This window comes from Mobula birostris, chromosome 6 (assembly GCF_030028105.1).
Source record: "Mobula birostris isolate sMobBir1 chromosome 6, sMobBir1.hap1, whole genome shotgun sequence".
Classification (NCBI taxonomy): domain Eukaryota; kingdom Metazoa; phylum Chordata; class Chondrichthyes; order Myliobatiformes; family Myliobatidae; genus Mobula; species Mobula birostris.
In genome coordinates this window covers 37,496,366-37,568,454 of record NC_092375.1, presented here as the reverse complement: position 1 = coordinate 37,568,454, position 72,089 = coordinate 37,496,366, and the positions used below count along the sequence as shown (strand labels likewise).

General features: G+C 42.6%; 1 protein-coding gene across 1 annotated transcript; it reads left to right on the top strand.

Moving 5' to 3' along the window:
- The first annotated feature begins 30,150 nt into the window (after nucleotides 1–30,150).
- Nucleotides 30,151–62,561, top strand: LOC140198946 (SH2 domain-containing protein 1B-like). The gene is made up of 5 exons (XM_072260245.1): nucleotides 30,151–30,227; nucleotides 46,134–46,358; nucleotides 53,168–53,231; nucleotides 59,286–59,445; nucleotides 60,621–62,561. Exons 2-5 carry the CDS (start codon nucleotides 46,171–46,173, stop codon nucleotides 60,656–60,658), a joined length of 450 nt encoding a protein of 149 aa, XP_072116346.1. The 5' UTR covers nucleotides 30,151–30,227; nucleotides 46,134–46,170; the 3' UTR covers nucleotides 60,659–62,561.
- The last annotated feature ends 9,528 nt before the right edge of the window (nucleotides 62,562–72,089 follow it).

The window sequence follows — 72,089 nt, the reverse complement described above, 5'->3', positions numbered from 1 at the left end:
TCCAATTAGGCAGCATCTTCTGGAGGTAACGTCTTGGATCGTCACCCTCAGCGCCTGTCGGTAAGTTGACCAGCCGCACATTGTTTTTCCTGGATCTGTCCTCCAAGTCGTTTAACTTCTTCCATATCTTAGACACCTCCGCAAGACAGGAGTTAGTAACTTTCTCATTCTTGCATAAGCAAACCTGAATGTTGTCTCTTTTATTGAAGACTGTGCTACATTTTTTAGCGTGAATGTCCGCTTGCTCCTTTAATGACCGGAGAATGTTGCCATTCTCTGCCATATGCTTCTGTACGGGGTCGAGAGCCTTTTCCAGCAACTCCTTTAGCATGTGGGCTACTGTTTCTTGCAGCGATTCCATCTCCGTTGCCATTGCTTGCTTAATTCGCATAGCTATTTCCTCGGATGAATCGCTAGCTTGGTGTCATCTGTTGGTATCTTGTTTCCTCAGACATCCCACCCTGCAAAAACTCATTTCAGGGAGGTAGCACCACCATTTCAGGGAGGTAGCACCCCTGCCCCCCCCCCACCAGTCGACCTCCAAGGGTGTATGTAATAGCTTGTTTAGTGATTTTGTCTAATCTGTAAACCAGGTTGGGTATATGCAGCAAATGTGACATTAAAATATGTACTTATATTATATTATCATGTTTATTCTATTACAACTTTAAGCAAGTCTACAGGGAGTTTGGCCTTATCACGTAGGACATCAATAGCGTAGCTCCTTGGCAGCTAGCCAGCTAGTTTAAATCAGGGGTCCCCAACCTTTTTTGCACCGCGGACCGGTTTAATATTGACAATATTCTTGCGGATCGGCCGACCCGGGGGGGGGGGGGGGGGGCGTTGTGTTAAATGCGACCGGAATATAGGTGATAAGTCAACTATAAGTCACTTGCTAATACATTCAATTTTGTTTCTAAAGGGGTTTATCAAACAAATTTAACATTAAACACACAGCGCATATTTTCCTTGCATGAATGTAGTGATAAGTCAATTATAACAGTGGTCCCAAACCTCTGCGCTGCAAAGAATGCAGTAGTACAGCGGTAGCCAGAACGCACCCAGCACATCTTTAAGAAAAAAGCTGAAATAAACAAGCTAATTGATTAGGTGCTGCCCGGCACGTAAATGTCAGCCCAGATCAGAGACGACGATATCGGCAATTGCCTCTGATCCGGGCCGACATTTACATGCCGGGCGGCACCTAATTAGTTAGCTTGATTATTTGGGCTCTTTTCTTAAAAATGTGTTGGGTGCGTTCCGGCCATCGCTGTATTCTTCGCGGCCTGGAGGTTTGGGACCACTGTATTATAAGTCACTTATAAGTCAATAGCATCATAACATTTTAAGTAACGTTTGGATATTAAGCACACAGTGCACACTTTCCTCGTATGAACATATAAAATCATTGCAACACACCAATATCGATGAATCAGTGGGAGCCCTGGGCTTGTTTTCCTGCAACAACACGGTCCTATCGAGGGGTGATGGGAGACAGCGATACTCGAAGGAGGTTCCTTATGTCCAGTCTATTCCGCAATTTAGTTTTCGCTGCATTCATTGCAGAAAACTCCGCTTCGCAGAAATATGTTGGAAATGGAAGTAACGTTTTCAGTGCTTTCGTGGCTATCTCAGGATATTCAGCCTTGACTTTGATCCAGAATGCTGGCAGAGGTGTTATGTCAAACATACTTTTCAGCTCATCGTCATTTGCAAGCTCGAGGAGTTGATCTTTTCCCGCGCTGATATGGATGATTCACCGGGGACATTCACAAATGGGTCATGGACCCATTCCTTTGCACGTCTTGGGTCACTGATGACCTCGCGTGCGTTAAAATTCAACAGTGCGTGACAGGGAATGAGGAAAGGTTCAGCTGACTCATATCGTTTCATACCGCCAAATCATATTGTTTCCTCTCGTCCCGGTGGTGGGGGACCACTCTTAGCATGAAGAGAGACCAATCAGGATGCTCGCTCTCTCTCTCCCTCTCAAAAAAATCTATTTCCTGGATATTGTATATAATTTGAGGGCGTCAGGGAGCCACTATCGATATGCGGGAGGGAACTTCCGGGAGAGGTGGGATGTCTGGTTTCCTGGTTGAATTTGGATCTTTTTTTGAAGCCATGTCTTTAGTTAGATCTTTCTCCAACTCAACCTTGTATTAAGACTGTCTATGAGTCCTAAGGAAATTGAAAAAGGAGGGTTATATGTCAGTGCTCAGTGCCGTACTGCCATCTTGCCTCGTGCCTCACCGGAAGTCAGGCATTCTTGATGGTGGTGTGACAATGGTGCAGTGTGTTATTTCCTGTAGTATTGCAAGTGATCTGTTGATGGTAATATAGTGATTTTTTTCAGACTGACCTGGTTAAAATCTCCCAAAACGATGGTGAAGGTGTTAGGGTGTGCTGTTTCATGCATTCCTAAAAGAGCGGGGAGAAGATGGCGATGCAATGGCAGCGTGTGCGGCCACTTCAGTGATGAATATCTGTAATCTGTCAAGTAGGGGACCGTGCACAATTCTGATTTGATGAAGACAGACGTGAGAGTACGGAGGAACATCTGGAAAACTTCTGAAATGCCCACTTCGCTGCCGCTGCTACTGTGTGGTAACTGGAATCTCCAGAGCTGAAGGCCCCGAAATCCTTGGCTTTGCGTGTTTCAACGGTCGGGGAGAGGTCAAAGGCTCTTGGCAGAGGATGGCACTCGGGAGGCTGTATCGGAGGGGCTGTTTTCGGATGGACGGACTCAGTGTCGGCTGTGGTTGGTTGCTTCCAAGGCATCGGCAAGCTGACAGTGCCTGGAGGTTTATGGCAGGGAGTTTCTCCCTTTTGCTGCCTGCTATCGGGGTCTTGGGAGTCGATCAACTCGGGACTTTGAGACTTTTTTTTACTGTGCCCATTGTCTGTTCTTCATCAAATTATGGTATTGCTTTGCACTGTTGTTAACTATATGTTATAATTATGTGGTTCTGTCAGTGTTAGTCTCTGGTCTATCCTGTTTTCTGTGATATCACTCCGGAGAAACATTGTATCATTTCTTAATGCACGTAAGCATTTCTAAATGACAATAAAAGAGGACTGAGTGTTCTCACAATCTAATGTTGATCCCATTGTTTCAGATCATCTAAAGCCTGATTGACATTGGCCTGAGGTGGAATATAAACTGCTACCAGAATGACCCCAGAGAATTCCTATGGCAGGTAAAAAGAATGGCACTTTACTGCTCGATATTGCAGGTCTGATGAGCAGAATTGGGACAGCACTGATATATTTGTGCACCAAGAAGACTTGATCATGAGCTATACTCCTCCACCTCTGCTTTTGAGAGACTCTATAGATCTATCCTGACGGTGTATAGTAAATCCGTCAATCTGAATCACTGCATCCAGTACGGAAGGGGTTAACCAGGATTCAGTGAAACAAAGGACTCACACGGAACTAATGTTCCTTTGATTTAGCACTCTAGCTCTGAGCTGATCGATTTTATTCACCAGACACTGCACATTTGCCAGCAAAATAGTCGGTATAGGGAGTTTAAAATCCTGTTTCATTAAATGCACTTGTATCCCTGATCTACAGCCACGCTTCCTACATGGAACCTAACATGGACGCTTCCGTCCACAATCGGTTTTGTTTCCGTCAGTTTTAAGCAGCAATAGTTCGTTTAAACACATTAAGGCATCTTTATTGACTATACTGACCTTGGAAGAGTCTCCAAGGAATGAGTGTCATTGGTTTTGCAAAGGAAAAAGTGCTAGGCAAACAGGAAGATCTAATGATGGATAAGTCACTTGGTCTAGATGGACTATACCCCAGAGATTTGAGAGAGGTTGCTGAAGATGCATTGGTCATGATCTTTAAAGAATCACTTGATTCTGGCATGGTCTTGGAGGACTGGAAGATTGCAAATGTCACTCCACTCTTTAAAAAGGAAGGAAGGCAAAAGAAAGGAAATCATAGGCCAGTTAGCCTAACCTCAGTGGTTGGGGAAGTGTTGGAGTCCATTATTAAGGATGAGGTTTCGGGGTAATTGGAGACTAATGATAAAATAAATCAAAGTCAGCATGGTTTTTGTAAAGGAAAACCCTGCCTGACAAATCTGTTAGGATTCTTCAAGGAAGTAACAAGCAGGGTGGGCAAAGGAGAGGGAGTGGATGTCATTTACTTGGATTTTCAAAAGGTATTTGATAAGGTGACAAATGAGGCTGCTTAACAAGATAAGATCCCATGGCATTACAGGAAATTTACTGGGATGGATAGGGCAATGGCTGACAGGCAGGAGGCAGTGAGTGGGAATAAAGGGGGCCTTTTCTGGTTGGCTGCCAGTAACTAGTGGTGTTCCTCAGGGGTCAGTACTTGGACCACTGCTTTCACATTGTTTGTCGTTAATTTTGATAATGGAACTGATGGCTTTTGGCAAAGTTTGTAGATGACACAAAGATAGATGGAGGGGTAGGCAGTGCTGAGGAAGCAGTGTTTGGCAGCTTTGGGGCCTGTACTCAATGGAATTTAGAAGAATGTGGGAGGGATCTCATTGAAACCTACCAGATGTTGAAAGGACGGATAGGGTGGTTGTGGAGAGGATGCTTCCTATGGTGGGGTTATTGAGAACTGCCTCAAAATTGAGGGGTGACCTTTTAGAACAGAGGTAAGGAGGATTTTTTTTTAGCTACAGACTGGTGAATCTGTGGAATGCTCTGCAACAGAATGCAGGGGAGACCAAGCCTGTGGGTATATCTAAGGTAGATGTCGATAGTTTCCTGATTGGTCAGAGCATGAAAGGATATGGTTAGAAGGCAGGTGTATGGGGTTGAGTGGGATCCAGGATCAACCCTGATGGAATGGCAGAGCAGACTCGATGGGCTGAATGGCCTAATTCTGCTCCTATGTCTCATGCTCCTGTGGTTTTATGGACTCTTCAATCTCCATTTGCAGACAGGCTTGTAACAAGTCAATCTTTGAAAACTTCTTCCTGACTTCCAAAGATGCAAAAATGTCTTCCATTTGCACAGTACACAGCACCGGCTGATGCTCACTTTGAAGTCCCTGCATATGTGAACAGCTCCAGCCTTTTCTTTCTTGATCATCGGGACAAAGGGCATGGCCCAATCTCTCCACTCATCCTTGGAGAGAAAGCCAAATGCCTCCAAGCTCTGAAGTTCAGCATCCACTTTAGGACATAGTGCTTAAGGCTCTGGACATGCTTTATGGAATCTTGGTGTTGCTGCTTCAACCAGTTCACTTCTGGCATTCAATTCCTTTGACTTTACCAATACCCTTGTCAAACACCACCTCATTAGTATTTTGCAGCTGTGACAATCTCTGGTCAGTACTACTGTTTCAGTTTTAATTGCTTGTTGATGACACACTGAGAGCTTTGATTGTATGCCAGTCTTGTTGGATTTTTCTCAACCATTCACATCCAAAAAGTGCTGGCCCTCTACTTTTCAACATAAAAGCTCTAACTGCTGTGTTTGGCCTCCGTAGATGAAACTCACTTTCAGTTTGGCTTTGGGAGATACTTTTTCGCCTGTCTAGGTCTTTAGCATCACTGAGGTCTTTTCTAATGGTAGCTCAGGAAACTGTCTGTTGTAGTCAGCCTCCAAATTACAGAGAAAGCTGGCCCTGTATCCAGCTCCATCTTCAGTTTTCCACCCAATATAACTGTTGTGATCCATATGATTTTGCAATCTGCTTCAGTAACACTATGCAGTTCTAGGCATGACAGCTCCCCTTTGTCGGACTTGGTGTTATCTGATTAAATTTCACATTCAGTCACTTTATGTATTTGTTTAGTTTCGTTTTTGAAATTTTTCACTCCGTGTGGTTTTCCTCTTTGGTCATGCTTTTTGTCGCACTTGCACACTCTCTGTGCCACTTTCGGCAAACCTTTTCTTTAAACCAACAGTCATTATTTGCATCATGGGAGGATTTGTCACATCAATAACATTTTTAACTGTTTGCACTATTCAGGGACATTATGTGCCTTTCACATTCTAAACTCTTTTTCTGTAGTTCTGACACATCCTTTCCCTGCTGTTTCCATTGATATTGCAATGGTCAATGCCTGTTCGAAGTTAGGTCTTTGCATGCTACATACAAGCTCATCTCTTCATGCATATTCAGAAAGTCCATCTTCAAAGTCACAGTATTGGGAAAGTTTGTGCAGATCTGCAAAGTATTCAGAAAAGTTTTCATCCTTTGACCGGTTCCATTTGTGAAATCTAAACTACTCAGCTATTACCAGCAGTTTTGGGCTCAAATGACTTTGGAAAATTTCAACAATTTTGTCAAACGCCTTGCTTGCTGGCTTTTTAGGAGTTACTAAATCGCGTAAGAGACTATACCCATTAAGCCAGGGGTGTCAAACTACCGGCCCACGAAGGGGTCCAATCCAGCCCGCGGGATGATTTGGAGGAAAAAAAGTATATTCATGACTGTTTATTATGTATCTGTATGGCAGCTGCTCTCTCTCGCTGCTCTCTCTCCCACCGCTGTCTCTGCTGCCTGCTGCCCTGGCAGCTTGTTGTGTGTACTTAGAAAACAATAGGCGGCAGTTAACCACCCGCTGTGCATAAGCACCTATCACCCTGCACTGAAGACCACTAGGGCCCCACTTACATCATCAGACACACTATAAACACACAGAGTACTCAGGTAAGTAACACCTGTAGCAAGCTTGAGACTGTTTGCTGCTGTGGTTCAAAATGCTTTCCAAGAGAAGAAAAGTTGACATCGAAGATCGGATATTCAACGATAATTGGAAAGATCGTTTTTCCTTCTGTGAGGTCAATGGCAAACCTGTGTGTCTAATATGCTCGCAGCTAGTGGCTGTGGCAAAAGAGTACAATATCAAACAGCACTATGAGATGTCGCATGGAGAAAAATATGACAAGTACGCAGGACGACTCAGAACGCATAAGGTAAATGAGCTTGAAGCAGCTCAGAAAAAACAGCAATCAGTGCTCACCAAAAGTCAAGAGGCTCATGTTGGAGCTTGTCAAGGCCAGCTATATTATTGCCAACAAAATAGCTGCTGCGTCGAAGCCATACTCAGAGGGGGAATTCATCAAAGCATGTTTGCTGATGGCAGCTGAGCTGGTGTGCCCTGAGAAGAGGCAGGCTTTTGGTAATATCAGCTTGTCAAGAAATACTGTGGCAGAGAGAATCAGGACCTTGCAGGAGATTTGAACAGTCAACTAAAAGACAAAGTGAAGTCATTTATTGCCTTCTCTATTGCAATTGATGAGAGCACCGACGTGATTGGTGTAGCTCAATTGGGAATATTTATTCATGGTGTTGATGCATCTTTGACCATCACCGAGACAAACACCACAACGGCGAACGACGTTTTCTCCAGCCTTGTCGAAGCCTTGGACAGACTGCGGGTTGACTGGAGTCACGCTGTCAGCGTGGCAACAGATGGTGCACCGTCCATGGTCAGGGAAAAGGCGGGTGTTGTTGCGAAACTCAGAGAGAAAGTTCAAACACAGAATCCAGAGCAGGAATTCTGGAATTTTCATTGTATTATACACCAAGAGGCGTTATGTAGCAGGAGCTGAAAATGGACCGTGTCATGGATGTAGTAATCAAAACGGTTAATTTTATTAGAGCCAAGGGACTCAACCATCAGCAATTTGATACTCTTTTGTCTGAAAGTAATATTGGACACGGCCTACCCTACCACACTGAAGTCTGCTGGTTGAGCACAGGGGTTGTGCTCAAACATTTTTTTCAATTACGTGCAGAAATTGGACTATTCATCAATGAGAAAGGGAAGCCAGTGGCAGAGTTGGATGACCCAGACTGGCTTCATGATCTTGCATTTTTGGTGGATATAACAGAGCACTTAAATGTGCTTAATGTTAACATGCAAGGCCACAACAAACTTGTTACGAAATACTACGACAGCATTCGTGCCTTTCAAATTAAATTAGGCCTGTGGGAGATGCAACTATCCCAGAGCAACCCAGCTCATTTCCCCTCTTTGCAGTCCGTGCGTGTTGCTCATGGGAATAATGACAACGTGGACAGGAACAAGGACAAGATATCATGGCTGAAAAGTGAGTTTCAGAATCGTTTCCAAGTCTTCACTCAGCTCGAGAAGGAATTCTCACTATTTTGCTCGCCGTTTGCAGTCAACGCAGCATCAGATGTGCCGGAGGAACTCCGAACGGAACTAATTGAAATTCAGTGTAACTCGGCTTTGAAATATAAGTTTGAGACTGTGGGTCTGGACTCATTCTATCAATACCTGGGAGGACCGATGTATCCCAGGATAACAGATGCAAAGATCCTTTGCGTGTTCAGGACAACATACCTCTGTGAGCAAGCGTTCTCCATAACGAACATTAACAAATCCAAACTGCGCTCGCAGCTGACACACAGACATCTAAATGACATTATGAAAATAACAACTGCCCAGAAACTGGTCCCTGATGTTCACAGGCTGGTTAAAGCCAAGAAATGACAGGTGTCATTCAGAAAGAGTAGCGGACCGCACGACCCAATTTACATCGGTGGTGCGCAAGTGGAACAGGTCAAAAGCTTTAAGTTCCTCGGGGTCAATATCACAAATGACCTGACTTGGTCCAACCAAGCAGGGTTCACTGCCAAGAAGACCCACCAGCGCCTTTACTTCCTGAGAAAACTAAAGAAATTTGGCCTGTCCCCTAAAACCCTCACTAATTTTTATAGATGCACCATAGGAAGCATTCTTCTAGGGTGCATCACAACCTGGTATGGAAGTTGTCCTGTCCAAGACCGAAAGAAGCTGCAGAAGATCGTGAACACGGCGCAGCACATCACACAAACCAATCTTCCGTCTGTGGACTCACTTTACACCACATGCTGTCGGAGCAGTGCTGCCAGGATAATCAAAGACACAACCCACCCAGCCAACACACTTTTCATCCCTCTTCCCTCCGGGAGAAGACTCAGGAGCTTGAAGACTCGTATGGCCAGATTTGGGAACAGCTTCTTTCCAACTGTGATAAGACTGCTGAACGGATCCTGACCCGGATCTGGGCCGTACCCTCCAAATATCCGGACCTGCCTCTCGGTTTTTTTGCACTATCTTACTTTCCATTTTTCTATTTTCTTTTTATGATTTATGGTTTAAATTTTTAATATTTACTAATTTTAACTTTTTAATATTTAATATTTGTAATCCAGGGAGTGTGAAGCGCAGAATCAAATATCGCTGTGATGATTGTACGTCCTAGTACCAATTGTTTGGTGACAATAAAGTATAAAGTATAAAGTGTCTGGAAGCAGCAAGTGATAAATGAGTGACACTGTTCGATGCATTGCGACATGGAAGCAAAATGCATTATGAAATATTGAGTGTCGTAATATTGTGATTCATTCATTTTCTGACTATTCTATTATTGTAAATGTGATCACTTCAATAAAAATTAGAGGCTAACTGTGTTCATTGTCTGAGTTTGATTGCTGGAAGCAGGCTAATAAAAATTAAGTGCTGTTGTGTAGCCTACATTTATAGTTTGTTTCATTAGGTCTACATTTGTGTCTTCTAATGTTCAATTTCAAATGGTTTATTAATGGAAAGGGTGTGGCTCCCAAAACAATCTTAGCCAAAATAGCATTGCTTTTTCTCTCTCTCATCACAACTTTCTTGTACCCTACGATGGTAAGTTAATACCATCATAAAAATAATGCTTGCTAGGCAACCTTCTTCATAAGAAACAAAATTCATAAGGTGAAACACTTTGTAGTTATAGCAGAGACTGAGACACGTGGGAGCAGGTTGAAAAAACGAAGGCAACGAAAGCTGTGGGAGCACACCCACATGCACAGCTGATCCGGCCCGCATGAAGTCGCATTTTGCCCAAGCCGGCCGGTGACCTAAAATGAGTTTGACACCCCTGCATTAAGCTAAGAAGTATGGAGACTTTCTTTTCCACACCATTAGCATCACGATACAGTTCAACCCTCTTGATATACGATCCCCAGTCCTCATTAGCACTATCAAGTACATCAAATTTCCCGACTAAGACCATGGTCACGGTATTTTCACTTTGACTTTGTTGTTGTGCGTCTTTCACTGTGTACTGTGCACTATCACTCACGCATCCCTGTGTTAGCATCCATGACTGCCTTCTCTGAACTGCTTCACTCTTTCCTCTCGCTGTCTCTCTCCCTTCCTCTGAGTTCTGTCATCTCACAATTGTTGGTGCAGTTGTTGATATTTGCTGACATTCAGGTACGTCCTCATCGCCAATTTGTTGTGTCTGTAGAACAACATATCAAATAAATAAAGGCAGGCAGTCAGAGTTGAAGTTAACTTTTATATTCACTTTGCAGAGAGAGCAACAAATCAGTGAGCATGGGTAAGTTATCACCCAATAATTAGTGCTAAGGGGAGTTATTGCGCTAAAAGAAATAGATCCATGCCCTACAGCTTGAACCAAGAGTGAAGACCTCGCAATTTTAAAAAATCCATGCAGTACGCTCCCCTACCTAATATGGTTTTACAGCTGTGTTCAGACCAGACAGGATGTTTGCTTGGTATCCCATTTGAATTGACTTTATTTCTTACATCCTTCACATATATGAGGAGTAGAAATCTTTACGTTACATGTTCGTCTAAATGTGCAATTTTAGTAATTTATAATAAATAGAACTGTCAATGTAACATAGAATACACTCAAATCAGCGTGAGTTACTCAGTCTGATGACCTGGTGGAAAAAGCTGTTCCGGAACCTGTTGGTCCTGGCTTTTATGCAGCGGTACCGTTTCCTGGATGTCTTTGTAAATGTCCTGAATCATGGGAAGTTCACAACTACAGATGTGCTGGGCTGTCCGCACCACTCTCTGCAGAGTCCTGTGATTATGGGATGTACAGTTCCCATACAAGGCAGTGAGGCAGCCAGTCAGGATGCTCCCAATTGTGCCCCTGTAGAAAGTTCTTAGGGTTTGGGGGCCCATACCAAACTTCCTCAACCGTCTGAGGTGAAAGAGGCGCTGTTGTATCTTTTTCACCACACAGCTGGTGTGTACAGACCATGTGAGGTCCTCAGTGATGTGGATGCTGAAGCACCTTCAACAACTCCAAAAGACTGAAGTAGGGTAAATACTGAAAGGCTTTTATTCACAGTAAAATATGACTTCCATGCTGAGTGTCTGCCCCCGACTGAGGAGGAGGAGGAGCAAGGCGAAATCACCTTTATTCAGGGGTCTGTGGGAGAAGCCACAGGGGCAGTCAGCAGAGGGCATGTCCGGACAGTTAACCCACTTACAACATATATATATATGGTTTACCACAGATGCCGAGAAACTTTAAGCTGTTTACCCTCTCAACCCCAGATCCATTGATGTCAATAGTGGTTAGCCCGTCTCCATTCCACCTGTAATCCACAACCAGCTCCTTTGTTTTTGCAACATTGAGGGAGAGGTGGTTTTCTTGACATCACTGTGTCAGAGAGGTAACTTCTTCCCTGTAGGCCACCTCGTTATTGTTTGAGATAAGGCCAATCAATGTAGTGTCATCAGCAAATTTAATTAGTGGATTAGAGCTGTGGGTGGCGACACCAGTCATGGGTATACAGGGAGTAAAAGAGGGGACTTAGTACGCAGCCCTGAGGGGCTTCTGTGTTGACAGTCAGAGGGGTGGAGGTGAGGGAGCCCACTCTTACCACCTGCTAGTGATCTGACAGGAAGTCCAGGATCCAGCTGCACAAGGTAGGGTCAAGGCCGAGGTCTCTGAGCTTCTTGTCGAGCCTGGATGGAACTATGGTGTTGAATTCTGAACCGTAGTCCAAGAACAGCATTCTCACATAAACATCCTTCTTCTCCAGATGTGTAAGGATGGTATATAGGGCAGTGGCTATTGTGTCATCTGTCGATTGGTTGAGTCAGTAGGTGAATTGTAGGGGGTCCAGTGTGGGTGGTAGCATGCTGCAGGTATAATCCTTGACCAGCCTCTCAACGCATTTGCTTATTATTGAGTTGAGCATGACAGGATGCCAGTCATTCAGGCATGTTACCTTGGTCTTTTTTAGTACAGGGACAATGGTGGATAATTTGAAGCAGGAAGGCACTCTACACTGGGAGAGGGAGAGATTAAAAATGTCTGTAAACACACCTGCCAGTTGTGCTGCGCACATCCTGAGTACTCGCCCTGGGATGCCATTTTCTAGTTCCGCTTAATTGTTATATACTCCTCCTCCTTCCCCAGAGTACTCAATTCCACTTTCATTAACGAGGGTACCTTCTTCCCCCTAGGCATTGTATATGAATCACGTTGGCCTTGTTCACTCTGCCCTGCTGCATAAAGTCTGTCTGATAAATAATGTGGCGTTACCATCCATAAGGCAGTATAATTGTCGCCTGAGGCTGTGGAAGGCATTCGGTCAGTTACAGAAGCTCTTTTAGAGCAGGCCCTGTAACACCCCTCTATCACCAATCCCGAAACCCAGGAAGGAATATTGAATGTAGATTTGTGCAGGATCTCCGAGCCATCAATAAGCCGGTTTCGTTCCTCTTTCCCCTGTGGTTCCAGATGCCAATGTTATCCTTTCCAGCCTGCCACCTCGCCCGACCCTCGAATGCTATTCAGTAATAGACCTCTGTTCTGCGTTCTTCTCTATTCCCTTACATGAAGACAGTCGGTATCTTTTTGCATTTATGTATAGTGGCAGACAGTATACCTGGACCGATGCTATACCTCGAGCCCCTCAGCATATGCTGCCGCTGTGAGACGAGATTTGAATACACTCCAGCTACCAGGAGGGAATATGCAGATGATTTGCTCGTTGCACACCACTCCCCCGACGCACAATTATTGACTGTGAAAAAGACACTGTCACTCTGATGACACACCTGGCCAAAAAAGCACATAAATTGTCCCTAAGGGAGTTGAAGCTTTGCCAACCTACAGTGCAGCATTTGGGACTTGGAAATTAGGCCAGGACAGGATCGTGGCCATCGTCAATGCTCCCCTGCCACGAACATGAACTGAAACACTATCCATTTTTGAGGCCTGGTTAATTATTGCAGACATTTGATTCCTAAATGTCGAATGGTGGACGGACCACTAAGCCGCATTGCTGAGGATGTCTAACGAAATACAACGGACATGAGAAATCCAGACCGCATTGATTGATCTGAAAACTGCTCCATCTGCTGCTCCTGCACAGGGCACACCAGACTATTCGGTACCTCTTCAGCTCTTCGTAAATGAAAAATCCCATCTTATAATGTTAGATCACCCTCGCACTGTTCTGGCTCCCCATGCAGTCTAAAGCTGCCACATAGCATTTTATGGCAGCCAGGAGAATGGGACATATAAACCCAATCTCTCTTTCCAGCGAGTCCCTGCCTTCCTTAAGCCTCTTACAGACCTTGATGGTATTTCGATTCATGATTGTGCAGCTGTAGTAAAAGCTACTAGGTTGCCTCACCCTGATCTTCAGGATACCCTTTCAGATAACTTTAACTTAGTGCTATTTATTGAAAGTTCCTCCTTCTGACAGTTGTCATATACTCAACTCCTTTCTGGTTGTGCTATTGTATCTCCATTTGAAACCCTGAAAGGTTATGTGGTCCCTCCTGAGACATAAGCTTATAAGTCATAGACATCTGCATAGTTAGCAGAGCTTTTTGCACTTACACGGGCTTGTATTTTAGCTAGTGGGAAATCGGTCACTAATTATACCGATTCTCGTTGTACATTCGGAGTAGCCCCTGATTTCAGAAACACTTTGGAAACATAGAGGTTTTATTACCTCTTCCAGAAAACCTGTTCAGCACTCCCAATTGATTACTAACCTGTTACAGGCTATTCTGCTGCTCTCTTGCCTTGCTGTTGTCCATGGCTTCCCAGAGGTTGTGTGAAACTTGTATAATGAGTTTGCTGAGCAATGGAGGAATCACCACTTGAAGTTTGGTCTCTAGAGTCATTTTTCTTCCACACTGCCTGACCTGCTGAGTTCCTCCAGCATTTTGTGTGTGTCACTATGGATTATGTGTATTTGTTTCCTGAGGCAACTGGTCCAAGCTATGTGTAGTGTCTGGCAGAAAACCTCATTGCCAGATCTAATGAACAAGCACTAAGACGTTGTTTGTCTGGTCTCCCAGTCAGGGCATTCCTGAACAGGCAACATATTATCCCCAATGCAAGCAGCCCTCAGGATGGCTGCTTTGGGGAAGAGATAGTCATCCACCTCTTTGCAGTCTGTGGATTTGCTAAAAAAAAAAGGCATCCGTTAGTCTTGCGAGACCATGGATCTGCACCTGGAAAGTCTTCACTCTCCAGGGTGCAGGCCTGGGCAAGGTTGTATGGAAGACCAGCAGCTGCCTATGCTGCAAGTCTCCCCTCTCCACGACACCAATGTTGTCCAAGGGAAGGGCATTAGGACCCATACAGCTTGGCACCAGTGTTGCCGCAGAGCACTGTGTGATTAAGTGTCTTGCTCAAGGACACAACATGCTGCCTGGCTGGGGCTTGAACTCACGACCTTCAGATTGCTAGTCAAATGCTTTAACCACTTGGCCACAGGATTTGCTAAGAGAGTGTGGAAATTGATATAGAGTCCATGCCCCAGTCCATCCCCATTACAGAAGACTCTACAATCTACAGGCTGTTCCGGTGGCACACACAGAGACAGACATCGTCATCTCAACAACTCAGTGAAGGACATCCTTTTGTCTGCCCGAAATTTGTTGCTCTTCAGCACAGTGAGATGTCTGTAAGGTGCCTGGCGCAGTCCAGGTTGCAAGGGTACTGAGGGATGCAATAAAGCTTGGTGCACCCAAACCCAAGGTTCTAGGTTCCTTCTGCTACCATATATGGAGGGGCAGAGTTGGGTGAGGAAGCCCCTTGAACAGTCAAAGGATGCACCACTTAAGGGATCCACGTGAGTAGAGGTGCTATGTTTTTGTTTTTTTTAAAGTTTGCACCACTAATATAACTACCAAAATGTTGAAGTTCTTTTGATATATATTGTATTTTTATTATGAATAAAGTCTATTTTTAAACTACCCCTGTACAAAAATCATCCTAACAGGATGCATCATGGTTTGGTACAGCAACTGCTCTGCCTGTGACCACAAAAACTGCAGTGAGTTATTCAAGTTTGCTGATGACACCATTGTTGTGGGCCAAATCAAGGGTGTGATGAATCAGCATAGAGCAAGGAGCTTGAAAGTTTGGCTGAGTAGTGTCATAACAATAACCTCTCACTTAATGTCTGCAAGACCAAACAACCGACTGTAGACTTCAGGAGAGGGAAACCGGAGGTCTATGAGCCAGTTCTCATTGGAGGATCAGAGGTGGAGAGGATCAGCAACTTTACATTCCTGGCTGTTACTACTTCAGAGGACCTGCCCCGGACACAGCACATAAGAGCAATTGCAAAGAAAGCACGGCAGTGCCTCTACTTCCCTAGATATCTCCAGAGATTCAGCATGACATCTAAACTTCAATAGACGTGTAGTGGACAGTGTATTGACTGGCTTCAACACAGCCTGGTGTGGAAACACCAATGCCTTTGAACAGAAAATCCTACGAAAGGTGGCGGATGCGGCCCAGTCCATCACGGGTAAAGCCTTCCAAACCACTGAGTACATTTATATGAACCGCTGTCGTAGGAAATCAGCATCCATCGTCACAGATCCTCATCACCCAGGCCAAGCTCTTTTCTCGCTGCTGCCATCAGGTAAAAGGTACAAGAACCTGAGGACTCACACCACCAGGTTCAAGAACAGTTACTACAACTCAGCCATCAGGCTCTTGAACAAAAGTAGATAACTACACTCACTTGTCATTGAGATGGTCTCGTAACCAATTATCTCACTTTAAGGACTCTATCTTATTATCTCACGTTCTCGTCATTTATTGCTATTTATTTACATTTGCACTTGCACAGTTTGTTGTCTTCTGCACTCTGGTTGTTCTTTCATTTATCCTGTTACAGTTACTACTCTATCGAATTGCTGAATATGCCTGCAGGAAAATGAATATCAGGGTTGTATATGGTGACGTATGTGTACTTTGATAATAAAATTTACTTTGAACTTTTGAACTTTGAGCTTTGAGTTGTGGATATAGCTCAGCAAATCATGGAAAACGACCTCCCCGCCATGAACACTTTATACCCTTCTTGCTACCTCAGTAAAGCAGGCAACATAATAAAAGACCCTGCCCACTTCAGACACTATCTTCTTCCCCCCTCCCATTGGGCAGAAGGTACAAAAGCCTGAAAGCGTGCACCACCAGGCTGAAGGGCAATTTCTGCCCTACTGTTATAAGATTATTTAATGTACCTCTTGTACAATAACATGGACTTCATAATCTACCTCTCCATGGACTTGTACCTTACTGTCTGCCTGCACTGAACTTTCTATCTACTGCCTCCTGTTCAGTATTCTGCATTCTGTTCTTGCTTTTCTCTTGTATCATCTCAATGTATCAATATGGATGGCATGCAAGATGAAGTTCTTTACTGCACATCGGTACATGTGACAATAATAAACCAATTTACCCCTAGGGACCTACAAATCATGGTGGTAGTTCTTATCTTTAGTAGATGGTGCCCCCCCCATTCCAAAATACATCAATCAGACTTATTAGGATAAAATTCTTCCGTTGTCCTGTCCAATGTACTTGTGGTCAATATCATTCTGTAGCCTAAGACTATTCTCATCAACCACATCACCAATTTTTGTAACACGGCAAACTTACTGATCACATCTCCTGCATTCACATCTGCAATGTACATAACTAACAGCAAGGGTGCAGCACCAATCCCTCGGTACACTGCTGATCACAGTCTCCCAGTTGCTAAAACAACCTTCACTATCACTGTCACAAAAACTGTGGGTCAGTTGTTTAAGAAAAATAACCAGATGGCTTGAGTCACAAAAATATATTGAGGTGCTTTTATTTACCTCAAAACAAGACAAAAACTGAAGAAAAAGAACTATATATATAGCCACCCTCAGACTAAACACAAAAGAAAACCAACTCCAAAGCCTTGGTAACCTGAGGTTTATAACTGCCAAGCCCCTCCCCCTAGACCAACCAAAAGCTAATTAACTCAATTATCCAATTAAAGATGGTATCCTCCACCATCAGCACACCTGTTTCAGACCCAGTCACTATTACTGCTGGGGATGAGTGTTTTACCGAGTGTGCCACGTGCCTTCTGTAGTCAGTGACGGGCCTTCGTCACATTACCACCCTCCTCTCCTGCAGCGGCAATGTTTGGCAGTCTTGACAGGACGTCCGCTGTGATGTTCCCCTTGCCTGCTTTGCGCTGCACACAGAACCTGAAAGGTTGAAGTTCTAGGTACCACCTAGTCACCCTGGCATTCTGGTCCTTCATTGTCTGGATCCAGTCAGGGCTTTGTGGTCCGTCTAGAGGTCAAACTCCCTCCCAAGAAGGTAGTACCTGAGGCTGTCCAATGCCCACTTGATTCCCAGACACTCCTTCTCGATTGTGGAGTACCGGGTTTCACGGGGCAGAAGTTTCCTGCCGAGATATAACACAGGACGTTCCTCACCTGGCTCTCCCTGAGCCAGTACTGCCCCGATGCCTACACCTGAGGCATCCACCTGCACCAGGAAGTAGCATTCAAAGTCAGGTCTCTGCAGCACAGGGAAAGAGCATAATTTCTCCTTCAGGCCCTGGAGAGCACTTTCACACTCCTCACTCCATTCCACAGGATTATGGGGCAACTTGCAGGTGAGGTTGGTCAATGGGGCTGCCAGGGTTGAAAAGTGAGGGATGAACCATCGGTACCAGCCCACTAGGCCGAGAAAAGACCGGACCTGGATCTTGCTATGGGGCCTGGGGCTGTTTAGAATGGCCTCAACTTTATCCACCTGAGGCCGGACTTCACCACTCCCCAACTGATACCCCAGGTACCGGGTTTCCTGCCTGGCCCACTCACGTTTCTGCAGGTTGAGTGCAAGTCCTGCCGCATTGATTGCACCTAGGACTCGACGAAGGTGCTCCAGGTGTTCCTCCCAGGTCAGGCTAAAAATGACCACATCATCCAAATAGGTGGCACTGCAGTCCTCACAACCTTGCAGCACTCTGTCCATAAGCCTCTGGAATGTGGCTGGGGCACCATGAAAACCAAAGAGCATCACCGTGAACTGAAAGAGGCCTAGAGGGGTCCTGAATGCAGTGAGGGGCCGGGACTGGCTCTCCAGGGGGACCTGCCAATACCCCATGCAGAGGTCCAAGGTGGTGATGTAGTTGGCTCTCCCAGTCCTCTCCAACGGGTCCTCAATCCGGGGCATCGGGTAGGCATCAAAAATTGAGATGGCATCAAAAAATGAGATGGCATTCAGTTTCCTAAAGTCAATACAAATGCGAAGAGTTCCATCCTTCTTTGGCACAATGACAATAAGGCTACTCCACTCACCTTCAGACAGTTCGATGACTCCCAGCTCCAACATCAAGCGGACCTCCTCCTTCAACACCTTCACCAGATGTTCTGGTACTCGGTAGCCTGCCTGCCGTACTGGACTCTGACCTGGTTTGACTCGGATGGTATGCTGCAACACATCTGTATGGCCTGGTTTCTGTGTGAACAACTGAGGGAAGGTGTCGAATATGACTTGCGATTCAACTGGCTTCTTACCATCCAGGTGAGAGAGATCCACCTTGGCAGGCTGTTTCCAGGCCTCCACTACACCTTCAGGGTCATCTTCCTCAATCACCCGGCGTGCCAGTAGTGAGGTGATGGAAGGAGGGCTGCTTCTTTCCTCCCAGGCTTTCAAGAGGTTCACATGGTAAGTTTGCTTTTGTTTCCCCTTCTCCGGATGCAGGATCTCATATGTTGTAGGCCCCATCCTCCTTATAACCTCAAAAGGTCCCTGCCATTTAGCCAGCAGCCTGGTGGATAAGGAAGGCAGGAGCAACAAGACCTTTTGACCTGGTTTGAACTCACATTGGTGTGCCTGCTGGTCATACCATCGCTTCTGAGTCTTCTGGGCCTCCAGGAGGTTGAGTCTGGCCTCCTCTCGGTACCGCTCCAACCGGCCCCTCATCTGAAGGACATATTGTAAAACTACTTTCCCCTCTACAGGATTAGCTGCCACCTTCTCCTCCCAGTTCTTTTTCAGCAGATCCAGGGGCCCCTGGACTGGCCAACCATAGAGCAGCTCAAAAGGGGGGAATCCGGTAGATGCCTGAGGCACTTCCCTGTAGCCAAAGAGCAGAAAGGATAACCACTTATCCCAATCCTTCCCTGTATCAGATACAAGCTTTCTGAGCATCCTCTTGAGTGTTTGGTTAAACCCCTCCACCAGGCCATCTGTCTCTGGGTGATAAGGAGATGTCCTGATAGCGGTTATGCCCAACTCCTTATGCAGCTGGCTCATCAGGCGAGATGTAAAGTTGGTTCCCTGGTCGGTCAGGATTTCCTCCGGGATGCCTACACGAGAAAAGAGCTGGACAAGAGCACTGATCAGTTTTGCAATGGTTAGCGACCGGAGAGGAAAAGCTTCAGGGAATCGTGTGGTATAATCACATACAACAAGAATGTACTGATACCCTGCTGAGCTTTTTTCCAGGGGCCCCACAATGTCCATTGCAATCCGCTTAAATGGGATGGTAATCACTGGCATGGATTGGAGGGGTGCTCGGTCTGATTTACAGACAGCACTGGTTTTTTGACACTCTAGGCAAGTTTTGCAATACGTCTGCACATCAATGTACATTGAAGGCCTAAAGAACCGAGAGGCCAGCCTGAGATATGTCTTATGGTGACCCAAGTGCCCTGCCCGGGGAATGGTATGTGCAAGGTGTAGTATGAGTGACCTGCAACTATTTGGCACCACTAACCTCCTGTTGCCTGGCTCCTCTCCCTGATAAAGGATGCCATTGTGAAGGACATACACTGAACCACCTACCTGGGTGGTTTAATTAGCAGAGGTTAAGTCCTTGGTTAACAGAGACTTTAACAAAGGATCAGGCTGTTGTAACATGGTGATGTTTTCTGGCATTCCCACTTAACATTTGACACAGCATTTTCAGGCATTTCACAAGATAAAGGTGTACCAGCATGTTTCTCTAACCGCCATTGCCGACGTGTCTTTCTGGGCCCTTTGGTTCCAGCATTGCACAGACTACCACATAAGTCTGGCAAAGGTTGTATTCCAGACTGAGCTTGGGTTTTTGCCTGGGACTGCGTCATGACAAAACAAGGGACATGCATTTTCGGTTCCGACACAGGTTCACAAGCATTACAGAGATTTTTACCCCTGCTTAGGAGATCATACAGAACAGGCAAATCCCACCGCTGCCACCATATGTCTCAAAAACTGTGGGTCAGTTGTTTAAGAAAAATAACCAGATGGCCTGAGTCACAAAAATAGATTGAGGTGCTTTTATTTACCTCAAAACAAGACAAAAACAGAAAAAAAACAATATATATAACCACGCTCAAACTAAATACAAAAGAAAACTAACTCCAAAGCCTGTCTGTCTGTATCTTGTTTTACGGCAGTTGGCATCCAGCTTAATGGTGCATTACTGCCACCCTCAGCTCCAGAATGTGCACTAGACATACATTCTAAACCCCTTCACCCAATCTCACACACACACACACACACACACACAAACCTACACTTCACCCTCCCATCTTTGACCATCCTAGTATCCTATTCCTGTTTATTCGTCATATTCTATAAAAAACCCCTGTACCCCTTAAAAACGTTAAAAATACCTGGACTTGTGCTCTCTCACCCATGCCCAGCAACCCTTTTAATGTGAATTCCTGCATCCCCAACTCCCTTAATTTATTTCTCATCATCTCTCTCTGTATCCCATACTTCCTGCAACACAAAACTACATGTTCTACTGACTCCTCTTCCTGACATTCCTCACACAATCCTGTCTGGTGTTTCCCTATCATTTTCAATGTTTTGTTTAATACACAATGCCCCAGCCTTAACCTAGTCCACACAATTTCCTCTCTTCTGTTTCCATTACCTACCCTAGTAACTGCAACACTCTTTTGTATTTGATATAAATGCCTCCCTTTCCCCTCCCTGTCCCATCTTTCTTGCCACATTCGGTTGACTTTTTCCCAGATTACACACTTAACCTCTGCTTTACTGATACTAATGTGCATTTCCACATTTTCTTTCTTTAACACCCTCTTTGCCAACTCATCCACCCTCTCATTCCCCTTCACCCCTACATGTGCTGGAACCCATAGAAATTTTACCTGACCTCCCTGATTTGCAATTCTTGTAACTAACTGAAGGACTTCATAAAGTACATCTTGCTGACTGTTTGTGTGAAAAGACCTTAAACTTGCTAGAACTGAGGATGAATCTGAACATATCAATGCTTTGGCTTGTCTGGCTTTCTGCACCCATTGCAACACAACCAACAACTCCAAAGCCTTGGTAACCTGAGGCTTATAACTGCTAAGCCCCTCCCTCTAGACCAACCAAAAGCTAATTAACCCAATTATCCAATTAAAGATGGTATCCTCCACCATCAGCATTCCTGTTTCAGACCCAGTCACTATTACTGCCAGGGATGAGTGTTTTACTGAGTATGCCATGTGCCATCCGTAGTTAGTGACGGGCCTTCGTCACAATCACCAAATCAGTTTTAAACCCAACTTTACCAAGGCCTTATAGAATCAATGTAAATTATATCAACTGCACTGTTCCCATCAGTATGTTAAATTAGCTGTTCAAAAAGCTCTACTGAGTTAGTCAGAGAAGAAGGTTTTCACCAATAGATCTATGCTGATAATCTCTGATTAATCTATTCCTTTCTAAGGGTAGATTAATCTAGTCTCTCATATTTTTTCCAAGGATTTTGCTACCACTGATGTTAGACCAACTGGCCTGCAATTACCCTGTTTATCTCTGCTGCCCTTCTTAGACTGCACAGGAACAGGTCCTTTAGCCCACTATGGTGTGTCAAATTTACTAAGATAATGACACCCAACTAAACTAACTCCTTTTGCCCATCATCATCATGATGTGCCATACTCTGCCAGAGCCCCGGTGACCACTTTATTCCACTGCGATCTGTCGGCAGTCAAACCTCTTGCATCTCTGGCGGTGATGCTGGTCCACTTCTTGATGTTGCCGATCCAGGTTTTCCTCTGTCTGCCTCGGGAGTGGCTTCCTTCTACTCTGCCTTCAAGCACAGTGCATTCCAGTGTGTCGTCAGTTCTTGAGGTGTGTCCAAATTAGCGAAGTTTCCTTCGGATAACAGTTTCCAGAAGTATTGGTTTTGTGCCAATCCTTTCTAGGGTGAAATTGTTGGACCTCCTTTCAATGTATGATACCCTGAGGATCCGTCTGTATGTCCACATCTCAAACGCTGTCAACTTCTTTTCATCAGCTGCTTTCAGGGTCCATGCTTCACAGCCATATACTGGGCAGACGAGACTCTTGAGGAGGCGTGTCTTGGTATCCGTGCTCACAGATCTACCTTTCCAGATGTTCCAGAGTTTGGTAGTGCTTGTGTGTCCCATTGCTAGCCTTCGCATTATTTCCTTGCTGCATTTGTTTGTGTCATTTAGTTCTGTACCAAGGCATATAAAGGAGGACACTCGTTCGATCTTGTCCTTTCCGATGTAGATGTCGGCTTGAATTGCCTATGCATGGTTCAAATCTCTCCATTCTCTGCATATGAATTTGCTTATGTAAAAGCTTCTTAAACGCTTCCACTGTTTTGGCCTTCGCCATCACCCCTAGCAGTATATTCCAGATACCCACCACACTCTGTGTAAAAAAAAAGTTGTCCTGCACATTTTCCTTGTACTTTCCCCTCTCACCTTAAATGGATGCCCTCTAGTAATATTTCAACCCTTGGAGAAAGATACTGACTGTCTATCTGCGCCTCTCAGAATTTTATAAACTTCTTTCAGTCTCCCTTCAGCCTTCACTGCTCCAGAGAAAACATCACTAGTGGAAGCATGGTTTCTATGACACGTCAAAGAGGAGCAATGTCAAATCTCCTTAACCTCCTGAGGAAGGAGAGGCACTGGTGTACTTTCTTGGCCATGCTGTCTACTTAGTTGGACTTGAACGAGCTATTGGTGAGACCTCGAATCATGACTACGTATACAGAATTTCCCAGATATCTGTAAATTAGAAAATAGAGTAGACTATAGATCCCTCTCATCTTTCCCACCATTTAACAAGATCATGGCTAATCAGATTGTAGACTCAACTCATCCCAGGAGACCACAAGAGCGACAATGCTGCTCGATATACAAAATGTGCCAGCACTACCTTTGTATAGAACCAATAATGCTGTGAATATAGAAACAGGATGGCACTGCAAGTGTAAATAAAAAGTCCTGGTCTGTGTTTACAATACTTTATACTTTATGGATAATTCTTATTTTTGAATTATTTTTGCCCATCCCCAGCATCCTTTCACCTGATTGCCTATCAGGAATCTCTGCCTTACACATTGCTTCTACTGCCCTTTCAGGAGAGAGTTCTAAAGACATGATTATCTCACATGTGAGGGGATCCAGGAGTGCCCCTATTAACTGTTTGGAGAGAGACATTTATCATTGATGGTTTTTTTGGAAAGGAAAGAGAGACAGAGTTATTTACCACCAATATAACAGGAATTCTGCAGATGCTGGAAATTCAAGCAACACACATCAAAGTTGCTGGTGAATGCAGCAGGCCAGGCAGCATCTGTAGGAAGAGGTGCAGTCGACATTTCAGGCTGAGACTAGGGTCCTGACGAAGGGTCTCGGCCTGAAACGTCGACTGCACCTCTTCCTACAGATGCTGCCTGGCCTGCTGCGTTCACCAGCAACTTTGATGTGTGTTACCACCAATATGTTGCTTTTGAAAAGAGAGAGAGAGAGAAACGAAGATCAACAGTTGGACTGTCACTTTAAGGCATTGGAAGTAACTTTGGGTTTTTACTGAGTTTGGAGTTGGAGACAGCACCGAGCAGCTCGAAGGCTGCTATGGTGACCGAAGGCGGTGGACACTCGATGTTATGATTTTCAGCTGGTTATTGATGTTACTTCCAAGGACTTGTTACCTGCTTGTACTCCTTTACAGACAAAGGAGGGAGGGACTCTTTGAATGACAGGTGGTGCTCAGCCTGGTGAAATAAATGGGAGGTCAGATGATACAGACCTCGGGGACACATGATCTGGACACTGAATGAGCATTGTTGTGCCCGCAGAGAAAGTGGGTTTCAGAGGATCGATCAGGCGGATCGATTCCAAATTGCTATTCCATCAGTGAAGAAGGGGTTGACTGGTGGGGAGTTGTCTATGTGTCCACCCTCGCCTGGGTGATAGCTCCACCACAGAAGACCGGTCCCCTGGTTAAAGTCACAGTCGGTGACTTGTAAAGGATTTCGGAGGACGGCGAGAAGATCGACGGCATCAGCTCACCTGAAGACTCAACTCACTCTCTCTCTCTCTCTCTCCATCACTACTCAACTAAATACCATGAACTGAACTGAACTTTACTCAACATCGTAAGACTGTATCTTTTTACCCCTAGACTTAAGAAGCTTGGTTTTCATACATATCTATTCCACACTTACTTTTATATATAATCATTGCTAACCTGTTTGATTTATCTACATTTATATTACTGTATTGCGTAGTTACTAATAAATATTAGTAGTTTATAGCAATACGAGACTCCAAAGTGTTTTCTATCTCTGCTGGTTCTTTATCCCTGTCACGGGGTACGTGACATAAATTGGGGCCTGCGTCTGCGATATGAACAAATTGGTTGGGAGGCTAGTTTGAATTGATTTGGGGAAAATCCCTTTTGAATTTGGACTGTTGATTTGGTTGTGTGGAAAAACAGCAGAAATGGATGTTAGAGACTTTCTGAAATCACCAGACCTGGCGACTTTGAAGTTTGCTAAAAAGTATGAGTTGCGGGACATTGCTAAAGAATTGAGAATTGAGGTAAAGAAGAGTGTGAGTAAGGTAGAAATTCAAAGGGAAATAGTTGAATATTATATAGATAAGGGAACATTTGATGAGGAGGCGTTAGAGTTGTTCGTGGAAGGTGAACCTACTGAGGATGAGCTTCAGCTTCTGTCGGAAATAGTAAACAGGGAGCATGAACTGAAATTAAAACAGCTTGAGAGAGAAGCCAGAGAGGCAGGGTAACGGAGAGAGGAAGCAGCAAAACAGAGAGAAGAGGCAGAAAGACACAGACAGCTCGAGAGGGAGAAGTGGCAACGTGAAGATCAGTGGCAGAAAGGCAGAGACAGTTTAAAAGGGAGAGGTTGCAGCAAAGAGGTTTAGTGTTGGACCCTGATGATTTTTATAGCTCGGAAGGGCTAGTTTTGTGTGATGAATTTAAAAGTGGTGTTCCTGATGAGCTAAGGGAATAACCAGTGGCAGAGGATGCCCCTACCCTGCAGGGGTCTGTTGAGAAAGCAGACGAAGACGTTTTAACCCACGAGGTTGAGTTTAGTCCAGGAAGGAGTTTGCCAGAGAATAGCTGGGAGGTTCGAGATGACCTTGAATTTGAAACTGGGACAAGTGATGACAGCCCAGAAGAGGCAGCTGTTCCGATTGAATGTGTTCAGGTTGTTGAAGTACCTGTGAGTTCACAGGATTCTGAACATTATGTTGAGGCTCAGTTGAAGTCTGAGGTGCCTGACTTAGTTGAAAGGGAATGAAGTCCTTTAGTGTCAGATGATCTTGGTTCAGTGAGTAAGGGGTCAACCTTGGTACCAGTGGAATATGAGGATTCTCAGTCATTTGTAGTAGACCATGTTTTAAAAGTTGGTCATGAAATGGAATCTGGTGAGGTCAATGTTGCCGGAAGTAATGGGAAAAGTGCTGTTCCTGGACTTTTGGATAAAGTGCTGGAAAAGGTTGGATTGGTTGCGCGACCTTTGACCCTGCTTGCAGGACAAAGGCCTGATGAGACAGGATACGCTAGTTTGTTGGATTTTGTTTGGACATTTGGAAGTAAGCACATGCTTGTGGTTTTGGAGTGGAAGTTGCCACGGATACAAGTCGAAGTAAAGGTCGTAATGAGATGGGTAGTTTATTTGGTCTCTTTCATATTCTCATCAGCCTGATGCTGGTACTGAACTTAATAAACAATGGAGGCATGTTGACAGCTCTCCAAGATAAGAGTGTTTCAGCAATTTAGCTAATGAGCAAAGTTGCTATTGAGACCTGTGATAGAAAACCAAGGGTTTAAATTATTATGATGTGTCAGAGACTTTTCTCCCTTCTAGATTTCAGCAGGACTCAGAGGGTAGTACAGCTGATAAGGGTAAGGTGTATAAGAAAGGTTTGTCTTTGTTGAGAAAGGAATGTATCGAGGAACAGAAGCGAGATTCTGGAATGGTGGCTTTAAGGGAGATGGCTCTCACAGGAGAGGAGGTTCAGAGAGAGTCAGTGGGATGTTACCTTAAAGATGTGGTGTTGATGAGGAGGTGGAGACCAGCCACTGTGCCTGTAAGTCACGTGGTGGTTTTGAAAGGTTACAAGGTTGAAATTTTAAACATGGCTTACAGTATGCCTTTAGGTGGACGTCATTGTGTGAGAAATGAGGAAAATTGGAACGAGGGGGTTCCCCTCCTTTTACTTATTGGTGGAGATTTGATTCAGAAGGCAGTGAAGGGTAATTTGTTGGAACCTGTGTTCAGTTACAGGCCAAAAGGACATTTGACCCTACTCAGAGAACTTTGGAAGGGATTTAGTAAGCTTTGTGACTTTGCCAAGGTAAGTTTACAAAATGGTCGAGTCAAAATAAGACACTTGTTTAATAGAATTGCAGCTGGGAGAATTGTTGGAGTACAAAATGGAATCGTGAAATCTGATAATGGAATGGAAAAACATGTTTTCTCACTGAATCTAGACTCACCAAGATGTCAGAATTCCATTGTTTTGAAAAATATTACTGATAAGGTCCACCAGTTGGACCCAAAGTCGAAAAAACAAGTAAAAGGACTAATTGGTGTTTTGAAATGGGGCACAGGTGCAATGAATGACATCATTATGAATTTAGTCCAGCCTATGAAATGGCATCTTCACAGAGTGAACTTTGAGAAAAGTAAAATGGTTGAAGAAGGAATTAGAAACAAGAAAGAACAAAGAAAGTGAATGGATGACTGGATTGATAGAGTGGGGAAGGCTAAATACCTTATTAAGATTGACTTGTTAAAAGGATACCGGGGAATTCCTGTAACAGAGAGGGTTAGAAAGCACGGGAGTTCATATCAATGATTTAGTGGTCTGGAGTGACATATGGGAAGAACATATTGCTGCGGTAGAGAAACTGTTTGATAGACTTTCTAAGGCCAATCTTACTGTGAACCTCGCTAAAAGTGAGTTTGGCCACGCCACAGTCACATGTCTGGTGTATGTGGTGGGCCAAGGCCAACTGGCTCCTGTACAGGCCAAGGTTCAAGCTATTGCTGAAGTTCCTGTTCTGACCAGCAAGAAAGCTTTAAGAAGGGTTTTAGGAATGGTTGGGTATTATCAAAAGTTATGTAAGAACTTAGCTGACATTGTTTTCCCCCTAACAAAGCTCCTGGGGAAGAGTGAAAGATTTGAATGGAGTGACCTTTGCCAGGAGGCATTTGAACGTTTGAAAACCATCCTGTGTTATCATCCTGTGCTCAAAGCACCTGACTTTTCAAAGCCATTTTCTGTAGCAACAGATGCTAGTGACAAAGCTGCTGGGGCAGTACTGTTACAGGAAGGAGTGAATGACATTGAACATCCAGTAGCTTATTTCTCAAAGAAATTAAATGTACACCAGAAAAATTAGTCAACTGTTGAAAAGGAATTACTAGCACTTATTCTGGCTTTACAACATTTTGAGGCCTATGATCAGAGCCCTCAAAACCTTTCTCTTGCTCAGAGACCACTTGTGGTTTACATGGGTTATAATCCGTTGATGTTTCTAACTAAGATGAAGGATAAGAATCGAAGGTTGTTAAATTGGAGTCTGATATTGCAGGAAGGTGACTTAAGAATCAAACATGTAAAAGGTACTGACAATGTTATAGCTGATTAGTTATCCAGATGCTAAGTTGAAAACTGTAACCATTTTTGCTTTGTCATCTGATGTTTTTTTTCTCTGTATTGTTTAAAACCCGGTGATGGACATTTTTTTAATAAAATCGTCTCCGACAATTTTTTTTCCTTGAGGAAGGGGAGTGTGAGGGGATCCAGGACTGCCCCTATTAACTGTTTGGTGAGGGACATTTGTCATTGATGGTTTGTTTGGAAAGGAGAGAGAGACAGTTATTTACCACCAATATGTTGCTTTTGAAAAGAGAGAGAGAGAGACAAAGATCAACAGTTGGACTGTCACTTTAAGGCATTGGAAGTAACTTTGGATTTTTACTGAGTTTGGAGTTGGAGACAGCACCGAGCAGCTCGAAGGCTGCTATGGTGACTGAAGGCGGTGGACACTCGATGTTATGATTTTCAGCTGGTTATTGATGTTACTTCCAAGGACTTGTTACCTGCTTGTACTCCTTTACAGACAAAGGAGGGAGGGACTCTTTGAATGACAGGTGGTGCTCAGCCTGGTGAAATAAATGGGAGGTCGGATGATACAGACCTCGGGGACACATGTTTGGACACTGAATGAACATTGTTGTGCCCGCAGAGAAAGTGGGTTTCAGAGGATCGATCAGGCGGATCGATTCCAAATTGCTATTCCATCGGTGAAGAAGGGGTTGACTGGTGGGGAGTTGTCTATGTGTCCATCCTTGCCGGGGTGATAGCTCCACCACAGAAGACCGGTCCCCTGGTTAAAGTCACAGTCGGTGACTTGTAAATGATTTCGGAGGACGACGAGAAGATCGACGGCATCAGCTCACCTGAAGACTTGATCCCTCTCCCTCTCCCTCTCCCTCTCCCTCTCCCTCTCCCTCTCCCTCACTACTCAACTAAGTACCACGAACTGAACTGAACTTTACTCAACATTGTAAGACTGTATCTTTTTACCCCTAGACTTAAGAAGCTTGGTTTTCATACATATCTATTCCACACTTACTTTTATATATAATCATTGCTAACCTGTTTGATATATCTACATTTATATTACTGTATTGCGTAGTTACTAATAAATATTAGTAGTTTATAGCAATACGAGACTCCAAAGTGTTTTCCATCTCTGCTGGTTCTTTATCCCCGCCACAGAGAAAGAAAAATTGCTCGACTGGTGACCATACTCCTTCCTCATTCCCTGCCCCACTCCAACCCACATTCCCTTGTTCTAGATTCTTCCGCAAATCTTACAATTTTCAGTCAAGTCACTTCTTTTTTTGTACTCCAGTGGATATAAGGTCATGGGTCGAGCATCTTCTCATAAGACAACCATTCCAGGTTTTAGTCCGAAAAACCTTCCTTCAGTCAGGAGATCAATAGTGTACACACTACTCTTACGAGGCACTTGGATATCAGAGAGGCACTAAGATAATCTGGTTCACACATTTGTTTTCAGCTCACCATCAACATAGAAAATGTTCAATAGCATTAGTATTTTGACCCATGAATCCATGAGCAAAAGAAGTGTGTCTATGATGGAGAAACATGCTTTCATTTTTTTTTTTATCTTGCAAACAAGTTGTTCTTTTACAGCTCCCTTTATGACCCCAGGATGTTACAAAGTGCTTAGAAAATAATTTCATTCCTGTTAAGTTGAAAATTCAGCAACTGATTTGAACTGAAATACTGTTTTGAAATGATCTGTTTCAGTGATTAAAAAAAATGGACCTCTCATTCAAATGTCTCTGCATCTGATGGTGCAATACTGAAATATAAAACAGGTTTTGTGGTCATCTCTCTGGACTGAGCTGTAAACTGACAATCGTCCAATTCAATAACTACCATTGACATTTAGAGAAGAAATTGCAGCCACATCATTTATTAAAATGGATAGACTGCTATTTCAGTTCCTGGCCTACATGTATCCTTTCAACTCTGTCAACTTTTAAAACAACATTGAGTTTTACAGCTTCAGCATAGTAGTAAGTTTCAAACAAATTAAAGACCATGACTCCATCAAGCATTTGAAGTGACTTTGTGGGTGTGTTCTGGTGATTCAATCTATTTGGTCTATCCAATCTATTTACGTCAGTAACAACTCCACTTCCTCTGCAACCAATTACCTCATGTCCATGGTTTCCTTAAAGACATTTTATTTTTTCTTATGAACTTACTAATGACTATTCTTCTGATTTGTAGCAGAATTTATCAACAAGCAAAATTAGTTCTAACAAAAGACAAGGTAAGGTTTGCTCTTTAAATGGATATGATTAGGATAAGAAAAGCCACAGAATGTAAAAGGTGAGCTGTAGAGTCTGTGTTGTTTACTTAAAGATAATAAATAGCTAACTGATTTTTTTGGGGGGAAATTCAGGAATGTAAAGGAAATCTGGCAAGATTTGTAAAATTAACATGTACGATGTGAACAGGAGGTCTGGAGCCAAATGGTCTTTGACAAACCAAGCCAAGTGTTAGCGTGCAGATTAGCTGTAAACACCGTTGATAGTGATATTGATAATAGCTTGCCCCATTTTGCTAACGGTTGAGTGTGTCCTGGCGGGGTATTAATTGGCTGCATTGGATTTGTTTTGCCTTTTTATGGGCAAGGTATAATGAGGCAGGATTCCACGCTGCTGGAGAGATGCCAGCCGTAATGAAATAAAGCTAGTCCTGGAGTGCAAATGTTCAGTATTGTAGCTGGGATGGCTTCTGATCACTTTGCTGTCCCCTATCAATTGTCCATCAGCAACTGGAGCCACAGTGGTGCATCCATGAGGCCAAAGGCATGTTGGACAGCATGTTTAGAGAGGTTGGTCACACTGTACCCTAAGCCTGAGCGGGCACAGAGAGCAGGGTATCTGCCAGATAGGTTAGGAGAGCAGACCGGCAGAGCAGAAGTACTCTAAATCAGTCTCACTCTCTATGGGTTTCCTTGTTGTATCTTGCTGGTGGTGATTATTGTTTGGTGGAGCAGTCAGGGGCAAGGCTTTGTGAGTGGTTCAAGCTGTACAGAAGGGGAGAAAGACGAGGGAAAGGGCAATGGTGTTATGTGACCCAACAGTTAGCAGAACAGCTCAGCCATTAACAAGAGAGTACATAGGCTTTCTGATACTGAGTGGCTACTGAGTATCCTGAAAGGGAAGGATAAACAGGCCAAGAGACATTGCTTCATAATATGTACAAATGACATACAGTGGCATGCAAAATTTTGGGCACCCCTGGTCAAAATTTCTGTTACTGTGAATAGCTAAGCGAGTAAAAGATGACCTGATTTCCAAAAGGCATAAAGTTAAAGATGACACATTTCTTTAATATTTTAAGCAAGAAAACTTCCTGATTTCCATCTTTTACAGTTTCAAAATAACAAAAAGGGAAAAGGGCCCAAAGCAAAAGTTTGGACTTCCTGCATGGTCAGTACTTAGTAACACCCCCTTTGGCAAGTATCACAGCTTGTAAACGCTTTTTGTAGCCAGCTAAGAGTCTTTCAATTCTTGTTTGGGGGATTTTCGCCCATTCTTCCTTGCAAAAGGCTTTGAGTTCTGTGAGATTCTTGGACCGTCTTGCATGCGCTGCTCTTTTGAGGTCTATCCACAGATTCTCGATGATGTTTAGTTCAGGGAACTGTGAGGGCCATGGCAAAACCTTCAGCTTGCGCCTCTTGAGGTAGTCCATTTTGGATTTTGAGGTGTGTTTAGGTTCATTATCCTGTTGTAGAAGCCATCCTCTTTTCATCTTCAGCTTTTTTACAGACGGTGTGATGTTTGCTGCCAGAATTTGCTGGTATTTAATTGAATTCATTCTTCCCTCTACCAGTAAATGTTCCCCGTGCCACTGGCTGCAACACAAGTCCAAAGCATGATCGATTCTATTCAAAAAGTTCTATTCAAAAACTTCAAAGGAACATCTAAATAAGCCTGATGCATTTTGCAAACAAGTCCTGTGGACTGATTAAGTTAAAATAAAACCTTTTGGCCACATTGAGCAAAAGTATGTTTGGAGAAAAAAGGGTACAGAATTTCATGTAAAGAACCCCCCTCCAACTGTTAAGCACGGGGGTGGATCGATCATGCTTTGGGCTTGTGTTGCAGCCAGTGGCACGGGGAACATTTACTGGTAGAGGGAAGAATGAATTCAATTAAATACCAGCAAATTCTGGCAGCAAACATCACACTGTCTGTAAAAAAAAAAGCTGAAGATGAAAAGAGGACGGCTTCTACAACAGGATAATGATCCTAAACACACCTCAAAATCCACAATGGATTACCTCAAGAGGCGCAAGCTGAAGGTTTTGCCATGACCCTCACAGTTCCCTGAACTAAACATCATCGAGAATCTGTGGATAGACCTCAAAAGAGCAGTGCATGCAAGAGGGCCCAAGAATCTCACAGAACTCGAAGCCTTTTGCAAGGAAGAATGGGCGAAAATCCCCCAAACAAGAATTGAAAGACCCTTAGCTGGCTACAAGAAACATTTACAAGCTGTGATACTTACCAAAGGGGGTGTTACTAAGTACTGACCATGCAGAATGCCCAAACTTTTGCTTCGGGCCCTTTTCCTTTTTTGTTATTTTGAAATTGTAAAAGATGGAAATCAGGAAGTTTTCTTGCTTAAAATATTAAAGAAATGTGTCATCTGTAACTTTATGCCTTTTGGAAATCAGTTCAGCTTTTACTTGCTTAGCTATTCACAGTAACAGAAATTTTGACCGGGGTGCCCAAACTTTTGCATGCCACTGTAGGTAGAGAAAGGAATTAGGTCTTGCAGGCCAAGCAAGGAAAGAGATGAAAAAACAGGACCTCAAAGGTAGCAATCTGAGGATTACTCCCAGTGCAATATGTGATTAAATTTTTAAAAATACTAGAACAGATTAATGATGGACTTGAGACTTTTTTTACCGTGCCCATGGTCTGCTCTTTATCAAATTATGGTATTGCTTTGCACTGTTGTAACTATATGTTATAATTATGTGGTTTTGTCAGTTTTAGTCTTGGTTTGTCCTGTGTTTCTGTGATATCTTTCTGGAGGAACATGGTATCATTTTCTAAATGACAATAAACGAGGACTGAGTGTCCTCATAATCTAAAAAAAATATGTGGCTGGAGAGAAGGTGTAGGAGGGAGAGCCTTAGATTTCTAGCATAGGTGGGATCTGTACAAAACAGATAGGCTGTGCTTCAGCAGATTCGGGGCCAATGTCCTTGCAATGGGTTTTGAACATACCACAAGGTAGAGAGAAGCTGTTTGGAAGGTCAGACCCATGTTAGCTCCAAGTAGACCAATCTTATCAGTCCTGATGTCTTTTGTCTTATTCTCATGATGCCCTTTCTCTCTTAAATTTCCATCAATAGTTTCTGAATGTTCACAGCATTTGCAGCAAGGTAAGTAAACTATTAGCTCAAATGGAAATAATTTAACATGATGTGTTTGCCATCATAGAAATGTGGCCAAAGCTAGGAGCTACTGTAAGTATTTCAGGGAATTGATATCTAGGAAGGAGAGGCAACAAAGAACAGGGGATGATGTAGCAGCATTAATAAAGGAGATTGTTGCAGTAATGAGAAGAGATCATGGCACAACAGATGAGATGTGCAGTACTCTGGATGTGGAACAAATAAATATATTTGATGCAGAAACAGATACAGCACTGTGTAAAGGTCTTAGGCACACGTATATAGCGAGGTGCCTAAAACTTGTGCACAGTACTGTATTTGTCAACATGGAGCAGAGAGCGTGTTTGTAAATCTGCAGGACCAAGGGATGTTGGGTATGGCGAGTTTGGGGTGCTGCAGGAGGAATGTGGGATAGGTGGCAGTGAAGGAGTGCCAGGGGTGGGGGTGTTGGTGTGGATACACCCAGCCCTGAGGCACCAGGCAAGGTCATTTGATTCCAAACAATTGATTTGTTGATCATTACAGAATGTCTCTCTGGTACTTCCCCTTCCTCCTCTCTCCCTTCCCTCTCCTTTCTTCTTTTCCCAACCACGATGCCCCCTTACTACTCTCAGTCAACAACAGAGACCTATATCATCACTCACATAAGTCATGAAATTCCTTTTTTTTTGCGGCAACAGTACAAAGCAATGCATAGAATGACTACAGTACTGTGCAAAGGGTCTTAGGCACCCTAGCTATATATATGTGCCTAAGACTTTTGCACAGTACTGTAGAATGAGGATCAATTTGTGTTGAACCTAAAAGATTCAAGATTCAAAAAACTTTATTGTCATTCTAACCGTGCATCAGTTCTGCAGGGCAGAATGAGACAGCATTTCCCAGGAGCAGTGCAATCATAACATAACAAACGCAACACTAAATAATAAACAAAACAATAAATAGTAAAACACAACAGCCACATGTCAGTTAAAATCAAGTTATAAGTGTCCAGTGCAAGTTAAAAGTGTCCAAAGCAGAGTCAGGTAGAGCTGCTATTTAGCAGTCTGACCGCCTGTGGGAGGAAGCTGTTTAGTAGCTTTGTAGTTTTAGTTTTGATGCTCCCGTAACGTTTGCCTGATGGCAGAAGAACAAACAGTTCATGGAGAGGGTGTAAGGGGTCTTTAATGATGTACCGTGTCTTCTGGAGGCATCGACTCTGAAAGAGGTCTTGGACAGAAGGTAGGGAGACCCCAATAACCTTCTCTGCTCCCCTAACCACCCTCTGCAAGGCTTTTTTGTCGATAGCACTGCAGCTGGAGTACCAGGTTGTGATGCAGAAGGTCAGCACACTCTCAACCACGCCTCTGTAGAATGTAGTTAAGGTGTTAGTGGGGAGTGATGCTTGTTTAAGCTTTCTCAGAAAGTACAATCTCTGCTGGGCCCGTTTCACAATCCCAGTGGTGTTTCTGGACCAGGTGAGATTGTCCGAGATCTACACCCCAAGGAACTTGATGTTTTCCACTCTCTCCACTGTGGAGCCGCTGATGCTGAGGGGTGTGTGCTCAGGCTGAGACATTCTGAAATCGACGATAATCTCCTTGGTTTTGGTGACATTAAGCATCAAGTTGTTATCATTGCACCAGCTCTCTAGGTGTTTGACCTCCTCCCTGTACATTGTTTCATCATTTTTGTTGATGAGCCCCACCACTGTGGTATCATCAGCAAATTTAATGATCAGGTTCTCCTTGAATCTGGCTGCACAGTCATGTGTTAGCAGTGTAAACAGCAATGGGCTAAGCACACAGCCTTGTGGGGATCCAGTGCTCAGTGTGATGGAGTCAGAGATGTTCCTGCCAACACGGACTGACTGTGGTCTCCCCGTCAAGAAATCCAGAATCCAGTGACACATGGCAGTGTTAAGGCCAAGCCGCGACAGTTTCTCCACTAGTCTCTGCGGGATGATGGTATTGAACACTGAACTGAAATCAATGTACAGGATTCTAGTATAAGTGTCTTTGTTGTCCCAGTGAGAGAGAACTGTGTGCAGTGTGGTGGATATTACGTCCTCCGTGGAGCGATTTGGACGATAAGCAAACTGTAGAGGATCCAGCGAGGAGGGGAGGCTGGCTGTGATATGAGGCTTGACAAGCCGTTCAAAACATTTCATCACTATGGGGGTCAGGGCAACGGGACGGTAATCATTCAGACAGGCTACAACTGATTTCTTTGCTACAGGGATGATTGTGGAGGTTTTGAAGCATCTGGGGAAAATGGCTTGACTAAGGGAGATGTTGAAAATGTCTGTCAGGACATCTGCTAATACATCAGCACATTCCTTGAGCACATGTCCAGGGATGTTGTCGGGACCTCCTGCTTTTCGTGGGTTGACCCTGGCAAGGGTCCTCCATGTTTGCTCTGAATCAATGATTGGAGCCAGCTGGTCAGATGGTAAAAAGGGACTGGCTCTCCCCCTTGCTGTAGTGTTTGATGCTTCGAAGCGTGCAAAGAAATTGTTAAGCCTGCCTGGTAGAGAGGTGTCGCTGTCATCAGTTTTCTGCCTGATCTTGTAGTCTGTCAGAGCTTTAATTCCCCACCACATCCGTCTGGTGTCACCTGTGTCACAGAAGTGTCCATGTATTTTGCCCGTGTAGGCCCTTTTCGCTTTCCTGATCCCTAGTGAAAGCGCAGACCTAGCTGAGCGAAGAGCACACCTGTCCCCCGATCTGTAGGCTGTGTCACGGGCCTTCAGTAGTGAACGCACCTCTGTTATATCTATAGCAAAGGATAGAAAATATTGGCAAGAATTAGTTGCAGACTACCAGCTAGTTGTAATATTGAGTGTGGCATAGAGCAGAAATGTAGAGGTGCATATACAGGAAGTGAGGTAGAGACTTTAATCTACGTGGAAACAGGATGATTCAAATTTCCTTTAAGGTAAAGTAGAAGTTGAATGCATGGAACTTATGAGATGCTCTTCTAGTTCAATATGTAGAAGTATCCAACATTTTAAAGTTTTTTTTTGCATTGAGAAATGGTTTGAATGATAAGCTCGTTCTCAAGGAGAGTTCAGAAGAATGATCTTAATATGATAGATATAAACAGAAAATGTTGAAGTATTGAGCAAGTCAGACTGAATCCGTGGAAAATGAAAGAAGTCATTCTGTTTACTGTATAGATGCAAGCCAGATGCACTGAATAGTTCCACCATTTTCTGGTTTTTTATTTGAGATTTCCAGCACCTGCAATTCTTTTTCGATTTTCATTTACATTGAATTTGAAAGTGATTCAGTACAAAGATAAACTCTTAAGTCTAAATGGAGAGTTGGTATCATTGATTGTGAGAAAACATTGAAAGGCAGATTGGTGGATAGGAAATGCTAAATAGTAAAAGAAAGAATGCCAAAAAACAAAGTGGTTAATCTGTGGCTGACCTAAGAAATTAAGGATAAGATTAAACCACAGGATGAACCATATAAAATTGACAGAAATAATGGTTGGCCTGTGGATTGGGAGCATTTTGGAACTTAGCAAAAGAAATTGATAGAGAAAAGCAAGAGAAAATATAAATATAGATCACGCAAACATAAAATCAGTAACTTATAGAGGCATGTGAAGAGAAAGGAAAAAGATTAGTAAGGGAAAATGTGGGCATTGCATGAATAGAGATGGTACAATTTATAATGGGGAATGAAGATACTGTGCAACTAAGCAAGCAATTAGTTTGCATTTGAATACAGAGAAGACACAAAATCTTTTGCATATATTAGAGAATCCAGGTGCTAGTGTGAAAGGGGATCTGAAGTGTTACATAATAAATAGTACAAAATAATGCAGAATGTGGAAGTGGATAAATCCCAAGGATTTTATAATATACATGCCAGAAGTTCGAAGAGATTACTTTAAAGAGAGCGTTTCTGAAGGGTGCAGCAGTAGAACACTTTAAAATATTATTTAGGAGAATAATATGGATTTATGAAAGGTAAAGTCATGTTTGTTTAATTTTCTGGAGCTCTTTGGGAATGTGACTGGAATATATAAGGGGGTATTATTGGATGTAACATATTTGGATTTGCAGAAAGTCAAAATCGAAGTCCAGTTTATTGTCACATGTATAGAGAAAGTAAAGAATGATATGAACGGATCCTTCTCAGCTTGACAGCCTGACCAATGTTCAAAGCTCATTCACAGGGCTCAAGTCAGGAGTGTGATGGACTATTGTCCACGGCCTGGATAAGTGGACTCACGAAGCACAACACCACGCTGGGTTTAGCAGCACACTTGATCAGCACCCCATCCATAGTGTGGGTTTTCTCCGGATGCTCTGGTGTCCTCCCACAGTACAATGATGTGCTAATTGGTAGGTTAATCAGTCATTGTCAAGTGTCTAGCGATTAGGCTAGGATTAAATTGGGGAGCTGCTGGGCGGCGTAACTCAAATGGCCGGAAGGGTCTGTTCCGTGCTATATTTCAATAAATTAAGATAAAATCCATTCACACGCTCTACCACCAAAGCACATGATCAGCAGTTTGTGTTATCGACAGGACACACTACAGTACCCACCAAGACTTCTTAGACAGCAACTTTCATCATATGACCTCTACCGGCTTGATGGACAAGGCCAACAAGACATAGGAACACCACCGCCTAGAAGTAGCCCTCCAGCCATATAAAGGTTCAAAGGTTCATTTATTATCAAAGTGTAGAACTCTGTAACTCTTCTTCTCCAGATAGCCACAAAACCAAGAGACTAAAGAATGGCAGCTTGATCATCAACCCCCAAATCCCTCCTCCCAGCAAAAAATAGTGAACAAATCATCGACCTCCAAATCACCCTTCCTTGCACACAAAACTACCTAGAAAGATTGGGCAAAAAACACAGAATATAAAATACTGTGAGACTGAAAAAAAAAGTCTATGGTCCAAGTCCATATCCAAAACTCAGAAAATCTGGGTAGCATTCTTTGGGCATAGCAGCAGGTCTTTCGTTCTCCAGCACCAAGCGATTTCCCCCTCCCCCCCCCCCCCCCCAGTGATTAAAAGGCAGTTCATCACCATTCTGATTTGGAAATACATCACCGGGTCAGAATCTTAGCACTCCCTCCCTAATAGCATTGCGGATACGTCCACACCTCAAAAACTGCAGTGGTTCAAGGAGGCAGTTCACCATCTCCTTCTCAAACACAATTAGGAATGGATAACTAAACGCTGGGTCAGCCTGCACACATCCATTGAATGAATAGAAGACCAAATCTGTGACATTCCATCCTTTGTATGGTCAGATACTAAGATGGATTTGTCTTTAGCAAGACCTAGATAGCTTTAAGGAAAAGGCTGATAAGTGACAGATAATATTCAACCTACACAAAAATAGGGCCTTGACCATCATCAACAAGAGGAAGTCCGATCACTTACCCATGACATTCAGCTTGCTTATCATTACTGAATAGACTCAAGAGTTCATCATTGATGGAATCAACTGGATCCACCACATAAGTACTCTGGCCACAAGAGCAAGGCAGCGAATGGGTGTCCTGTGATGAATGATTCACCTTCTGGCTCTCACATTCTAAAGGTTACAAGTCAGTCATGTAATGGAATCTGTGTCTTGGTTAGTGTAACACTGACAACACTGAAGCATCTCAAACACCATCCAGGGTAAATTAGCTCACTGGGCTGGCACTCAACCCACTATTGCAAATGTTCACTTCCTCATGCACCATCTAGCTGTCCAGTGTTGTGGTGGCATCCATACCAGGCATCAAGACGAGTGGTCTTGGGTTCAAATCCGGCTGGATCCTTGCACCATCTCCATCCATGCTGGGTTGAGCATTGAACTAGTAAAAACAAACAAAAATGCGAAAGAAGTGGCAAGGTTTCCACCTGATGTGCCACAAGGCATGGAAAGGAACAAAAACATCTACAAAATGCACTGCAGTTATTCATCAAAACCACTACCATCAAGTAGAACAAGAGCAGCAGGCAATGTAAAGACCACCAAGAGTTAAAAGATTTCTGATTCACCAGTAAGAAAATACTTCCAAATCTGGGTGTGTTGGAGGATAATGATGAGGCGGGTGGGGGGGGGGGGGGTTAGTGGTGAGATGGGTTGGCATAGTAACTAATGGATACATTTCTTCATTCAATCTGAAAACAACATTTCACCAGAATTGTGTCTTCTGCTTATTAATTTTGTCGCTACTGCCCTTTATATCCTATGTATTTTTAGTTTTGCCCCAACACCCCAGTATATGCTCTGTGCTGCATGTGCCACAACCTCAACCCTTTGACCTCCCAGATCCCAGGCTCTGACCTACTGATTCCTCCTAAATTTCAAATGAAGTTCCAATCCTCAGCCATACTTCTGGACACTGAATAAAAACAGAACAGAAATCAAGATATATGCTAGCAAGGAAGTGTCAAACCAAATGCACCATATTCTTGGAAATGTAGTCATTAAGGAATTGAGCCACACAAATTTTATGCCTGTTATTGTTTTCTAGATTTAAAAGGGTAATATCTCCAGTTTTAGTTACTAGGATTTTGTGTATGAAAATAGAGGAATCAAGAAGAACTACAGAAGCAGAGAATATATGTTTCTTTTGTGGAATACTGACATTCTGATTTCAAAGTAGAGATGACCCATGTTAAATTTATTTTATCAAGTTGATGCTATTTTTGGAGTTACAATACAAAATACCAAGTTCTGTGCTTCAGCAGTTGTACTTTGTGGTGTGAGCATTAGCCATTTATTCTGGCCACAAATTAAGAAGTAGAGTTCTCACGAAGCCTGTAAGAGTTCTCACGAAGCCTGTTTTGTTCCATTGGTGAAATAATCTTGCTCTTCTGCAAAGTGCAGTGTAATTTATCTTTCTTAACAACAATAAATACTGAATCTTGCACAATACACGAGATTATATTGCAAAATAGTAGAAAGGTATTAACCGTGGCAAATTGCAGTCAATGCGCTGAAATGTTCAAAGAATTTCACATGAGCTTTATCAAAGAAAATATGACAATGTCTTGGATAAGGATGTATTAGGACTGATGATCAAAAACTTAAGACAGGGACTGAATGAATATATTTGAAAAGAGAGCGAGATTTAAACTACTTGAAGATCCTTTCCTTCCTGCGTAACCTTCCATTTTTCTCTCATCCATGTGCCCAAGTTTCTTAAATGCTCCTAAGTTACCACCAGTCCTGGCAGGCGTTCCACACACCCAACCCTCTCTGTGTGAAGAGTTTATCTCTGATATCCTCACCAAATACTTTCTTCCAATCTCCTTAAAATTACATGTCCTTGTATAAGCCATTTCTGCCCTTGGAAAAGTCTCTGGCTATCCACGCTATCTATGCCTTTTATCATCTTGTACACCTCTATCTAGTCACCTCTCATCCTCTTTCTCTCCAAAGAGAAAAGCCCTAGCTCACTCAACCGATCTTCATAAGATGTGCTCTCCAGTCCAGGCAGCACCTTCCTGAAGCTTCCCCATCCTTCCTATGATGAGGCGACCAGAACTGAACACAATATTCTAAGTGTGGTGTACTCGGGTTATAAAGCATTATCTCGCAGCTCCTGAACTCAATCTCTCAACTAACGAAGTCCAATACACCATATGCCGTCTTAGCAACCATATTGCGCCCAAGATCCCTTTGTCCCTTCACACTGCTATGAATCCTGCCATTAATCTGGATTCTGCCTTCAATTTCGACCTTCCAAAATAAATCACTTCACACTTTTCCAGGTTAAACTGTGTCTCTGAACCATCTCCAAATGAAGGAGTACTGATGGGAGGGGGCAGCTTTGGTAAAAGTAGGCCTTTTCCAAGGTTTCTTAATACCTTGGCCCATGAAGCCCAAATAAGGTGTGCTGATACCAATCTTTAGCAGAAGCCTGACAATAAGTATGAATTTAATTTAGAATGGGCACCAATGGGTGGGGGCAGGGGAGGGTCTTTGGGGAAGACAAGTGGTAGCACTGTATGAGTACGGAAGCCAGGATGAACTTTCAGTATCTTGTTTTGTCTGTGGCTTTCCAATTCAGCCAATTAATTGCAACATTTTTCTGAGTTTGGCGTAAAATATGTTGCACTATGCACTACGTGGATCTAGAGCAAGGAATTTCATCTAAAGGCTTTAAAGAGGCAATCCAACAATGGAAATTGGAGATTAAGAAATGAATGAGAGAAGATTCTTTGTGGATGTAGGAAGAACTGGTCTTGTATATAATAATCAGTTGCTCTACACATTGTTGAGTTTCAGTGAAGAGTCAGCAAGAGATATTCTTTCGCAGCATGGCTGGATGACCAAGAAGATTATTAGTAGGAACATTATGTCATGGACAGGAATGGTGAAGTAAGTAGCTTAATAAACTTGTGCCAGGACAGGGACGATGAGTACAATTGTACGCTACTACAGTATATACAAAGTGGCTCACTGGTCTAGGGGTATGATTCTTGCTTTTGGTGTGTGAGAGGTTCCAGGTTTGAACCATGAACGAACTCAATTTTGGGATGGCGTGGCAGCGTAGCAGTCAGCACAATGCTTCATAGTACCAGAGACATGGTTTCAATTCCCACAAGTATCTGTAAGGAGTTGGTATGTTCTCCCATGACCCTGTAGGTTTCCTCCCACATTCCAAAGACATATATGTGAGTATGTTAATTTGTAATATGGGTGTAATTGGGAGGCATAGGCTCAATGGGCCAAAAGAGCCTGTTCTCGAAATAAAAGTAATCACCAGACCTGCCTCTCATCTGACTTCTTAAAGTAAAGTTAAGGCATCTGTTAGTCTTGCGAGACCATGGATCTGCGCCCGGAAAGTCTTCACACTCCAGGGCGCAGGCCTGGGCAAGGTTGTATGGAAGACCAGCCGTTGCCCATGCTGCAAGTCTCCCCTCTCCACGACACCAATGTTGTCCAAGGGAAGGGCATTAGGACCCATACAGCTTGGTACCAGTGTTGTCACAGAGCAGTGTGTGATTAAGTGCCTTGCTCAAGGACACAACACGTTCCCTCGGCTGGGGCTCGAACTCACGACCTTCAGGTAGCTAGTCCAATGCCTTAACCACTTGGCCATGTGCCTACACAATCTGACTTCTTAGATCCCCAGCAAATGACTTCTCATATCCACCTATCTTGTAAGTCATTATTTCATTCTCTTTCTGAGCACTTTATTGTATAAAGCTTTACCTTAATCAGTTACTTCTTAGCTTCCGCTGGTCAGGGTCAATGTATCCTAGCTGTCAAAGCCAATATACAAGACGGTACGCAAGCCAGGGCAGTTCAATATGGAGAGCAAGCTGTTGCCCATACAGCAGGCTCCCCCTCTCCACACGGCTGATGAATCAAAAGGAGTGACAGAGACTGATACAATTTGGCACCAGTGGCTTTGCAGGAGGTGCCTGTCAGCATTGAACTCAATGTTGGACTGCCTGAGGGACTCCAGCTCCGATTTTTCCTCTGGGTTTCCCCATGAATAGGTATAGTCACAAGGCAGCGGAGGTTTGAAATTAGAGTTTTCCTTCTCCTGGATGAACTGCTAACCACAGCTGATGAGCGCCATTTGTCTAGAGCAACTGATTTTAAGGTGCCAGTAACCTGCATTTGCCCTTTCTCCTGTCAGTAGAAATGCTTCCGTTGGGCTTAGTAGCTAAGCCACACTTAAGGCCAGGAGCTCGACTTGGTTGTCGGAGGGTACTTGAGACGCACATCATTGGGAGGACCTCATCCCCACTTCTACCCCTGGCTATAACAGCCTTAAGGAACCACTCAATTACTAAATCTCTTCTGACTAGGCACTCTCACAAAATGTGCTAGACCACTTAGTAAGCCATGAGGTGTGCTCGTTTCCCCATTTCAGCAACCACAAATTGAATATGACATTTCAAACCCCACATTTACATGGGAAATGCAATAACAACAGATCCACGGCTCCCTTGCAACCTCCATGACATCAGAGACAGAGATGCTGGAACTCCGAGACACTTGGAAATAAAATTAAATGTCAGCAATCTACACATCAGACAACATTAGATTACGTTGAGGACACAGAAAATACTGGAAATATTCATTTGTAGAGAGAAATACAAGAATTAACATTTCAGGTCAACGGCCCTACTCTTTTTTGCTATATCCTGGTGTGATGTTGACTGTCACAATTTTTCCATTCTACTTAATCACTCTAACCAACCCCCCTCTGAAATTGGAGCATTTTGTGCTCTGAAGACAAACCCCAATATTTTCATCAAAACCACTGACAAAGGTAATGCTATCATTGTATGGCATATTTACCTTTACTTTGCAGCCCTCTGAGACTTCCTTATAATCATTCTGGACATCTGGGGAAATGCGATCTGTGTTAGTGTGGGAAACACCGCCCAGATAGTGTGATCATAATCTAGAGATATTGTTATGTCTTTTTCTCACATGGTCATATAATACTCTCAGGTGAGAAAGCCTACTTCCCCATTATGTTTGGAGATCCATTGTTGCTCTTAATTTTTTCTTCAGTAATTCAGGATTGTTTGTGAAAGTCCATTCTTCGATGATTTTCTTAATATCAGTATTTTAAGTATCTGTTACTAGTTTGAGCTGGTCTTCTTAGTAGACAATATAATTAAAGTGGTACTACTTTCTAACTTTTTCACATTATTTGTTATCTATATAAATTAGTAAGATCCCCCCCTTCCCCACACACACACACCCCTTGGGCTCCTCCTTTTCAGGATGAAAAACTTGTTTCCCAAATTTTTCCTTGTTTTTTTTTGTAATTTATATTTTATTGAATTTCATCCAACATTTCCAAAAGATGTATTTCAGATACTGTACATATATATCATATAATCATATTTGTCATAAATCTGCACATAATATTTATCTGAAGTATACACTTATAGAAAGGAGAGGAGAGAAAGAACAATTGAAAGAAGAAAACTATGTACAGAGTAGGGAGTGATCTTTTTTTGACAACATATTCATTGACTTGTGAGAATAAAATCAGACCTATTAGGTGTTATGTAGTTAAACTATTTTTTCCAGTATGAATAAAATTGTTCCAACTTATGATTAACAGATGCTGTTACCTTCTCCATTTTGTAAATGTCCATTGTAATTTCCATCCATACATTTAAAGTTGAGCTCTCCTGTGATAACCATTTCCTGGTAAGGGTCTTTTTACCAGCCACCAGCAGTACATTCATTAAATATTTATCTCTTTTCAACCATTCTTGAGGTATATACCCAAAATATATGGTCTTACTCTCTAAGGGTATTTTACATTTAAAGTTGTCTTGTAGGACATTATGTATCCCACTCCAATAGTCCTTGATAATGGGGCATTCCCAGAAATTATGATAATGGTTTGCATTTTGATTTCCACAATTTCTCCAGTGAGCAGGGCAGTTATTATTATAATGGGATTTCTGAGAGGGTGTAATAAAATATCTTATCAAGTTTTTCCACACGAACACCCTCCATTTCTGTGAACTGGTACACTTCCATTGATACCTCCATATTATTGTCCAGTCTTCCTCAGATATTATTATCCCTCCTTCCTTCTCCCATTTTGTTTTAATGTATGAAGTTGAATGTGTTTTAAGATTTGACAAACCCTTATAAATGCTTGAAATTATTCTACTACCGTTGACTGAATTATATGCTTTTCTAAGTAGCTCTATCAGACATGTACTTGCCTTGGTTACATTTTTAACTGTCCTATTAACATACTGTTGCATCTGTAAATACCTGTAAAAGTCTTGTTTTTCTAATAAGTGTTTCTCTTTGAGCATTTCAAAACTGAACTGTGTTCCTCCTTTCATTATATTGCAAATAGCTGTTATTCCTTTAGCTGTCCAGTCCTTAAATCTAGCATCCAGTTTATTTGGCGTAAAATCTGAGTCATATGCACACCATTTAAGAATTGCAATGTCTCTCTCTAGTTTATATTCTTTTATAATAGTTTTCCATATTTTAAGAGTCCATTTCACCCACGGGTTGTCAATATTATTTATGTAACTTTGTTGGTTGTTATCAGCCAAAATTGCCTGTATGGGGATGGAAAGTACCCTCTCCTCAATGTTTTTTCATTGAGCTTCAGCATATCAAATTTTTTTCTTGTAACTTAAGCTTCTGACTGAGCAGGTAAACCCTGTATATTCTCTCTGCACTATTTCCAGAGGTTGAACCTTCTCAATGATAAGAATTGAGCAGAATATGTAAGTAACTTTACTAATGCTGGTGACAATGGTGAAAGATATAGTTAGTTCTTCCTTTGACTTGTATTCCATTGTTTAGGTTATGCTCTATATCAAAATCACTCACAGGTTTTGCTATATTGCTCACTTTGCTTCTTTGTGGAAAACTTCTGTCCTCCACTACTAAATCTATGCACAGGTTAAAACACTTAGTTATATAAAAAAAATTGCTGAAGGAAGGCAGCATCTGTGGAGGAAGATGGCATTTTGGATCAAGTTGGCTTTTTGCTCCATATTTCAGCATCTGCAGTCTCACTAGTCACCATTAATCCATTCTGGACTGTGTCCTTGATTCACAGAGGTGCCCACGTTTACATTACCCACAGACTGGGTAGCACAGAAAAGCTGTGTTTCTCAGAACTCAGCATTTCCTTCTTCATTGACTTCATCACCCTGACTACTAGTTTTTGCAATTTAGCTTTTTTTTATCATTACTCAAATTTGCACTTGAACTGATAAAGTTGCTCTTTGCTTGTAATTAACAACTAAATACTGTAACATCCTCAACCTTTTTTTTTCAATAGTTAAAACTGAAAGCTCAAGAGAAAGAAATAAGATTTCATGTGTGAAGCAAAGAGAAGGCATGAGAGAAAACCAGACCCAATGTCTGCTATTGCATCACTCCCGTATTTTCATGGAAACATCAGCAAAAAGGAATGTGAAACCTTACTTGGAGCAAATGCGACTGATGGAAGTTACTTAGTGCGGCAGAGTGAAACAATCCCTGATACTTTATGCCTCAGTGTCTTGTAAGTAACAGTGTGATAAACATAGTTTAATTTACAAAATTAATATTAATTGAAAGGTAAAGTAACATAAATGGTCAAAGCAACACACACAAAATGTTGGAGGACCTCAGCAGGTCAGGCAACATCTATGGAAATGAATAGATAGTCAACATTTCAGGCCGAGACTCTTCTTCAGGTCAGAGAGGGAAGGAGGAAGACACTAGAATAAAGAGGTGTGGGGAGGGGAAGGGGAAGGAGGCGAGCTGAAAGGTGATAGGTGAAGCCAGGTGGGTGGGAAAAGTCAAGGGCTGGAGAAGAAGGAATCTGATAGGAAAGGAAAATGGACCGTAGGAGAATAAGAAGGAGGAAGGGACCCAGGGTGAAGTAATAACCAGGTGAGAAGAGGTAAAAGGTCAGTGGGAAATAGGATAGAGGAAGGTGGGGGATGGGGGGGGAATTTGTTTACCAGAAGGAGAAATTGATATTCATGCCATCAGGTGGCGGCTTTCCAAATGGATTATAAGGTGTTACTCCTCCGCCCTACAGTGGTTTCATCTTGGCACAACAGGACAGATATGTTGGAACGGAATGGGAATTGGAATTAAAATATTTGGCTACCAGTAAGTCCCGCTTGTGACGGATGGTGCAGAGGTGCTCAACGAAGCAGTCCCTCAATTTATGACAGGTTTCCCTAATACATCGGGAGCACTGGACTCGAATGATGACCCAGCAGGTTCACAGGTGAAGTGTTGCCTCACCTGCAAGGACTGTTTGGGGCCCTGACTGGAGGTGAGGGAGGAGGTGAATGGGCAGGGATAGCACTTGCAGGGATAAGTGCCAGGAGGGAGATTAGTGGGGAGGGTCTGATGGGCAAGGGAATCACGGAGGGAGCAACCCCTGCAGAAAGCAGAGGGGAGGGTGTAGCAAAGATTTATGTTTAGTGGTAGGATCCTTTTGGAGATGGCGGAAGCTGTGGGGCATAGCGTGTAGGATGTGGAAGCTCATGGGCTGTTAGGTAAAGACAAGAGGAGGCAGGAAAATAGGGTGAGCACGAATGTTCTGGAAATGGAGGAGATGCGGGTGAGGGCAGCATCAATAGTGGAGGGAGGGAAACCCTGTTCTTTAAAGAAAGAGGGCATCTCTGATATCCTGGAATGGAAAGTGATGTCCTAGGAACAGATGTGGCAGAGGTGAAGAAACTGAGAAAAGGGAATAGCATTCTTACAGGAGATAGGGTGAGAAGAGGTATAATCAAGATAACAGTGGGAATCAGTAGGATTATAAAAGATGTCAGTCAACATTTTGTCTCCAGAGATGGGAACAGAGAAATGGAGACAGGGGATGAAGGTGTCAGAGATGGACCAAGTGAATTTAAAGGCAGGGTGGAAGTTAGAGACAAAGTTGATAAAACTGACAAACTCAGCATGAAGCAGCACCAATGCAGTTATCAGTGTTACAGAGGAAGATTTGGGGAGTATTACCAGAGAAGGCTTCAAACATGGACTGTTCTACAAGGCCAACAAAGGGGCAGACATAGTTGCGGACCATGCGAGTTCCCATAGCTGCTACTTGAGCTTGGAGGAAGTGAGAGGAGCCAGCGGAAACATTGTTCAGGGTGAGGACCAGTTCTGCCAAACGGAAGGGGAGGGGATGGTGGAGGGGAATTGGTTGGTTATTTTGTCAAGAAAGAAGCAGAGAGCTTTGAGGCCTTCTTGATGGGGGATAGAAGTGTATAAGAACTGAACATCCATAAAAAGTTAAATTGTTTTATAAAAGTGTTTTATGGTTTCAAAGTAGGACAGACAACTTTTTGTTTTTAATCACATTTATACACATCGAAGTCTGACTGCCACATTTCAAGAAGTGTGCAATACCATGAGAGAGGATTCAGGAAATTTGTAAAGATGTTGGCAAAATGAAGTTTAGTTAGAGAGAACTGGGTAAATTGTATTATTTTCTTCAGAATAAAGAAGGCAAGGAAGAAATTTAGCTGAGTATTTAAAATACTGAGAAGCCAAGACAGGAAGAAATGAGGAATTATTTCCCTAAACAGTGAAGTCAATGAATATGGAGCATAAATTAAAGATAATTTGAAAGGATTAGAGGGAAACAAATGAAACTTTTTTTTCCTTATTAGGATCTGGAAATTGCCGTTACAATTTATGATAGAAGCGTAAACCCTCACCACATTTAATAAGTATCTGGTTGCACCCTTGTCAAAGTTACGGACCAGGATTTTCTTTTCCTTCCCAACCAAAGGCAGAATGGCAATTTGTGGCATCCATTCCAACACCCTGGCTAATTCAGTATAGTACTGGAAATTAAATCTAGGACAGTTCTACTCTCCATATCTCTGTTGTGTTACTACCCCTGTTCGAGTACTTGCATCAGAGCTGTGTAACAATTCAATGAATTGGATTTATTCATTAATATATGGACTGCAGTTGTAACTTTTTTTTAGATTAGATTAGATTACGAGGGCACGCAGTCCTCTTTCATTGTCATTTAGTAATACATGCATTAAGAAACCTTGTGTTGTCTCTGGAATACGACTAAGTAGTTTTGGAGATTAGAACATACAACATGGAACAGTACAACACAATACAAACCCTTGATGTTGCGCAAACCTCTTAACCCACTCCAAGATCAATCTTACGCTTCACTCCCACATAGCCCTCCAGCCCTCTTTTATCCATGCGCCTATCTTAAATCGCACTAATGCATCCACCACTACCATCGCCACTAGCAGGGCATTCCATCCTTTTACCACTCTCTGTATAAAAAAACTTACCTCTGACATCACAACTATACTTTCCTCCAATCACCTTAAATTTATGCCCCCTCGCATTAGCCAGTTCTGCCCTGGGAAAAAAATGCTGGCTGTCCACTTTTTCTATGTCTCTTATCGTCCTGTACATCTCTATCAAGCCATCTCTCACCTCCTTCACTCCAAAGAGGAAAGCCCTAGCTCAGCCAATCTCTTTTCATAACACATACTCTCAAATCCAGGTAGCATCCTGGTAAATCCTCTCTTCACCTTCTCTAAATCTTCCACATCCTTCCTATATTGAGGCAACCAGAACTGAACACAATGTTCCAAGTATGGTCTAACCAGGATTTTATAGAGCTGAGCTGCAACATTACCTTGTAGCTGTTAAACTCAATTCCCCAACCATTGAATACCAACACACTGTATGCCTTCTTAACCACCCAATGAACTTGCTCGGCCACTTTGAGAGATCTAGGAACGTGAACCCCAAGATGCTGCTATTCCTCCATGCTGCTAAGAATCGTGCCATTAACCTTTAATTCTGCCTTCGATTTCAATCTTCTGAAGTGTATCACTTCACACTTTTCTGGATTGAATGACATCTGTCACTTCTCAGCCCAGCTCTGCATCCTATCAATGTTCCTTTGTAATCTATGACATACTTCTACACTATCCACAACACTATCCATGTCCATATCACCTGCAGACTTACTAACCCACCCTTCCACTTACTCTTCCAAGTCACTAATAAAAATCACAAAGATAGATCCTTGTGGTCATCACTGGTCATCAACCTCCAGGCAGAAGACATAGCATCTGTTACCACCCTCTGCCTTCTGTGTGCCCATCACTGATGTAAGAGCCACTGGTCTATAATTACCAGGATAATCCCTTTTACCTTTCTTGACAAAGGCATAACATTTGCCTCCCTCTAGTCTTCTGGTACTTCTCCTGTTGCTAGTGACGATGCAAAATTCTTCACCAAAGGTTCAGCAATCTCTTCCCTCACTTTTCTTACAAACCTGGGGTGTATCTGTCCAGTGCTGGGGACTTATCAATCCCAATGTTTTTCAAAAGTTCCAGCACATTCTCTTTTTTAACGTTGACATGTTCCAGTACATCAGCCTGTTCTAAGCTGTCCTCACATTTGTCCAGGACACTCTCATTTGTGAATACTGAAGCAAGTTAAGGACCTTCCTTACCGTGTTTCCTCTTTTATCCCTGATCACTCCTACCTTCACTCTAGTCACATGTAGAATGTCTTAGGGCTTTCCTTAATCCTACCTGCCAAGACCTTCTCATGCCTCCTTCCAACTCACCTAAGTTCCTTCTTAAACTCCTTCCTGGCTACCTCATAAATTCCAAGATGTCTGTTTGATCCTTACTTCTCAAAACCTAAGTATGCTTCCTTCTTCCTCTTGACTAGATGTTCTCCTTTTCTTGTTAACCATGGTTCCTTCACCTTACCATCCTTCACCCTACCATCCTTTCCCTGCCCCAATGGGACAAACATAAGCAGAATCCCATGCAAGTGCTCCCAAAACAAACTTCACACGTCTGTTGTACATTTCCCTACGCACATCTAATCCCAATTCATAGTCTCAAGTTCCTGCCTAATAGCATCATAATTCACCTTCTCCCAGTTAAATATTTTTCCATACCATCTGTTCCTATCCCTGTCCAAGACTATGCTAAAGTTCACCTAATTTTGTCATGGTTGCCTTTAACTTCCCTGATATTGATCGGCACCTCCTTAGTGCAAAAGATTTAGATGGAGCAAAATTTGCTAGGTGTGTCCTTCCTACTCACCCATGACAACAAACTTTCCAGAATCTGCCTCCTGATCTGCTCCTTAGTGTCTCTGTTGCTATTGGGGAGGGGTTTGATAGAGTTTTCTCAGTAGAATAATTTCTTCCTTCCTGTTTCGGACTTTCACCACACTGACTCAAGCAGATAATCCCACCACAACACCTTCTCTGTGTGCGGCTTTGTTACTATCGCTGATTAGCAATACCACTACCCTACTTCTTTTTACCTCCCTTCCTGTCCCTTTTGAAACATCTAAGTCCCAGAACATCCAGCAGCCAGTCCTGACTTTGTGACAGTTGAGTCTCTGTAATGGTCGCAAAGTCGTAGTTCCATGTACTGGTCTATGCTCTAAGTTCATCACTCATATTCCAGATTGTTCTCACATTAAAGTATACTCATTTCAACCTATCCAACTGAATTGCATTTAAGCTCCGACTATTCTTCCTCACAGTCTCTCTACACATTGCATCTTCCTAAAACAGACAAACACTAAAGAAACAGCAAGGTTGCCCAACGTGCTAAACAGGGCACGGGGAGGGGAGGAACTTTATACCAATGCCCCATTCTTTGACCAATAGAAAAAGTGAAGGGCAATTGGTCAGGACTGCTATAAAAGTACTAAATAAACCATTCTCCCTTAGATCCACAGTTTTTTTAATTAATGTAAATTAAAATGTTTATCGTTGTAAGTGTTCCTAACCTTTTAGCAGAAATGTAGTACAATTTGTATGTGGTATCAGTGGTGAATGTTAAATCTATAAGGACGGCGGTAAAAATAGAGAATACTAGAAATAATTATCAGATCAGTGGCATCTGTGGCAAGAAAAACAGTGTCAATGCTGCAGGTCTGAAACCCTTCATCAAAAAGGCAAGGACATCTTTCTGTAAAGACAAAAAGGTCTGAAGATGCTGGAAATTCAGAGCAGCTCACACAAAATGCTGGAGGAACTCAGCAGACCAGGCAGAATATATGGGGAAGAATAAATATTTGAAGTGTTGGACTAAGACCCTTCATTAGTACTAGAAAGGAAGACGAAAGAAGCCAGGACAAGAAGGTGGGGGGGGGGGGGCGGGGGAAGGGGAAGAGGTACAAGCTGGCAGGTGATAGGTGAGACCAGGTGAGGGGGAAGGTGGGTGGATAGGGGAGGGGAGCGGGTGAAATGAGAAGCTGGGAGGTGATAGGTGGAAGAAGTAAAGGGCTGGAGAGTAGAGTGGACCATGGGACAAAGGGAAGGAGCAGGACTCAGAGGGAGCTGATGAGCAGGTGAGAATAAGAGAAGGGTTAAGAGGGGAGCAAGAATGGGGAAAGGCAAAAGAGAGAAGGGGGAGGGTGGGAGAAATTACCAAAAGTTGAAGAAATTGATGTTCATGCCATCATGATGCTACCCAGATGGAATGTGAGGTGTTGCTCCACCAACCTGAATGTGGCATCATCAAGGCAATAGAGGAGGTCGTGGACCGACATGTTGGAATGGGAATGAGAAGTAGAATTAAAATAGGTGGCCACTAGGTAAGTCTCCCTTTTGTGATGGATGAAGTGAAGGTGCTCGCAGTGTGCACTAGTCTACATTGGGTCTCATAGATGGAGAGGAGACCACATTGGGAGCACCAGATGTGGTGGAAAAACTCGACAGAGTTGCAGGTGAAGTGTTGCCTCACTTGGAAGGTATGCTTGGGGCCCTAAATTGCCCTAAAATTCTGTAAAAAATTTACAATGCTTCTTATCTGGGCATGGATGAATGAATATATTTTTATATACCTGATGAGAATTTTCAGTGAATGCATAGTGTAAATTAAATGATAATCGAAGTGTTGGGATGACTGGTTTCAATTCAGTAAATGCAGGCTAAATTTCAAGTCAAGATTTTGTTTGATGCTAAAGCAAAGACTTGACACTCTTAATTCAAATTCACTTTTCAATCAGATGGAGCCTCAGTTCTCTCGATTTACACATGATTTACAGACAGACATGTAAAATGAGCCTTTTTTTTAAGCTATTTCCTCCAAACGTGAGTTGTGTAAAATAAGAACAATAGTTTACACACCGTATTTCTGATCTATGTTTGAGTCGAGTGAGATTCTGTCCCGGCTGAGGTCAGACAATATATCTTCTCTTGTGATGTTAATGGTTTACAGTTCACAACTGTATTTCTGAACATTTCACCCTGACCAATTCATAAGCAGAATTTGTTTGGGTGCAATTAATAAATGTTATACATTAAAAATCACAATGTTTTAAATTTTTTTTTAGCTTTAGTAAAATTGTATATACATACCGTATTTTCAAAGATCGTCATGGACAATTTATGATTCAGGTAAGAAAAATTAACGTTACTTAATTATAGTTAAAGTTTTTTTTTCCATTTCTGACTGTTACTTGATTACCAATAAGGTTCAGTTGGAAATTTGAGTGAAGCTTCATCCAAACAAATGAGTGGTGGCGTATTTTGGGAGGACAATGGCAGTACACTTTGGAGCATTGATGTACAAAGTGATCTTACATGGAAAAAAACTAAATAATGAAAATTTTTTAAACTCATATTTCTTGAGGTTTTTAATTACAGAGAACTGTGATACAAATTGTTTACAGTTTTGTAATGTGGGCGGTTCTGGGTGCCACACTATGAAAAAGGTGTGAAGCCTTTGGAGAGAATGCAGAAGACGTTCATCAGGATGTTGCCTGGATTGGAATGTATTATCTACAAGGAGACATTGGACAAGCTTGAATTGTTTTCTCTAGAGTGTGGGAGCTAGAGAAGGGCAACTTGATAGAAATATACAGAATTATGAGGAGTGTGGATAGGATGATAGTAAGTCCTTTTCTGAGGATGGAAAAGCCTAATAGAAGGTGTAGTTATAAGGGGAGAAGGGGAAAGTTTAAAGAAGATAAGCAGGTCATTTTTTAAATGGGGATTTGTAGGTACTTGGAAGGCAATGCCAGGGGAGGCTGTAGAAGCAGGTATGATAGCAATGTTTAACAGGCATTTAGACAGATACATGAACAGGCAGGGAATGGAGGAATATGACCATGTGCAAACAGACAAGTTTAGTCAGATTGGCATCTTGGTTAGTGGACACATGGCGAGCCTAAGGGTCTTTAACTGCAATTGGATGGGGTGGATTGCTGTCACATGTACCAAGATGCAGTGTAAAATATTTTTTTGCATGCCACCCATTTCAAACAGAAATACATTGTGGTCCGAGAAAGGGAAAAGCAATAACAGCAGGCAGAATATAGTGCTACAGTTACAGAGAAAGTCAGTGCAGTGCAAGGGTCATGACAAGGGAGATTGTGAGGTTGATAGTCCGTTTTATTGTACAAGTGGCCCATTCAAAAGTGTTATAACAGTGGGATATGACAACTATTCTATGTTCTATGTTTATGAATTCTTTTCATTGTGCCAGCTAGCTCAGTAGATTTCTTTCCCAAGGACATGGGAGGATTGTTTATCCAAACCTAACTCCTTAGAAAGGAAGACTGCCTTTAGAAAACTTCCTAGGACAGTATGAATCAGAACCTAGAAGGAAAAACAGAAATTAATCAAGGATAAACATCACCAGAAAGTTGTAAACTTGAAAAAGCCTGCAGATGCTGAAAATCCAAAGCAGCACACACAACATGCAGGAGGAACCCAGCAGGTCAGAGTGGGGAATAGAGGAAGAGGGAAACAGGGGGATTATTTTACCAGGATGAGAAATCAATATTCATGCTATCAGGTTGGAGGCTATCCAGACAAAAATATAAGGTGTTACTCTAATTTACTGAGGTGGTCACAAAGGAGACTAATGAGAGGAGTACATTTGATACAGTTTGATTTTAGCAAGGTATTTGGTAAAGTTCTGCATGGCAGACAGAATAACAAATAGAAGTCCACAGGATTCAAGAGAAAGTGGCATTTGGATATAAAACTAAATGCAGTGGTTGGCAACAGGGTTAAAAACCACATAGGTGTTCTTATCAAGGTTCCGTAGGGCTTGGTACGGACACATTTGCTTTTTGTGTTAGCTATCCATAACTTGAACCAAAATGCAGGAGCCGAAGAGTCATAGTGTAATGCAGCCCAGAAACATGCCCCTCGGCCTAACCTGACAATGCTGAACAAAAAGCCCATCTGAGCTAGTCCCATTTGCCCACATTTGGCCATATCACTCTAAATCATTCCTATCTAATCACCCGCCAATGTCCTTTAAATGTTGTTATTGTACCTGCCTCAGCCACTTTTTGGCAGCGCATGGCATAAGTGTACTGGCCTGTGCTTGAAGAAGTTGCTCCACAGATCCCTTTTTAATCTTTTCCCTATCACTTTAAACCTATAACCCGTTGTTCTTGATTACCTTTTCCTAGAAAAATACAGTGTGCTTTCACCGTATTTATGCCCCAATGATTTTATACACCACTATAAAGCCACATCTACACTCAAAGGAATAAAGTCCAACCACTGCCTATAACTCAGGCCCTTGAGTCATGGCATAAATGTTGAGTCATGGCATCTCATAAATCTTCTTTGCACTCTTTCCATCTTAATGATATCTTTCCTGTAACAGGATATCCAACACTTGGATTGCATTTGATTGCATTTCTTACTTTAATGGCTAGAAGATCCATTTTGTTGAATTGGAAAGAGATTAACCCTCCTACTGTATTTCATTGGTTTTCACAAACTATGGTGTGTTTAAATTTGGAGAAAATTAGAAGTGCAGTTTATGACCCTTCCATTAAGTTTGAAAAAACTTGGAGGCCATTCATTCAGCATTTTCATTTGATGTAATTTGATCATTTCCAAACTTGTTTTATCTCTCTGTACTGTTATTGGAGAGGAATTTTTAAGTTGTTAGATTTGCCCAAGTCTTTTAGTTTAGTTGATTAATTCTGCTTTTCTTTGGGGATGGAGTTTGTTTTTTTTTTTGTTTTGTTTTTTTTTCTTTTTCATGGTTTTTTTCCAGATTTTTTTTTGCTTTGTATTATCCGTTGTCAGTTCTACATGATTGGGAGCTTTGTTAGTTTACACTATTTGGTTTTGCAATTACTTTTTTAAGTGTAACAATGTATCTCCTACTATTTGTATTATTGCTGTGTTTTGTTTCTATATTTTGAAATTAATAAAAAAGATTGAAAAAAAAGAAAGGATATCCAACACTCTACACAATAGGCCAGGTATGATCACACCAATATCTTGTACTCAATGACCTGACTGGTGAGGTTCATGATGTCACTTTCAGGGAACTATGTACTTGTGCTCCTGGCTGCCTCTGTTCTACAACACCATCCAGAGCCCTACTATTCACTATGAAAGTCCTACCCTGATTTGACTTTTAAAATTGCAGCACATCACACTTATCTGAATTTAGTATCATTTGCTATTCTTTAGCCACTTATCTGGTTGAGAAATACCCCCTGTAACTTTTGATCATCTTCTTTACTGCCTACAACACTATCTGTTTTAGTGCCATCTTGTTAACCACACTTTGTGCATTCTCATTCAAATTGTTTATATAAATGATGACCACAATGGGCCCAGCAAAATTCCCTGTTGCACACCACTACAATCCCATAAGCAACCTTCCAACTTCATCCTCTGATTCCATCATCAAGCCGATTATGTATTCATTTAGTTAAATCTCCCTGGGTACCATACAATCTAACACCCCCCTGCCGAGACCAGCCTTCCATGTGGCATCTTGTCAAAGGCCTTGCTAAAGTCCATATGGATAATGTCCACTGCTATGCCCTCATCAATCTTTTTTGGTTATCACTTCAAAGAACTCTAATCGATATGTGAGATGCAAAGTGATAAAGAAAGTTGCAGATGAGGACACCGTGGTTAGATTGTGCTGAATAACAAGTTGTAGTTTCCTGGTTATCAGTGGATTGGTCTGTTAGGCACAAAAAAATGGCAAATGGATGCATTCCAAAGGAATGCGAGGTTATGCAGTTGGGAAGAGAAAGCCAGACAAGGATATGCATGGTAATTTTTTTTTAAATTTGAGAAAGATCTTGGTGCATGTCTACTGATTCTGGACATGTGGATGTGATGATTAAGGATGCATAGCATTTTAGCCTTTATTGGCTGAGCCATCAAATAAGAGAACAGTGAGTAGTAAGGGCACAGCTTATAAAATGTAGACAATTATGGGCAATGCACTACAGGGATATTGTGATATTATCTCAGGTGGCGTACAGGAGATTTATAAGATGATGCCAGAGTTAGAATTTTTGACATAAGAGGTTGGCAAGGCATATGTTGTATTCTTTGAAACAGTATGAGAGATTTAATCATTGCACATATGAATGGATTGTATGAAGGGATTTGTGAATAGCCCAAAAAGTCCTCTTTTGCCTGGCATGAACATGGTACTTACATCTGTACTATAAGTAAAATATTTGTGATCTTATGACTCCTGAGACCCAGATCAGAACATTTCACCAATTTTACAAATAGCTGTCCTGGCACTTATGCCTTTCCGCTAGGGTTGAAGACGCCGCAAAGTATCCACAACTATAATTTGATTCCTTTGTTCTTGTGATGATATTCTATGGGACCCAGTTTCTGGATCTGTTACTTTTTTATATTTCTATAAAGCAGATTTTGTTTAACCTTCAAAATAATTGGATCAGTCACACTTGAGTTTCAAGAAAACTGTACCGACAAAATGAAAAAATGCTTCAAAATTTTATTAAGCAGTAGATAAAAATATCAAGATTTAGCTGTTCTAAAATGGTTGTTATATCTTAAAATTAAAAATAATTGAAATACTGAAAAGGTTAGGCTACAACTGTAGGAAGAGAAACAGTTAACATTTCAGATCAAAAACTCTTCATCTTTAAATTGATGCCTCAAAAAGATAATATGGCCAAGATAGTGTATACTTTAATTTTGAGCAACCACAGACCTATTAAAGGATTGAGGATAAAAAATTAGATCTCACTGATAAGTGTATATGGTTAGCTGCCCTTTGTGTGCAGGCAAGGTTCTGTGCAAGTGAATTTTAGTCACATGGGTGTAATAGGGCAGTGTGAACTTATCGGGCTGGGCCTGTTGCCATGCTGTATCTCCTAAAGAAGAATGCAAAATCATTCTTCAAGAACAGCCACAAGCTAAGAGGGGCTTAGGCTCAAATTTGTTTTCTGCATCATTAGTGCACCTAATGCAGATCTTTAAAATGAATACACCTGATCAAATTTATCTCTCATCGTACCCTATCCTTCTTTTCCAAGAACAAACCAATATTCTGTACAACATACAAGTATTTTGAGTTTATTTCAGGTTTCCAGGATTCGTGATTTTGATTTTTATCCAGCCCAATTGAATACTAATGTAATATGAAGGCATTACTTCTGTTTTTTTTAATGTAAGCTATTAGTCACGGGTGATCAGATTATTTAATATTTGCATCTACACTCAGTGGCACCTCTTAGGCTATCATCCAGATTGTAGATGGCTTACTTCTACCGCAATTCTGTGTGTTCAGAAGTGGCTAATGAGGCCAGTGTAAAAATTGCAGACACCTTCAGATGGGACAGGTAGTGGTAGTAGGTGAGAAAGTTTATTCATTTCACAACTAATGCAAAACCTGTCTGTATTCCTGATACACAGTCTTGAATTTCTCAATACCTTTCTAAACTTCCTACTCCATTCATGGGGCAGAGAACCCCAGGCATCGCTGAGAATAGTGAAGATCTTTAAGCTGTGAACAACAGTATATTGAATCATTCTCTGTGTCTACCCGATAATATCTTCCCATGACTAAACTCAGAAAAGAGTGTTTGGTTTGGGAGACTGTTGTTAGGTATCTGAACAGGTAAGTTGGTGCAGTTCACATTTTCCTTTAATCCCTAAGTAATGTATTGGTGGAATACAGTATTCATCTCTCTGCAAGAGTACAAAGAAAATATATCGAATTAAGCAGATCAGATGAACTGAAAACCATTTGCAAATTGATGTGTTGCTATGGACTAGCAAGGAAAGAGGTGGATTCCACTGGTGTGCAGAAAGAGAAAATACAAACTGTTCTCTATCAGTAACATTCCTCAACTGAACAATCTTTCATTTGATAAGTTCAAATTAATCTTGAAATTGCAATATATTATGTATAAAGAAAATATTTATAAAAGAGCACATTTTATAAAAGTTGAAAGCAGAAGGTTTTTTTTCACAAAGGTAGCAGGTATTACATGGTGAATTTTATATTTGTGAAAGAGGCATTAAAAGAGTTTGATCATTTGTAAAGGGGACCAAATATATTTCTTGAAATATTTCTTTTGGCTGTGGTTTTCAGTCTGAAAATAACTCTTTGAGGTTGACTATATAGTGAAAATGTATAATTGTACCAAGTTTTTAAATGGATGCATTGTTACTTTCATTGTACAGGCTGGATTTGGAATTAAAGAAAAGTTCTTCAAACACCTGCCAGATTTAATTGATTACTATAAAAAACCTCACAAAGGTCTAGTGACACATTTGTGTTACCCTCTGCAAAGAAATAAAGTTATGACAGAGGATGGAGAATGCTCAAAGAATATCTATGATGGTATGATAAGATTTTACTTTTTTATTTCTTATAATTATAATTTTTATATATAGACTACCAATCTGATGAAAAAATAAATGAATAAAATCAATAACAATTCTTATAACTGACAGTAAATATTACAATACAACATTTAATAAATTTCTGCACACACTGCACAAATATTTCTGCATCTATTTCAGGGATGGGTATATAAAAAAACCTATTAACTTGTTTCATGGTTCAATGTCATGTCAGAAGCAGATTCCAAAATGATTAAATACGTACTCTCTAACAAGTGTTATAAAGATTCTGTCTATTTTCCATGAAAAACACAAAGTTACATTGTTATCTGCTCAGTGACAGCAACAAATTTACAACTGGGTATAAACTGTTCAAAGACAGCAATCATTAAAGGCTGGAGTGGAAAAAAAGTAAAAATTAACATGCAAGACTTGCTATCATTATATACACTCTGTGGCCACTTTACTGAGTATACCTGTTCAGATGCTTGTTAATGCAAGCATCTAATTAGCCAATTATGTGGCAGCAACACAATGCATAAAAGCATGCAGACACGGCCAAGAGGTTCAGTTGTTCAGATCAAACATCAGAATAGGGACGAAATATGATCTAAGTTACTTAGAATGAGATCAGAGGAAATTAGCCAGACTGACAGGAAGGTGACAGTACTTCAAAACCATGTTTACAACAGTGGTATGCAAAAAAACATCCCCTGAAGTGGATGGACTATAGAAGCAAAAAACCATAAACATACATTCGGTAGCCACTTTATTAGGTACAGGTAGTACCTAATAATGTAACCACTGACTGTACAATGTCTAATGGTTAGTTATAAATTCCTTAACTAAATTAAATTAATTTCAGAAAAGTGCAGAGATGGGATTAAAAAGCCTGATAGAGAAATGGAGCAAGATTGCACAACAGTCCACAATCAACATTTAGGAACTTTTCCTGTACTCACTGACAGACTTCTCAAGTACTTATGCTCTTTGCTTTGCCTTGAATTTGTTACTTTTTCGGGAAATATACATTTTGATGAGCTATGAAAGAAATACAATTAATGAGGTTAGAATGTTTTGAATTTGTAGTTCTATTTTCAAAATAACAATTCCACAATCAAAAAGTTCAAACTTGAAAGGGAGGGGTTCATTTATCTTCCTTTTATTTTGCAGAAGTTGAAGATGCAGATTACGTGGAAGTCCTTCCTTAATAAAAATAACAAAAAAGAGGCACCACTGACTTTGTCATTTCAAAATCCCCAAAATCCACTGGCAAGACAAGTTCATTGATGACCTTCCTATGGGCAACACCCCCAAAAGTTAAGCTCTGTTCATGTTCATTCAGCTCCAAATGGGTTGCTTGCATGCTCAACACCGGACTCCTAAAATATGGCTCTATCATGAGAAGGAAAAGAAATGATTTAGGGATAATCTCAAAGCCTCCTTGAAAAATGTTGCATTACCACAAGCTCACTGGAACCACATGCCTCTGACTGCTCAAAATGGAGAGAGGCATTTGGGGTGACCTTATGTCTGATTGTTTGCAACACGTAGAAGGTCAGCCTAACTGCAAACGATGTGATCCACCTCCCATACAACCATTTAAATGCCACATCAAATACTTATTGCTTGAAAAGCAGCAGAGTATGTGGGACCAATGACAGCCTCATCAACCATCACAAGACTCATGGAATTGGAGTGGAAACATGTTGATCTCAATACCATGGCACAGATTAAGGTGGATAAATTAGTGCTATGTAAGGCCCAGAAATTCTTCTGTCATCTGTCACATTTTCACACATTATCTAAAGTACACTTGCTAAAATACATTCCACTGCTGGGGAAACTGAAAGTGATGCTCTTCAAGAATATATTAATCTTCAAACTTGGAATCAGAATCAGGTTTATTATCACTGGCATGTCATGAAATTTGTTGATTTGTGTGTGGGAGCAATACAGTGCAATGCATAAAAGATAGTGTACATTATAATAAGGAATATGTGCAGGTTGGTTGTCCGCCATATCCAACCGTGACAGGAGAACCGAGAGGGAGAGTTTTTACAGCGGAAAAGCAGTTTCACTGGGGCAGTTCCACTCCTTCGACCTCAGAGGTCCAGATCCAATGGTATGAGTAGTTGTCTCAAACTGGGGACAGTAGATGACCATGACTACTTCTGTGCTCTTTGTTCTCCATGAAACATTGCAGAACCATCTTCCTGGCTGCTGGATCTCATCCACCCAGTCTGCTGGAACTGACTTCACATGCTAGGACAGGCAACGTCAGTATCTCACTGGGGTATGAGGCCTGCTGGCTACCCTCACCTGGTTTAGCCTGCCTATCAAAGTGGTGTACCAGGGTGTGGCCGCTGCCACATGCAAGCAGCTACTGGGAGCCACATGGGAGAGCTAAGTGTCTGGTGGGGACCAAGGGTGAGTGAGCTGCCCCAGAATGGACAGAACAAGCCCAAATGCCCCAAGAAATCTGTAACGTAAGTAAGTACTGCAAAAAGAGAGCAAAATAGGGAAGTTGTCTTCATGGACCTTTCAGAAATTTGATGGTGGAGGGTAAGAAGCTGTCCTTAAAATGTTGGGCATCTTCAGGCTCCTGTAGCTCCTCCCCGAAGGTTATAATGAGAAGTGGGCATGTCCTGGATGATGAGGTTCCCAATGACAGACCCACCTCCTTGAGGCAGCACCTTTTGAAGATGTCTACGATGGTGGGAAATCTAGTGCCTGTGACAGAGCTGGCTGAGACGCCATCTTCCTGCAGCCTTTTTCAATCCTGCTCATTGGAATCTTCATGCCAGGCAGTGATGTGAACAGTCAGAATGCTCTCCATGCTACTCATGATGTAGCTAATCTAAACTGGCCTTCCTTTGCTCAGCACTGATTTGTTCCCCGCCTCCTCAAACCTCTCCCCAAACCTTTCCAATCTTTTTCCTATCTACTTATTTTCCTCATCCTCTTATTTCTATCTTACCTCAACCTCCTCCATGAGTTTCTTTCAGCATGCCTTTAAGCCCCTCCCAATTTATCTCTCAATAATATTTTACCCCAGTAAAAAATTCTAACCCTTACAAAACTTGTCCTCAAACTCCCCAGTTTTCTTCCCATCTCCAAATATTCCCTGCCCTGCCTTTGCCTTTATGTGGATGGTGAAGAGAGACAATCTCTTCCCATCCCTCTATTAACATGGGAGGATATTGGAAAAAATGCCTTTTGTGAATATCTAAGAGCGTTTCTACCACATATAAATGTTTTGGTCATTATATCTGGAAGTACATATTGCGGTTTCACACAAAATTCATTCAAGTTCCCTTATCCAGTGACTTCTCAAGGTACATAATATAGAATTTAAAGAGCTTTGGCTCTTAGTTTGGATTGAATAAGAATGATTCACATACAGTAACTCACAACATTCTAGCTTTTCACCTTTTCCAGTAGATAAGTTACATTTGTTGTAAATAAGTTTTAATGTTCTTATCAATCTTCTTTCAAATTTTGTCCGAATTAATAAAAAATGCTTAAAGAAAGCAATCTTATCTCTGCAAACTACTGGTTTCAGGTGTTGATGAGTTTCATATAAATTATTTTGGAGTTCTTGCAGATTATATTAATAAAAATATCTAAAAAAAGCGGCCCTCTTGTTGCCATTTGTTTCTCTACGATGACTTGTCAATTAGAAGTAAAAACTAAATTCATTAAGCTACAATCTTCCATCAGGACTGAACGTGCAGAGGGGAGAAAGCTAGTGTAAAAAGGTGCCAGGGAGGAGTGAATGCTAACATGTCTAGTGACAGTTCAGAAAGGGTTGATGGACAGGTAGAGCCAGCCAGGGGATGGAAAGCTGGAGGTAGTGGGAGATGCTGAGTGATGAGATGGTAAACAGAGCAACACACACGAAATGCTGGAGGAACTCAGCATCTATGGAAAAGAGTGCAGTCAACATTTCAGGCCGAAACCCTACAGCAGGGCAGGAGAAAAAAAGCTAAGGAGTAGACTTAAAGGGCGAGGGAGGGGAGAGAGAAACACCAAGTGATAGGTGAAACCTAGCGGGGAGGGATAAAGTAAAGAGCTGGGAAGTTGATTGTGAAAGAGGCAAAAGGCTATGGAAGAAAGAAAAAAGGGGGTGGGGGAGGAGCACCAGAGAGAGACGATGGGCGGACAAAGAGATACGGTGAGAGACAGAAAAGGGAATGGGAAATAGTGAAGGCGGGGGGGTCATTACCGGGAGTTTGAGAAATCGATGTTCATGCCATCAGGTTGGAGGTACTCAAATGGAATATAAGGCGTGTGGCCTTATCACAACAGTGGAAGAGGCTATGGATGGATATATCAATAAACAGAGACAACGGAAGACTGCAGATTATGGAATTGAGTTGAATTGACTTTACTTCTTACATCCTTACATACATGAGGAGTAAAAATCTAAATGTTACTTCCCCATCTGAATGTGCAATATGCAATCATAGTAATTTATAATAATTAATAAACAGTCAATGTTCTATAATAAATAGAACAGTCAATGTAATATAGAGTACACTCAAATCAGCGTGAGTTCATCAGTCTGATGGCCTGGTGAAAGAAGCTGTCCCGGAGCCTGTTGGTCCTGGCTTGTATGCTGCGATACCCCTTCCCAGATGGTAATGGCTAGAATAGATTATGGTTGGAATGGTTTGGGTCCCCAGTGATCCTACGGGCCCTTTGTACACACCTGTCCTTGTAAATGTCCTGAATCACAACTACAGATGCACTGGGCTGTCCGCACCACCCTCTGCAGAGTCCTGCGATTAAGGGAGGTACAGTTCCTATACCAGGCAATGATGCAGCCAGTCAGGATGCTCTCAATTGTGCCCCTGTAGAAAGTTCTTAAGATTTGGGTGCCCATACCAAACTTCTTCAATCGTCTGAGGTGAAAGAGGCGCTGTTGTGCCTTTTTCACCACACAGCTGGTGTGTACCCACCACGTGAGGTCCTCGGTGATGTGGATGCCAAGGAACTTAAAGCTGTTTATCCTCTCAACCCCAGATCCATTGATGTCAATAGGGGTTAGCCCGTCTCCATTCCTCCTGTTATCCACAACCAGCTCTTTGTTTTTGCGACATTGAGGGAGAGGTTGTTTTCATGACACCACTGTGTCAGAGAGATGACTTCTTCCCTGTAGGCCACCTCGTTATTGTTTGAGGTAAGGCAAATCAATGTAAGTGACATCGGCAAACTTAATTAGCAGATTGGAGCTGTGGGTGGCGACACGGTCATGGGTAAAGGAGGGGACTCAGTACGCAGCCCTGAGGGGCTCCTGTATTGAGAGTCTGAGAGTTGGAGGTGAGGGAGCCCACTCTTACAACCTGCTGGCGATCTGACAGGAAGTCCAGGATCCAGCTGCACTAGGCAGAGTCAAGGCCAAGATTTCTAAGCTTCTTGTTGAGCCTGGATGAAACTATGGTGTTGAATTCTGAACTGCAGTCCAAGAACAGCATTCTCACATAAGCATCCTTCTTCTCCAGATGTGTAAGGATGGTGTGTAGAGCAGTGGCTATTGCATCGTCTGTTGATCGATTGTGTTGGTAGGCGAATTGTACGGGGTCCAATTTGGGTGGTAGCATGCTGCAGGTGTAATCCTTGACCAGCCTCTCAAAGAATTGGCTTATTATTGAGGTGAGTGCAACAGGACACCAGTCGTTCAGGCATGTTACCTTGGTCTTTTTTAGTACAGGGACAATGGTGGATAATTTGAAGCAGGAGGGCACGCTACACTGGGAGAGGGAGAGATTAAAAATGTCAGTAAACGCACCTGCCAGTTGTGCTGCGCACATCCTGAGTACTCGACCCGGGACGCCATCCGGTCCTGCAGCCTTGCGACTGTCCACTCGTTGGAAACATCTGCGTACCTCAGCCTCAGAGATGACCCGGTTGCAGGTTGTAGCGGTGGCTTTTCTCGCAGGCTCAGAGTTAGCGACATTGAACCTAGCGTAAAAGTGATTGAGTTCATCTGGGAGAGAAGCCGCGATGTTGGCTGCACCACTACGTTTTGGCTTTGAAGTCTGCGATGGTACGCAGCCCTCGCCACAGGAACAGAAGGTGGTGAGAGGAATGAGATAGGGAAAGGATTAGATTAGATTAGATTAGGTTAGGTTCAACTTCATTGTCATTGTGCCGAGTACAGATACAAAGCCAATGAAATGCATTTAGCATCTGATCAGAAATGCAGAGAATAGTGTTATTCACAAAATAACTGCGAATAAAAAAAGTGCTACAGCACACAAATATAAAAGTACTTGAGACAGTACAATATGGATGCAATACTGCTTAGCGCTGTGATGAGAGGTTCAGCAGTGTTACAGCCTCAGGGAAGAAGCTCTTCCTGTGCCTGCTGGTGTGGGAGCAGAGACTCCTGTAACACCTACCGGATGGGAGGTCCATGATTAGCATGAGATGCATCCCTGATAATGCTTTTCACCCTGCCCAGGCAGCATTTATGGTAGATGTTCTCAATGGTGGACAATTGGGTGCTGATAATCCGCTGGGCAATTTTCACCACACACTGGAGTGCTTTGCGGTCCGATACGGGACAATTGCCATACCACACTGAGATGCAGTTGGTGAGTATGCTCTCAATGGTACTGCGGTAAAAGTCCGTCAGTATCCTGGGACAGAGGTGAGCTTTCTTCATGCTCCGCAGGAAATAAAGGATGGTGGGCAGATGGGAATAAATAGGAAGGGGATGAGTGTGTGGATGATGGGTAGATGGAACTACGTGAGGGAGGGAAAAGAAACTGAGTAAAGGAGGATGGCGTGGTTGGATTAAAATGTGCGTGAGAGAACCTAGATCGGCCATTTCCAACTTGAGGCCCATGGACCTCTTGGTCACTGGTAGGAGTCCATGGCATACAAAAGATTGGGAAGCCCCGACCTAGATCAATCAGAGTGATGCTATTGGGTTTACAGATCACAAAGTTCTAAACTCAGACGAAGACCTTAAGCCCTATTGGGGATAAATAGCCACCGATACTCTCTCTAAAGGGAGGTTAGACTGTAACTGTCCAATCTTCAAAGACCAATTCACTTCTCTGTTTATTCTCCATGGTGAGCTTAGCTGCCAATACCCACTATTCAACTGGTGTGACCCCTCACCCTAACAAGGTGAAGATCCTTCCAGCTAACAAAGTAGTTTAAAATATGGTTCATTTACGTATTTTCATTGATACACATTTAAATCCAAACAACATTCTTAAAACACATTTCCATCTTAAACATTTCCAAATTTCAAACTATTTCCAAAGCACAAAATATTTCCAAACCACAAAGCACTTGTAAAGCGCAAACGATTTTCAGAACACAGGTACAATTCCGATAAACTAAAAATTTTAGAAGTACTAATGAGTTGCAGACGAATGAGCCATCCATTGCAGAAAATGAAGCTAGAGGAATAGATTCCAGTTCACCCTGTGTTTCTTTCATAGCTTCTTCAAGTTCCTTACCCCATTCCAATCCTAACGAGCGTGAACTACTCTCTACATTTATACCTTTTTTCTACCACTTGGGTAACTTCTCAGCTATATGATATTTCCTCAGATATTCTTTTTACACAAGCATCTTGGAGACACAGTTTGCAACTACATCGCACGCTGTCGGAGAAGTGCTGCCAGGATAATCAGGGACACGACCCACCTAGCCAACACACTTTTTGTCCCTCTTCCCTCCAGGAGAAGGTTCACGAGCTTGAAGACTCGTATGGACAGATTTGGGAACAGCTTCTTTCCAACTGTGATAAGACTGCTGAACGGATCCTGACCCAGATCTGGGCCGTACCCTCCAAATATCCGGACCTGCCTCTCAGTTTTTTTGCACTACCTTACTTTCCCTTTTCTATTTTCTATTTATGATTTATGGTTTAAATTTTTAATATTTACTAATATTAACTATTTTTAATATTTAATATTTGTAATCCAGGGAGTGTGAAGCGCAGAATTAAATATCGCTGTGATGATTGTATGTTCTAGTACTAATTGTTTGGTGACAATAAAGTATAAAGTATCTTTGATGTAAAGCTAACTGCTCTGCATACATAAACCTTCCAACTATGAACATCTGTTTTTGATATGCTGAATGATATTATCCATCTGGTTTGCAAGTTTCCTTGAACTAAGCAACTTAGAGTCAGCTTGCCTGTTTTGATACAAGCTGAAATAAATAACCCATTGTCTTATACTACACTTTTGAGCAATAGTAAACTAGGTGCAGTGAGCTACATCTTACTTCCCACAGACAGAATGCCTGCAAAGCTGCTCTATACACAATACTTTGTTTTAACTTCAAACTGATTACTGCTCATGAATTACATTTTAAGAACTGAAGACGGAATCCCATTTTATGACCAGAAGTTAGACAAAGAAATATTAGTTGGAAGTTTACTTACATCTGCTTGACCTTACAAGCAGTAGCCACAGTGATCAGAAAGCAAGATCAGCAAACATGAGCAAGAGGCTCAAGAAATGAATATCCATCACATCAGAAGAAGAGAGAAAGGGAAAGAATGGATCCAGATTTCCTGAAATTGGAGATTCTAATGTTCATGTTTTTGCGCTGTGGACTCCCCAGGCAGATCCTCTGGTTGTATTTAGTCTGAGTGTTGCAGTGAGGGAGTCTGAGGGCAGTCTGGTCAATGTGAGAATGGGAAAGGGACTTAAAATGGCTTTCAACTAGGAGCTCAAGGTCAATCGTGGTGTTCCACGGGGATCAGTACACTAGGGTTCATAATTTGGACTGCAGGATCATCAACACATTTTCTACGTCTGGATATGATACCTCTAGGTGGGAGAGGGATAGTTAATACTGAGGACGGATGCAATAAATTACAGCATGACATTAATATATTTGCATGTGGACTTCGATACAGATAAATGCAGATTAGTATAGTTTGGTAAGAAACCTGGAAGTGTGAGTCTAGGTAGCATGGATCAAAGGGATGTTTGAATACAAATATACCAATCATTACACATTGTGCTGTTAGTCAGGTAATAATAAAACAAACCACGGAATCGCCAATGCCAACGGCACCTCTGCATCCCCCCCCCCCCCAGTTACTATTAAAGAGGGAGGAGCTGGGGCAGGGAATCAAAACCTGGATATAACATACACTATTCCATTTGGAGTACAGCAGCTAAGAGAGATTGTCAAAGATATCAGGACTTGTGACCCTTGGGAACAGTTTCAAGCAACTAGCCTTCAGAGAATAATACATGGCCTAGATGATGCCGAGGAAAGGGAATTGATTATAATGTGTTTACATCCAAATATACACTTGGATTTACCAGATATACAACAACAAGGCACAAATGAGGAATTAAAGACGGCAATACTGACTGTTATGGGTATTAACAGAGGGGAGCCGGTAGAGGCGCTAGCCAAATGTTACCAGAGGAGAAGTGAACATCCCATTGTGTTTGCGTCCCATTTATAGATGGTGTTCCAAGGAGTCTGTGCAACAGCATTAGATTGAGACCACTTAGGACCAGAGCCCTCAAATAGATGGTTAAGGACATTGCTGTCTCACTCTACTGATGAATCTAAAAAGGCATTAGAAATGTTTGATCCCACTGAACCTACACATAATGGGGCATGGACACGGAGGAAAATGAGTAGAGCATGGGAAAAGGAGACACAAAGGCCAAATAAACCCGTTAATGGGAAAGTGCTGCCTGTTGGAGATAAGGCAACTGCCTGGAGAGATGAGGGTAGGGGACCCACCCCAAATGTCTCCCCACTACACTATCAAGTGACCAGGAAAACCAAAGGAAATGAAACAGTGTCGAGAAAAGGGAGACTTGGAGGTGAAGTATTTAAATGCTGTAACTGTGGTCAAGAGGGACACATCAAGAGAGAATGCCCAAACCTGAGAAGTGGGAGAGTAGAGCAAGGAGGGTTGTCCTTGGAGCGGGCAGGCAGAACTCAGGGGCATTTGCACGGTATAAGCATGACTGCGGAAAAATGGCTGGCAGCACGTGCATACGTCCAGACCCCAAACTACAGAAGCAATATGGGTTTCCAAAAAAAGCTGAGGAAGATACGGGTAAGGTAATACAAAGTTTGGTAAAACGACGGGTACTGAGGCTAGTAACCTCCACAAATAACTCAACTATATGGCCAGTAAGGAAACCAGATGATAGTTGGAGGTTGACAATAGATTATCGAGAGCTGAATAAAGTAACCCCATTAACAGCCCCAGCTGTAGCAACTGACCCAGAAACAATGTCAAACAGAATGAAAGAGCACAATTGTTCATGGTTTTGGACATAAGTAATGGATTTTGGTCTATCCCATGAGAAAGAGAGTGTCAATACAAGTTTGCATTTACCTTTCAGGGACAGTAGTATACATGGACTGCCCTACCACAGGGATTCCATAATTGCCTGTCTATATTTCACCAGCATTTATTGGAGGGTTAAAACTGTTTTCAAAGACTGAATGCTTGGTCCAATATGTAGATGATCTAGTCCTGCAGACTGATACCAAGCAAGAACATTGTCAGCTATTGACAGAAGTGTTGCAATTATTACATGCATTGGCACTAAAGGTAAACCCTAAAAAAGTACAGGTGATAAAACAAGAAATTGGTTATTTGGAAATGACCTTGACACTGGGAAAAAGAGAAATTGATAAACAAGGAGTAGGATCGCTCATAAAACTGTGTATTCCCCAAGACGTGAAAAAGCTGACATCCTTTCTAGGGCTGGTAGGATACTGTAGGGATTACATTGATGAATTTTCCACTAATTTTTTAGATGCACCATAGAAAGCATTCTTCAAGGGTGCATCACAACCTGGTATGGAAGTTGTCCTATCCAAGACCGAAAGAGGCTGCAGAAGATCGTGAACACAGCGCAGCACATCACACAAACCAATCTTCCATCCTTGGACTCATGGTCAGAGCAGTGCTACCAGGATAATCAAGGACACGACCCACCCAGCCAACACATTTTTCGTCCCTCTTCCCTCCGGGAGAAGGTTCAGGAGCTTGAAGACTCATACGGCCAGATTTGGGAACAGCTTCTTTCCAACTGTGATAAGACTGCTGAATGGATCCTGACCCGGATCTGGGATCTGGCCCTCCAAATATCCGGACCTGCCTCTCGGTTTTTTTGCACTACCTTACCTTCCATTTTCTATTTTCTATTTATGATTTATAATTTAGATTTTTAATATTTACTATCGATTTGTAATTCAGGGAGCAGGAAGTGCAGAATCACAATTCGCTGTGATGATTGTACGTTCTAATATCAATTGTTTGGTGACAATAAAGTATAAAGTATAAAGTAAGGCAGCTCCTTTAATGGAGTTACTGAAAAAGAATGTGGCGTGGGAATGGAAATCAGAGGACACTGTGGTAAACCATACATATATGTTGTAACTGGGTTACCTGTCTGGACACGCCCCTCTGTTGACTGCTCCTGTGGATCCTCCCACAGACCCCTGAATAAAGGCGATTGGGCCATGGATCCTCCTCTCAGTCCAGGGCAGATAATCAGCATGGTCGAGGTCACATTTTACTGCTAATAAAAGCCTTTCAGTATTTACTCTACTTCCAGTCTTTTGGAGTAATTGATAGTGCATCAATTTTATTAGCAGTAATTCTAAAGCATGGAACACATCCTGAGACCCGACAAGTTAGACCTCGACCCGCAAACACCTGAAGCTGGAAACACATTCGAACTCTGGCTGGCCTGCTTCAAATCATACCTGGAGGAGATTGAAGTGACCGAGCCCACCGCGAAGCGCAGAGTTCTCCTCTCCAGGGTCAGTCCACGGGTCTACTGGATGATCAGAGACCAGCCGAGCTACAACGGCGCGATGAGCACACTCAGATGACAATACCTGCGGCCGGTAAACACTGTCTATGCGCGACATCGCTTAGTGTCGTGGCTGCAGCGGCCCGGGGAGTCGAGCACTGAGTTCGTCTGGGCCCTACAGACACTCACGCAGACCCGCGACTGCGAAAACTGACGGCTGAACAGCATGCGGAGCTCCTAGTAAGAGACGCCTTCGTCACGGGGACCAGGTCAGTGTATGTGTGCCAGCGGCTGCTGGAACACGCCGATCTTACCTTACGTTCGGCGATTGAGCTGGCCGACACACTGGAGGCCGCTCTGCACAACTCTGATGCTCTCCAGGCACACGATCTTCCGACGGCCTCATGGACGCCGCAGACCCCGTAACCCGCCAGCGAACCGACCACGGCTGCTGCCAGTCACAAGTCCGCAAAGTGCTACTTCAGCGGACTTGAGAAGCACCCCCAGAAACGCTGCCTGGCCAGAGAAGCTACCTGCTCCAGCTGTGGAAAGAAGGGCCACTTCACCAAGGCCTGTAAGTCCAAACCGCGAGCGGGTTCGAGCAGCGCCGCGTGCAAGGCATGGGGGTTGCCATTTTGCCTGCACGCCGTCACCACGTGTGAGACATGGGGGCAGCCATCTTGGTTGGCGCCACCTCGCACCACCTACGACCCACGGGTGCTCACGAGGCACCCCACCGCGCCGGACCAAGACAGCGACTCAACTCTGGCCTCCGTGACCCTCGACCAAAGCGCTCCCCACCAGCTCGCAAGGTCAATGATGGACATCCTGGTGGAGGGGCGCAGGACAAGGT

What these genes read in the sequence shown, in the direction of transcription:
- LOC140198946 (XM_072260245.1), top strand. Translation starts at nt 46,171, where the DNA reads ATGTGTGAAGCAAAGAGAAGGCATGAGAGAAAACCAGACCCAATGTCT. An exon ending in ACTTTATGCCTCAGTGTCTT is followed by an intron (nt 46,359 to 53,167) that starts GTAAGTAACAGT and finishes ATTTTTTTTTAG; the next exon opens with CTTTAGTAAAATTGTATATA. An exon ending in ATGGACAATTTATGATTCAG is followed by an intron (nt 53,232 to 59,285) that starts GTAAGAAAAATT and finishes TTCATTGTACAG; the next exon opens with GCTGGATTTGGAATTAAAGA.